Source organism: Acanthochromis polyacanthus, chromosome 16, assembly GCF_021347895.1.
Source record: "Acanthochromis polyacanthus isolate Apoly-LR-REF ecotype Palm Island chromosome 16, KAUST_Apoly_ChrSc, whole genome shotgun sequence".
Classification (NCBI taxonomy): domain Eukaryota; kingdom Metazoa; phylum Chordata; class Actinopteri; family Pomacentridae; genus Acanthochromis; species Acanthochromis polyacanthus.
Window position 1 is genome coordinate 20,289,370 of NC_067128.1, and position 60,948 is coordinate 20,350,317.

General features: G+C 40.2%; 1 protein-coding gene across 2 annotated transcripts; it reads left to right on the forward strand.

Annotated features, from left to right (window-relative positions):
* The first annotated feature begins 13,149 nt into the window (after positions 1-13,149).
* Positions 13,150-60,560, forward strand: tmem121ab (transmembrane protein 121Ab). Of its 2 annotated transcripts, none has more exons than XM_051960742.1 (2): positions 13,150-13,523; positions 56,310-60,560. In XM_051960742.1, exon 2 carries the CDS (start codon positions 57,163-57,165, stop codon positions 58,105-58,107), a length of 945 nt encoding a protein of 314 aa, XP_051816702.1. In that variant the 5' UTR covers positions 13,150-13,523; positions 56,310-57,162; the 3' UTR covers positions 58,108-60,560. The 2 variants fall into 2 exon arrangements, with proteins under 2 accessions (XP_051816702.1, XP_051816703.1); XM_051960743.1 differs by lacking the exon at positions 13,150-13,523 and adding an exon at positions 13,600-13,737.
* The last annotated feature ends 388 nt before the right edge of the window (positions 60,561-60,948 follow it).

A 60,948-nucleotide genomic window follows, 5' to 3' on the forward strand; every position in this document is an offset into this window, starting at 1 on the left:
TCCAGGAAAAGGAACAGAGTTTGAAAGAAGTTTGCCACAGTACTTAAGGTGTAATGCATTGTGCAGTTAATTAAAATCTAGAGATGTTTGACAAAGGCCACACAGTGGATTAGTGGTTAGCACTTGCAGCTAGAAGATCCCTGGTTTGTGTTACGGCCTTCCTGGGATCTTTCTGCATGGAGTTTACATATTCTCCATGTGCAATCATGGGTTTTCTCTGGGTACTCCAGCTTCTTCCCACAGTCCATAAACATGCTGAGGTTAACTGGTGACTCTATATGACCAACACTGTATCATTCATTTTTTACGTAAAAACTTGATGTAAGAAAAAAAAATCTGATGAAAGAGCAGCCTACAATATCTGCATCAGAATCTCCTACAACAACATCTGAGAGGTGTTGTTTCTATATTTTGGCCAAACAGGGTTAAACAGGCCACTCAGAACCATTTAGGACTCATGGGACACCTGTAGTGCACCACTAATCTGTGGCATAGAACTGTCCTCACAAGCCCTTTAGCAGTCATAGAGATACACTAATTACATCCAGACCTAAGCTGTTAGTCAGCCTTTCTACCCCCAGGAAAACTGGCTACCCGAGAGGGTCAATCTATGGAAAGTGTATCAATCCAAATGGAAGGAAAGCCTGCAGGAAAAGCTAATTAGTATTGCTAAGGCTTAAGGAACGGTATTTGACTCTTCTTACACAAAATTTCATCACTGCAGAGATATTGCAGTCTCCCAGGAAAGGGACGGTCATATCAAACCACTGCCTGCCCTCTGCTCAGCCTGGCCCTAGCTGATCAGACAGGTAGTCTGCTGCTATATGCAAAGCAATCCTACTAGACAGCCTGACAGACCAAAACATCTTGACAGTTTTCAGTGTGTAGCTTGCAGTAATATGCTGTTTTGTTTCTTATGCAAGTTTTTCCTGACACAAATTGTGTTTAATATGACTTTTTGAAATGTCCTCATCAGGTATAAATTTATATTTAAAGCCACTTATGCAGTAGTTTTAATTCAGTGCTTACTCCAGCATTTAAATTTGATGACTGTTTTGGTTTGTGTTTTTTTTTAAAGATTCCTTACTAGTGACACAAAGAGAAAATTTTTCTTAACCAAACTTAGGAAATGCAAATAAAACTTTTTTTCACAATGGCACTTAGTTGCACCTGAAATTACTAAAAACAGCTACAAAAAGCTAAGTGATCTGCCAAATTGTAAGTGCATTGCTAAATAACAAAACCGATCAATTATCCATTGATCTCATTATTTATTCTCCAGCTCATATAATGACCCATCATCAACTCAAGACTCATGAGCCTCAAGGTGTGCGGGGTAACAACAACGATATGATGATCATGGAGCTGCCGGTTTACATGGTTTAAGATGAATATGAATCTGCCATGTTAGGAGTGACTCAAGACGTAATGATGATAAAACTTCCTGGGGAGAGACCTACAGTCATCCAGCAGCTCCATTATTACTCTGTCAAGGAACACGGTGGAGTTATGTGATGATCGGAGGGTTTGTCTGTGTGCAACATTACTCAAAAATGGATAAAAGATTTCAATGAAATTTTCAGGGACGGTCTGAAATGGCACAAGGATCAATAAAATAGATTTTGACAGTGATGCAGTCTGGATCCACGTATTTGCGAAAGATTTCTGCATCATTGCGAGATAGCGGCATGGCCTCACTGTAACTATGACTACAAGTGAACTCTACGTTAGCGGCCTGCTGATGATCACGATTGTAATCCTACTACAGATAGACCGCACAAATTTTTATAAAGATTTCATCTGTCAGAAATCATACAACTGAGCAGCCTTGGCGGAGTACTGCGCCCTCTGAGCGCTTTTCTAGTTACTGTTGTTGCAATTGGACTGCCTAGTTTAACAACCATTCACACCTTAAGGCATGCGAGTCCTGGTTCGTTAATGGGCCGTTAGCCATATAGAACATGAAACATCTTTAAAAGCCTAAAAGAAGTCCAGTTGCTTTCTACTTTAGGATCTACAAAAATGCGATAAGACAAGAAAAGGTCCAATCAAATTAGATCCCATGCAGCAGAGTTACAGTAAATCTATTTCAAAACATGCAAACAAAAAATACATCATTTCAGGTACTAGGTTTCTCATTATGTTGAAATATGCATTGTAATTTATTTAAGCCAATCCAAAACACACCTTTTCACTCAAATTTGTGTTTTGCTCGATGTTACTTCACAAAGGGGTTTGACTGTCACTATGCTAAATGATGCATGCTCTGAGTTTGGCTCTAGAAATAGGTTTCACCTTCATCTGTTTGGTGGGACACTTTAAATCTGAGTTTACAGAAAGCAAACAAAAATGTTTGGAGGGGATCTTTAAAGATTTACTGCTTCAGGAGGAATCAGCAGATTTTTGGATGCACATTAAAAGGTGAGCAGATGCATTTAGTCCTTCCACTGAATTTGTTTGCACTCAGAAAATACAGAATATTGTTATCCTTACCACTGTCACCTTAGGGCTTGCTGTAGGGGTTTGGGCCATATGGGTTCCATAAATCTGAACTGTAACTGGCACGATATGAATAAAACTGTACTGAAACCTTTGCAGTCCCTTTTTTATGTAACCTTACTACTGTATTATATTAAGATCTCAAATTTGCTTAATTACATATAAGAGGCGATGCAAACAGAAAATGAAGGAGGGGACTGTGAGACTAGTTAGTATTAATCACAGAGCCAGTCAGTGCTCCCTTCAACTTGAACATTTTTTGTCACCCTAGATTTTCTCGACTAGAATATTTCCAAACCTCCATCTTTTGTGCTGGAACAACTACAAAAGATAATCCTGAGACCAGCCATTCTCTTTTCATGTACCGTCCTCTCAGTCAGTCCTGGTCCTAGCTCTTCCACCAGCATCTATCAACATCCCTTCATCGGCTGCTGCTCTCAAATCTGCAAGTTGTTTCAGAACATGCTGATCCAGGAACAGGTAATGAGGCAAAAATGAACAACAGGTCACTATGGTGATTGAGCTGAAAGTCTCTCGTTTTCATCATGTCCCCCTGATTGACCCGTGCTCGTTCTGTTATAATCTCTGAAAGCTTTGGCTCACCTCACGGCTCACCTGGCAGAGCAATATGCTTTCTCTTTCACTCCCTCCTCTACTAATCCCTGTCTCTTTCCCCCTGTATTCACTCGCTCTTAATCTCACTTCTTCCTAGCCCCCCCTTTTACTCACTTTCATCCTACACATCCATTCAATTCACCCCTGCAATTCAATTTCATTTGCTATATTAGCACAGGACAAGAAATGCTTATCTTGCCAAAACATGTATAGAAGAAATAAATGGAGAAACATAAAACAACAGGCCATAAATATGAATAAGGATTAAAATTGGTAAGCCATCAAATTCACTTGCAGCCTAAGTTAGTTTTGAAACAAAGGATTCTTATTCATGAAGCAATATGTGCCAAATACTAGTCCCTTGACTGTAATAAACAATGTTACTTTTAATATTGAGCTTTATCAGACACACAATCAATATGCAAATGATTTTTAGGGAGCTAATTCTGTCAACATGCTGATGTAAGTCTAGTTTTATCTTGGAACAGGCCCCCTGTCTCTCCACAGAGACTGCCAGGCAGGCTTTTAATGCACTTCAGCACCTCTGCTCACATATCAGGGTGCACACACAGGCACACAGACAAGGATGCACACAATATGCTTCAAAGCCCCCAAGCTGGCTTTCAAATGCCAAATGTCCTCCTAATAAATACAAACACAAGTGCATTAACACGCACATAATGTCCTTTTGTATCTCACTGAAATTCCTGCACGTCTGCACATATTTATTGACTATAAACAGGCAAAGCATACATGTCTCAGACTGTGCGTTTGTGCAAATCCACCTCACTGTTTACCTGCTGTGCTGTGCGGAGTATAATGCTCCCTACTCCACAAGTAACGTCTCCTACTTTGACTGTTTCTGGGCTTTCCTCTTGCTCTCTATCGTCTCTCACACACTCTTTACCCGTGGCCAAACTGCACCACCCGTGCGCTCTGGTCTGGTCCTGCCGCACATGTAGTGCGATGCCGCCCTCGTCCCTCCCAGACATGCTTTACTCAAAGCCGCTGAAGATGGGAGGCGACAGAGAGGAGACATTACAAGTGTGGGCTTTGAAATGGTAAGAAGATCTGTTTTTAATGCTGTATGGAGGAAAGTGAGCCACGAGGAGATGCAGAAGGCCAAAGGGGTAGGTGGGGGAGGAAGGATGAGGTATATACGGAAGAAGAAGGTTGAATAACGGGGGCTTGTTTTGGCAGCACATACCTCGACTAACCTTCTGCCAGTGGTACCTGAAAGGATTTACTCCCCCTCTGTCTTTGTCTCCTTCTTCTTATCTATTGTCCTTGATCACTCCTTTGATACAGCAAAGAATGAAAAATAGGTAGGAGGTAAATGAGATTTTAAAAAATGCATGGACATCCAAACTGGAATCTGCAAATGCCTACGTTCAGCAAAACAAAACAAAACAAAACAAAATTTCTATATGTTATGCCTACAGTATATCAGTACGAGTGCTCATGTGCATTGTGCATCCATGAGAAGCAAAAAAATAAATAAATAACCAACTGTAGCACTCTCCTCTTTACTTACACCGCATTGCTGCATTTTGTTGCACTGCACTGCTCAGTTTCCCCATGGGGATCATTAAAGTTTCATCTTATGGAACCTTATTAGGTATCCTCAATCACATGGACTCTATTGGGAGATCATTCCACAGCGATGTTTGGTGAGCATATTGATTTTAATGAGCCAAAAGTATGAGTACACTTTAAAGGGTTTTTAGGGTGTTCAAGGTTCCCGTGTACTTTTTGGAAATATATTTTATTTAACTCCAGTCTAAGTTGTTTATGTACTGAGCAGTTCACATGAAAAAATATTTAAGTGAAATTAATTGAAAGTTACGAAAGTCGACATAAATCCCAACTCACCTGGTCCAGGCAGCTGGGCTGGGCCAGCACCATGACATCAAAGCACAGCTCAAAGCAAACGTAGAAGGGAAGCTGGGGAAAAATAATAACTTAACATGAGGAAAAATCCTAAATGCGAGAAAAGGCAAGTTGTGTGTGGAGAAAACATGAATAATGGATAGCAAGTAGAAGTCATGCAGATGAGAGCAAATAGCAGATTCCCAATAAGAGCAGCATTAAAACAGACAATTGCTGAAGAAGATTTTCGTAGATGTCGAGGCTCGCACACATACAAACACATTATTGTGCACGAAACGGAGGAACCGTCTCCTGATGTGTGTGACAGTAACGAGGCAGAAGCAGTGTGCTGGATTTAAGGAGAGTCTGCAACCACCAGACAGGCAAGCAGAGCATGTCGAATCACCCTTATGTGGGACAAAATCATTATGTCACCACTGTCTAATCTGGCAGCCACAAACCGCAATTGGTCTTTTGGCAATAATAGGGTCAGCAGCAGATGGGTAGAGGCTGGAACTGTGGAACTCGCTGCCGGCCACACAAACGCAGAAACTGGAATTCTAGCCTCATTTACACCAGTTTCTGTTTGGCTCCTGAGGGCTCAAGCTAAGTTAAAAGCCAAAGCAAATTTACATCAAGCCAGGGGAGACTATATTTTCAATGCTCCTGATCACTGGAGGGTCACTTTCAACTGTCACAGTGTGCACATGAAGCACAAAAAAAAATGCATATTTGCTGCAGAATTCAAGAATTTCGAAAGAATGTAAGAGAAAAAAGTGGGGCCTGCAGTTTGTGTACATTTTTCTTTCTTTTTTTTGGTGGAGACAGAAAGCAGGGAAGAAAACAGCCTCGGGGTCATGTCTGTGTAGTGGCAACAAGATGAACCAAAACACTTTTTTAGAGATATTTTTGGGATTTTTTTTAGCCTTTATTATAGTAAACAGTGGAGAGAGATGGGAAATGTGGGGAGAAGAGTGAGGGAAAGACATGCAGCAAATGGCTGTGCATCCAACTCAAACCCATGACTGCTGCGTCGGGGACTTTAGACGCTGTTTTTGGGTCACCTGCTCAACCAGTTTAGGGCACCCACCAAACATTTTTCTTCCTTCTTATTGAATGTGAATTGGAAATGACTGCGACAGGGTGAAAAAAAAATTTCAGTCATGGTGTAAAGAGGCACAGCAAATGTTTAATTTTCACAGTAAAATTACCATTTCTTAAAGACCTGTCATCTCAAGTTTTGTAATCGGTAAAGGTTTAATGAAACTGATTTTGTTGAGAAAAATATTTGCTGAAAATAAAAAACACACAGGAAGCCCACAGTAAACACATAATTTGATTTTAGTTCTGTTTCATTAAGTTACTAATGGCCTTTATGCTAGAATTACATCTGAATCTAATTTAAGAGTTAAAGAAATGGAGTCAAATCAATAGATTTGGGTCTCCATGATGGAGCTCAAGGCATAAAGTTTGTGGCTTAAAGAAATTAATACATTTGAATTTATAGAAAACAGCAGAAATAATTTTTACTGTAAAATATTTCTTCAATCCAAGAGCTCTCAAGATTTTCTAGAACTTAGTGTAATAGTAAACAATTATATCAATATTATTCTATTTATCCCACTACAGTAATTGGACAGTTCAATTTACTGTTTAGTTTATAAATAAACTTAAAATAAAAAAGGCAAATTTAAGTCATGAATCGGTGCCATATGCCACAGCATTTACAGGCAACTACAAAACACGAAACCATTTGTTCCCATATAGATTACTTTAAATCATAAAGAGTATATATTGAATACTACTGAGGAAGTAAACAGCGTGATGGCAAAGATGTTTTCACCTTAATCCTGTTGCAGTGACTGTCAAACTGATATAAAGGCTCTGTCTGGGGCCATTTTACCAAACACTTGAGTAGTTATTTGTAGATATTTTTGAAACATGACAGATGTTTTTATATTCTCATATTAAAAGATGTGTTTGCAATTCCTATAAAGAGTTTTACAAATACCCCCAAATACCTCACTTTTTTGAATCCCTCTTGCGGGAGAACAAATTTTGCCAGAATGTCACTCACCTGGAAAATACCCTTAGGCGGAAGCTTTTAGAGTTCTGTGCCATACTAGTACACTCTTACACTTGTTCCTATGATTCTTTGAAGTCGCTGTGGGAGCATGACCTGGGGATAGCATTTAGTTCCTAAGAGTGGTCCAAGGTCTGTGATGGGGTATTCCCAAAGTGTACTTCAATCTCAATACATGAACCAAATTTTTAATTTTTTCACAGGATTTACTTTAAGTCTGTTTGCCTCCAGAGAATTCTCTAACCTTTATAACAAATGACAAGCCTGGAAGGGGACATTTATTCATTTGTTTTGGTCATGTGGCCATATCCAACATTTTGCAAAGATGAACCCTCTCTTATCCAGGAAGTCACTGACAAAATTTAGATTGTCCCCTTCATTTTATTTACTAAATCAGACACTGGTAAATCTTTTTGATACAAGCATTAGGTCCTTGTTAACAATACTTCTTGCTAAAATTTTTTTTACATTATTAGGGTGATCTGCTCCTCAAGTCCCTGCAGTTGATAAGTGGCTATCACGGATTTCAGCTTTCCTCCCTCTGGAAAAACCAACTTGTGATCTGAATCATTAATCTGACTTCAAAGACTTCTGGAGAGTCTGGAAACTGTTGCACACTTCCCTACAAAAGCTTGAACTTTGCCTTTGTAGAGCATTAGCTTCTAACTACTTCCCTCCTCTTAGGGAGTACTGTTTATTTGTTTTTTGAACTGTCAGATGGATAAATGATAGGTGGTTGTATATGTCTATATACAGCCACACTGCAGCGCTCGTTGTTGGTATTAATGTGGGGGGTATTTTTGTTGTTTTTTTGAGAGTAGGATTTCTCTGTTATTTATTTTGATCTATGTGTGTGTTTGTTGTAAATGTTCTTTAAAATTATATATATATATATATATATATATATATATATATATATATATATATATATATATATACACACACACATATGTATGTATGTATGTATGTATGTATGTATATAGTCGTGGTCAAAATTTACATACACTTGTGAAGAGCATAATGTAATGGCTCTCTTGAGGTTCCAGTTATTTCTACAACTCTGATTTTTCTCTGATAGAATTAATTGGAACAGATACTTCTTTGTCACAAAAAACATTCAAGAAGTTTGATCCTCTCTTGCGTTTCAGTTGGCGGACAGATGGTCTGAGGTTTTCCTGCAAAATGTCTTGATACACTTTGGAATTCATTTTTCAGTCGATGACAGCAATCTGTCCAGGCCCTGAGGCAGCAAAGCACCCCCAAACCATGATGCTTCCTCCACCATATTTCACAGTTGGGATGATGTTTTTATGTTGGTGTACTGTGCCTTTTTTTATCCACACATACCGTTGTGTGTTTTTTCCAAACAATTCAATTTTGGTCTCGTCCGTCCACAGAATATTTTGCCAGCAGTGCTGTGGAACATCTAGGTGTTCTTTTGCAAACTTCAAGCGTGCAGCAATGTTTGTCTTGGACAGCAATGGCTTCCTCCGTGGTGTCCTCCCATGGACTCCATTCTTGTTAAGTGTTTTTCTTATGGTAGATACATCAACAATAATCTTAGCATGTGCCAGAGATTTCTGTAGGTCTTCAGATGACACTCTAGGATTCTTCTTCACCTCATTTACGATTCTGCACTGTGCTCTTGCAGTCATCTTAACAGGACGACCACATCGAGGGAGATTTGCAACAGTGCTGAACTTTCTCCATTTGTAGACAGTCTGTCTTACCGTTGGCACATGGACATCAAGGCTTTTGGAGATACTTTTGTAACCCTTTCCAGCTTTATGCAAATCAACAATTCTTGATCAAAGATCTTCTGAGAGCTGCTTTGTGCGAGGCAGGGTTCACATCAGGCAATACTACAATAATACAGAAATTCTAATCTGGTGGGTGTCTTTTATAGAGCAGGACAACTTTAATCAACACATTCCACCTCATCACATTGATTGGAGTCCAGGTTGGTTCACACCTGGCTCCAATTAGCTCTTGACGAAGTAATTGGCCTAGGAGTTCACATACTTTTTCCACCTTGCACTTTGAATGTTTACCTGTTGTATTCAATAAAAACATGAAAACCTATACATTTTTTGTGCTGTACTATTTAAACAGACTTTGTCTAGTTATATGACTTAGATGAAGATCAGAACATATTTTATGACCAATGTATGCAGAAATCCATGTAATCCCAAAGGGTTCACATACTTTTTCTTGCAACTGTAGATGTACCCACAAACAAAATGACCTTTCGGTGAGCACAGGTGTGTGTACATTATATACGGATACCAAATCCATCCATCCATCCATTCTCTATACACCGCTTAATCCTCACCAGGGTCGCTGGGGGTGCAGGAGCCTATTTCAGCTGGCTCGGGTGAAGGCAGGGGACACCCTGGACAGGTCGCCAGTCTGTCGCAGGGCTACATATACAGACAGACAATCACACTCACACCTACGGGCAATTTAGAGTTATCAATTAACCTCAGCATATTTTTGGACTGTGGGAGGAAGCCGGAGTACCCGGAGAAAACCTACGCATGCACAAGGAGAACATGAAAACTCCACGCAGAAAGATCCCGGGCTCAGGCTGGGACTCGATCCAGGGATCTTCTTGCTGCAAGGCGAAAGTGCTAACCACTACATCACTGTGCAGCCCGGATACCAAATCACATGACCTAAATATGTAGCAAGTGGCGGAATTGATGGGACTCAGAAACACCCCCACAATTTAATTAAATGTTTCTTGTATCATTTCCAACAGATAAGTACAGATAAGTCTGCATCATGTCATCATCATCAGGCAGTGGTCACTTGCTGTCATAGTTACAATGATACTGTGCTGCTATCTCACATTACACAATGACTTGCAAAATACAAAGGCTAAAAGCAAGTGCAGTGGTCCAGAACTGTTACTCTAACTAAGGTGAGTTTTAGGGATTGTAGCAGAGAGTTCCAGTCTTTAGAGGCAGGAAACTGGAATGAGGATCGACAGTGGTACGGACTTTGGGAATGTGGAGGCAAATGAGACTTTTAGAACGAAGAATATGGGAGGAGTTATGAATGGTCAGTAATGAATGCAGATGTGGTGTTTTACCAATGAGAGTTTTGTAAATGTACAAAAACCAGTGTAATTGTCTGCGGGAGTGAAGAGAGGGCCAGTTCACCAGTGAGTACAAACTGCAGTGGTGGGTGTTGTAAGGAGCTCCAGCAGCAAAGCGGATGACAGAGCGGTAGATAGTGTCTAATTCATATACTATCAAAGTAATCATTTACCACATTAACAATACCTAGACTGTATTTTTGAGTAATTTAATGTTATCTTTATTGAAAATAAATGCTTTTCTTCTACAACTAATAACATTTCTAAGTCACCCCAAGCTTGTGAACAGCAGTGTAGGTCCCCTAACAGGCTCTAGCATGATTTGTGATGATATGAACTGGTTTGCAAACAAGAAGGGGCTGGAGTTGTGTGAATATATAGAAGGATTTTAAAAGAAAAAATTTCTACTGCTGTACAATAGTTGCTTTCTTTAAGTGATTGTTCAGTACATAGCAAGCGTTGGTATCAGATGCTTTGTTAACCACTGTGTCAAATGATGCATGACACAGTCAACTGCCCCTCCTTGACAACTAGAGGACAATCTTTCCCACACTCAAAAAACATGATAAAAATTGTTATATAACACTGAGGCTGGAGCCAGAGATCTGTCAGGGAGGGAGGGAGGGAGGGAGGGAGGGGGAATCCTCAATATTTAACACCTTTCATCCCACATTCACTTTGACTCAGACCAAGGAATAACCTTCTGATCTCTCCCATCAAAGCTCGCTCAGCCAGTCACCTCACATCTCCATCAATACCCGAGTCTAATCGGCACTGATTGGCTTATGAAAACCCTAATCATTGAAAATTACTTTTAATGTGATGCCGGTATGTGTGGGTTCTGAATAACTTTAGAATGACGAGCGAGTGCAGGAGGGTTTTTCTGTGCCTACTTGATTCTAAGTAGCTGTGCGCAGTCACTCATAGGATGTGGTTTTGAAAGCTAATGAGACAGAGCAAATTCCTCTGCTCCACAGAGAAGGGGACAGCCAAAAAAAAAACAAAAAAAACTCTGCAATACTTCTGTTTTAACCCTAAAGGGAAAGTGTTTTAGACAGTACATGACACTTTAACTGACTTAACAGCTTCCTTGAGTCTATCCTTCATAAATATGTAATATCTCTGTACTGATTTAGACTGCATGTGTGTTGGATGACATGGAATTAGTGGCCTTGTCCTTTATCACTGGTATACCTTATTTTTTAAGTGGTTAATATTGTTGTAGAATACAGCTGGGCAACTCCTTATAATGCATGCAAAGCACTACACTGTGCACTTATGACCTGGTTGTATGTGATGGTGTGTCATTATCTTATGGTATCATGTCATATACACTACCATTCAAAAGATTGGGGTCACTTAGAAATGTCCTTATTTTTGAAAGAAAAGCAAATTTTGTCAGTGAAGAATACATTAGATGAATTAGAAATGCAGTCTAGACATTGTTAATGTGGTAAATGACTATTCTAGCTGGAAACAGCTGATTTTTAATGGAATATCTCCATAGGGGTACAGAGGAACATTTCCAGCAACCATCACTCCTGTGTTCTAATGCTACATTATGTTAGCTAATGGTGTTGAAAGGCTAATTGTGCAATTATGTTAGCACATGAATAAAAGTGTGTTTTCATGGAAAATCTGAAATTGCCTGGGTGACCCAAACCTTTTGAATAGTAGTGTACATAATATTTCTTCTGACTCATGCATTTCTTTTACTATTCAAAAGCGGATTAATTATTTTTAGCTGCCCGACCCTATAGATGGCATAGTCGGTCAGTCTGTTAGCACATTACTGTGATCTAGCCTCAATTAACCAGTGTTCGATAGATTGCTGCTTTATAAAAACTTTCACGAACCTCAGAGGCTGAATTCTCATGACATTTCTTCTATACCACCATAAATTTGGCATTTGTGGTTTTAAGTAAAATCTCTCCTCAACTCTTGGACTGAATACTAAAAGAAGTGGTAATGAGGATCTTATTGACAATGTTAATTTCTGGACTCTTCTTGGATGTGGTCACTGTCTTTATTCACTCAGTGAAATACTGCAGCATCTATTGAAGTACTGGGACAAATGTCTTTGTACAGATATCAATGGTCACCAGAAAATGATTTGCCAAACACCTAGATTTCCCTCTGGCTCCATCACGAGGATGGCCATTGTGGTTTTATTTGTGGAATTCTTTGGCAAATTTTGGATAACTACTGGTCCTAAAACAATGCGCTTGGTGACATTGTCATGCATTAAACCGAGTTTATAAAATACTGTGACTTAGTGAGTGTCAGCAGCAACTATGCTTAAGTGGTGCTCCCAAACATATTGAGTGAGTTTATAGGGATGATATTTTTAACCACAAATTCTTACACATTTAAATGGCACAATAGATTTTTTTTTTTAAAAATCAGACTGGAATTTTTCTTTGGAGAACAATCTTTCTCCCAGTGTAGCTGTCATTTGCCAATATTCTGTAAAAAATAAATAAAAAAATAAATACAACTGTTGCTCTGTTAGAGATAAAAGGAAAAAGACTAGATGACGGGGCAGGAGGGGCCCGAAACAGATGGCTGTTCCCTCTGCATAAGTAAATTGACCATAAATTCAATTCATTTCTCCCTAGTGTGTGTGTGTGTGTGTGTGTGTGTGTGTGTGTGTGTGTGTGTGTGTGTGTGTGTGTGTGTGTGTGTGTGTGTGTGTGTGTGTGTGTGTGTGATATTAAGGGAGGGATTTTTTTGTGCACAGTGGTCGTGAATTAAATGGAATTGAATGTTTCTTTAACACATCATGTCCAATGAAGCTAAAGTCAAATGATTTATATGTTAGTATTAGAAGGAATTTTGCTTGTCTGTTGTTGTACTCTACAGAATGCTATGCTATTGCTTTCCTTCATGTCACTGAAACACGAACAGATAGATAGATAGATAGATAGATAGATAGATAGATAGATAGATAGATAGAGAGAGAGAGAGAGAGAGAGAGAGAGAGAGAGAGAGAGAGGGCGGTTGTTCAGCTCATCCGGAGGAAGAAGCAACTAGCCAAGAAGCCTCAGCAGTCACACTTACCAAAGCGGCTCCGTTTAGCCAGAGGGCTACTCTTTCAGCATTTAGCGTTTATATGTGAATTTACACTTTTAAACACGGTCGCTCTGTCTCTCGTGCTGTGTGTGTTGTGTTTGGCACGCGGCTGGGAGTGGGATTTTCTTTACCGTAACTTAACGGCGGCGGCAGTTGTTAGACCGGTGTTTTCGGCGCCTCCTCGCAGCGGATTTACAAAGCCTCTCCGGTGCCCGCAATGATATTCGGCACCTTGGACAGAGACTGAGCGTTTCAGCACCCTGGACAGCGATTCACCATCCGGAGGTAAGTAAGGAGAGGTGGACGTAACATTGTGTCCATGCCTACGTGTTGGTAGAAATGAGCAGGCTAGAAAAGACACCAAATCACTCTCCCACCGTATGTTGAACGCGCTGACGCTGCTTCAGGGAGAGACGGCAAAGATGCACAAGCCAGAGTCAGACATTAGGCTACAAACGTTGGCTGGGTTGAATTCACTGTAAGCACAGTTTCATGGCCGGTAAGTTTATGCTAAAGCGGTGGAATTTTTTGTCACTTCTGCCACTTCCTGCTGCTTCTACTTCTGACTCGCTCTCGTGTTACACGGCTGTATTTTATGGCATGCATAGAGGACTGTTGGTGTGATGTAGCAAAAGTCAGCGAAAGTAATTGCTAAACGTTTTCTATTATCGCTATCTTTGTCGTTTCGTGTTGAAAAATCGCGAGCTTCCGTTTGCTCCCGTCACGTTTATTCAAGGCAGCTGTTTATTCTGAAGAGTCAGCGCGTGCCCGGGCAGGAGCGGCGGCTCGTGCCTCCAGTCTGCGCGGAAAATCAGACCATCCATGTTCTGAGGCCCCCCACCCTCAGCACGCGCGCGCGCACACACACACACACACACACACACACACACACACACACACACACACACACACACACACACACACACACACACACACACACACACACACGCACACACACCGCCCTCGGCATTCCCCTATCCTCAGCACCCACTGCACACGTTCCTCTGACCAACACCACCACCGGCATATAGAACCCTCACGAGCCCTCTGTTTTTGTAGCTCCAGTAATAAGCCCCAGACAGGTGCTCCTCCCTTCTAGCTCACACAATTACTTGAACATTTTTCCATTATTTATTCAGAGCTGACAGCTGGAGGTGCAGTTTCTGACTGAATTTGTGAGTGTTTGTGGCACCCGCTAAGTCTTTAACGGATTGCTTAAGAGTTGGTGCTTTAGGTGCTTGTGGGTCATGCAGAATTGGAGGACATTTGGGTTTCAATTTTTTTGAAAAATTAACCTTCTCATTTACAATTTTTTTGCCACATATTTATTGCAGATAATCAACGGTCAAAGGCGTGATTGGACAATTTTTATTACATACAATTTTTATTACATACTTTATTTGTGGGCTGCACAGTGGATGGGTGGTTAGCACTTTCACTTGGCAGCTGGAAGATCCCCAGTTCGCGTGTGGAGTTTGCATGTTTGCCCTGGGCATGCGTGGGTTTTCACTCGGTACGCCAGTCCAAAAACATGCCGAGTTAATTGGTAACTCTAAATTGATTCTAACTCTAAGGTGTGAATGTGAGTGTGATTGTTTGTCTCTATATGTAGCCTTGTGACTGACTGGTGACCTGTCCAGAATGGCCTCTGCCTTCACCCTAATTCAGCTGAGACAGACTGCAGCACCCCACAACCCTAATAAGGATTAAGTGTATAGTGTATAAATGTATAGAAAATGGATGCTTTGTTTGTTGTTTGCTAACCCTACTCTAATCACAGTAATAGGGTTGCTAATCTATAATATTTAGCTGTTACTGCTGACCAAGAGGACAAACTTACTGATGGAGAAAAGAAAAGAAAAAAAAAGATTAAGAACTTGTCTTTTCCTGATGATATGCATGACAGGGTTGTATGAGCTAGAGTGAGACTTTAGCTTTTCTCTAGGCATTCTTTTGGAAAACTGATGATGTTAATTCCAGCGTTTCATGTGATTCACTGTTTTCTTCTACGATCAGCTAAAAAGTTATGCTAACAGGGTTGTGTCCATGTTGTGGGACACACGTTCCATTTGTAAGAATTATTAATGAAAATATTATGTTGATTAAAAAATGTCTCACAATTACAAGAGATGTCAATGAAAAAATAATGCCAACAAAGGAGATTTAACATTAATTTAAACAGTTTTATTTGAGATTCAATTTGGTCATCATTGGATGAAACAAGAGAAAAATGGCATTTTAGGAGGAACTGCAGACTTCTTTGGTATTTCTAAAAATATTTCCAAACATTATTTTCTCCTAAGTTTTTTCTTTAGGTTTGGTCTAAGAACAATACATTTACACAACAACTGCATGTTTTAGTATTTTGTACTAAATTATTTGATGGGTCAGACGTACAATGTCCTCCAATTCTGGAATGACCCTTAAAGCATCCCATACATAGAGCCCTATAAGTATATAACATCACTTCTTTTCAATCGTAAGAAAAGCTGACACCATCAGTTGATTAACTGATTAGTATAAGAACAAAAATGTAACCCTTTTCTGTGTTTTATGTAATAGCAAACCGAATACTTTAGGGTTTAGATTTTGGAGTTCTCGTAGCTGAAAATTGCATTGGGAATCTTTTCTCTTTTTTTGCTAATATGTCACAGACCAAACAATTAATCAAGAGCATAATTGTCTTATTAATCACTAATGAAAATGAGCAGTACTTGGAGCCATACAGATAGCTCTAAAGAGTTAGCAACACTGTCACATCCAAGGTTATATGTATTTTGACTCTTGTAATCCCAAGCAGCACATTAGCTGTTGCTTGGGTTTAACGTGTGACCTTTTGGTTTCTGGTGCTTGGAATTGATGTGGCCTCTCGGTTTCTGTGTTCTTTCTCGCTCCATGCATTCCTTGAGCCGTCTGCTGCAGCTCTTTAGCTCAATGAAATGATATCTCAAAATTTAAAGGACAAAAAGGGCCTAAATCAGGCCTGCTTTGAATAAGAGATGACCCCTAAAAATTTGTGTCTGTTGCACTCTATCAGGCTCTAATACTGTCGTCCTTAATATACACTCTCATCCACTTCCACATCGACTGTTGAAACCCACAGTGATGCAAGCCCCAGTCTTTAAAGCCCTGATTTTAATAATGTTCATTAGGATTTTGATTACTCTGAATGTGTGATAACTCTCGGCGCTGCATTAAGTGTGTCTGATATGTCGTCGCAGACTGCAAGTGACAAGAATTAAGTGGGAGGAAGCAAGAAGTGTGAATCTGAGATGTTGCCATAGGGCTCCACTTTGGTGTCATTGAAAGAAAGAAAGCATGTATTGAAGCCTCAAGACTCAAGCCAGTTCTGCTTCAGGGTTATTAAGCTCTGGGCACTACTGTATAGAAATTGCTGCTCTATATCATTGGAACGATGAACTAAATGCAAATTAATCTCGCACAGTCAATTTATTATCCTATAAACAGACCATGAATTTGAATTTGAATGGTGGCCTTACAGAGGGCAGGCCCCACAATTGCCTGTTACCTTTCTGCAAACTGCTTTTGTCTTGTTAATAAGGAAGCTGCCAGGGTTGGAGGACACATAAGACGCTCAGTTCAGGGTATTTTTCTCCAATCACTCCTCATATCATAAAAGCAGGGCCAGTTTATCATGTCACTTGCCACCCATGGGGGTTAGCTCTTATCTGGTGCCCTGTCTCAAACTGTGCCTCATTGAGAAACATGGCATAGCACAGGCAAAGGGTCAGCAGGTACAAGCCCACACTGGCATCTAGGACACAGCAGGTCAATGGGCTTTGCTTTAGATTTTTGCATTACTCAGATTGCAGACTGAGTTTCTTTTCATGAGTGTGCACTTTACGCGCTCATTGCACAGTGGATCATGTTCTTGCATGCCTGGAATTCCATTTATGGGTCTCTTAAAATCCAAGCCCCTGCTGGAAAAGCAATTAAATTCAATATTGCTATAAATACATGATGGGCAAAGAGCAGGCAGCGGCAGTCAACGCCCACTCACCCTCCTCGCGCCACATCCCCCGTCCTAATCATCCTAGGCCACCGAAAACCCCTCCCCCTTACCCGGCTGCATAGTGAATTGTGTTCAATTTCATGATCAACAGAAGGCTGTCTGGGAGGCGGCTGCTGCCACGGAGAATATAAGGCCACAATAAGTTGCACCGCTAAAGAAAAATCTGTGCATCCCCAACAGTCAGTGTGATCATTCTAGCTTTTGTGTTTCTATCTCAGCACAGATAGAAGCTAGAGAAATGAGAGTGCTCTGTCTTTGCTGTGCTAGGCTCTACTGGGCAAGGTTGTGGCATGCTATGCAAAGCTGTGTGATTCTGTGCTGTGCCTCGCTCAATGTCATTAGCTGAAACACAGCTGCTGTTGCAACTGATGCAGTGAGCACTCAGCTCATCTCATTGGTTCTCAGCCACTGGTTTTCCACTTCAGAATCACTGTGCTACGAAGGGCTATAATCTCACTGACATAATGGCCTCCACTCCAATCAATAACCAAATGGCACAGCGAATCAATAGCTACCATACTGTACAATAACGTGGCCTGAGAGTGGAGGAGGCAGAGCAGCCTCCAGCCATCTAGTGTTTAACCCTGGAAACTCTTTGAAAATATACTCCTTAATTATGGATCAAAAATACCAACCTTGTTAACGAGCCATGTATTATGGATTGCTGCATGATCTATGCTAATGTAAGCACAGCAGTTGGAAAAAAAAAAATTGGCACCACTTTCCATGCTTGCTTGCCTCTCTCTCTAATCAGCACACAACCCACACACACAGAGAGAGAGAGAGAGAGAGAGAGAGAGAGAGAGAGAGAGAGAGACAGAACACCGAAGGAAAGTCAAAAGTGAGACATAAAAGTTTGCATACTTAGAAGAGTCAAACCTGTATGTAAATTCCGATGGTTAGTCAAAGTTTGACTCATTATAGACTTTTTGGACCACTTCTCTTTGGCAGACTTGTGTACAAACCAGCAGTTTTCAAAATCAGGCAAGTAAGTAGTGTACAGACATTTAGCCCATTCAATTAAGGGTTTGTTGGCGTTCCCTGAGGAGCCAGAAAATTCCTTGGGTAAGTGTTAATTAAGCTCTAATCCAGGTCTAGCTTAAAGAACTGTAAGATAAAAGTTTTTTTATGTGACAAGACAGTGGCAAAACCATTTATGCAGTTTTATCGGAGAGAAAACAGCTAGAATGTTTCTCATTGCAAAATTAAGGCATTTAAATTACCTAACTGTTTGAAATGTTTTGTCTGCAGCATCCTCAGAGATAATAATTATGCTGAGAAAAAGACCATAATGGCTTTGGCAAGAATACAAATTACAAAGGTAACTAGGTAAGGGTCACGGCTAGACCTGAGAAATTGCTGTGATTTCAACAGAGAAGCAAATTACTCTGAATGGTAGATAAGACATTTATCTTTCTCTCTATATACAGTCTAACGTAGCAAATGTCACTCTATGATTAGATCCAACCCTCTGCCACCCTAAATGGCACTGTCTCTGTTGGAAGGCAGTTTGGCAATCTGCTCAGCATCTCATTAAAGCAGCCACACTGGACATTTATAAATCAAAGACTTCAATTTCGAGAGAAGAAAAGGAACGTGCCAATGTGTATTTTTGATCATTTACTGCCATGGTTGAGCAAGACATGTTGGTGTTATTGTATCAGAAAATTGAGCACCATCTGCGTAGTGGTTATCTCTGTTTTGATTGTAGATGTTCTTTTGCCACCAGCTCAGCCTGCTTATTTCAGTGCAGAATTGTTAACAAGCATAGAAAGAGTGACTTACAGCAGGAGGAGAATGCAAAGCTCCTCTTGACTTGTACACGTGTACAATGTTTGGCATGTCATTACCGCAAATGTCATCATGCAGTCAGCTGCTAGTGTTGTGCTACACATGAACGCACACAGCACAAGTGTGTACACCCTCCATATGTACACTCGTGCACATACTGAAAACCATGCTTTAAACAGGTTGTGGTTGTGTGGGCATGTAGCGGTGAAATATTGGAGTCATTGCAGCCCTCCAGGCATGCAGTTATCAGGGATACAGAACTGATGGGAAATCAATCAGCTCAAGTGGAGTGGCCTGGCCTCTGGTGAAGAAAGTCGTCTTTTCCAGATGCACGCTTTGATGCCTGCAGCTCACCTTTCTAACCACTGAAGCAAAACATGCATTCAGTGTATGTACATGTTCGCATGCATGTATTTACATATCTATTCTGCTCTTGATAAAGGATTCTTAATGATATTTGTACAAGTGTTTTGTCCATTTCTGACTATCTAATAAACTATTGTGAGACTATATGAATATAAATAGTCAACAACACTTGATAATGGTGAAGGAAAGATTGCGGTTTGGGTTTATAATGTTTAAAAGCAACTGTAGTTGGCCAAACAATTGTTGCAAACTAAGCTAGGGTTGAAGTAGTAATGTTGTTTGCTGGTGTATACATTGTGTCCAATTTCAACAGCAGGAACTCCAGTTTGCCTTTCTGCTAGTTATTATTGCTGCGTTTGACAAATACTGAAGTCATTGGGTCAAGGTCTTTAAAATATTCTTTTTTAAATTTTTTACATAAAATTTACACAGAAACTTCAATGTTGGTAATTCAATTTTTTTTTAGGAAGAATATTCTTCATGTGGGCAGAAAAAAATGTCAATGATCAATACTGAATTTATTTTACCCTAATTTGTCTTGAATAATGACCTGTTTAAACATGTGCACATTTTGTGTGCATACATTAAAAAACACCAAGAATCTACCAAAGTACCTTATGTTTATTTAGCCCAGATTACCATCTAACTGTTTAAAATAACTTATGAGAGTTACTTTTTTTTTTAAATGAGTGTTGACAGGGCTGGAGGCAGGAGCAGAGTGTATGACACCCTGAGCAGTGAGCAAAACACTTGCTCTTAAGAGAGGATTCTTGATTATATTTTTATAGTTTGAGTACACTCAGTGTCATCTATCTATCTATCTATCTATCTATCTATCTATCTATCTATCTATCTATCTATCTATCTATCTAAAAGCCAAATAGATGATTAGAAAACCCTTGTTGCAATTATGTCAGCACATGGATAAAAATGTGAGTTCTCATGGAAAACATGAAATTGCCTGGGTGACCCCAAACTTTTGAATGGTAGTGAATATTTTGCCTTTAAGAAATCCACCCAAAACTTACAAATCATATTTTCAGGGAAGTTAATGTCTTATTACAGTTTTCCTCAGTTGCATTGGTACATTTCTCGAATCATCCTCGACATTTGCAAAACAGTCAGTTCATTTTTTCAAAATAACTCATACAAATAGCAAAACACCATGGATTACCTGCAAAAGCCAGTCCCTTGCTCAAAATCCTTTGTTCATCTCTTAAAAGTAAATGTCTGTGTCAATGAACATGTCAGTGTCATTGTGTGTGGATAAAACAGTCAAATTGTCATGTTGTCATTCTAGCAGTGTACTGTGGAGGGATGTTCTCATGTAAATTGTGGCTACAGTTTTGATTACAATTATTGTAAATTGTAAGTTACACCTTAGTGTATGTGGGAGATTGATTGAAAGAGACTGGACAAGATTCACATTAATTCTTTTACTGTTTGTATTGTATTTTGTTGACAGACCACGTTATTGTGATACAGAAAGGAATACAGCGCTGCATAGCACAAAGAAAAAAAACAAAAAACAAAAGTAGAAATGTGAATATAGGACAATCTCCATAGGGAAAACTGTTCATGCAGTGCTGTAGGAATTACAGTACAGTCTTCCTACACCTCCTGATGTTCCTGTCTGTTGGGACACAAATTCTCATCCACATCACGAAGATCTTCTTTTGCGTCTTTGAGCGATTTCAGAAAACTCTAACCCTTCACACATTTCCCTTTGTTAGAGAAAGTCAAACTGGGAGCAATTTACCAATTCAGGACAGAGTTAGAAAACAAGTCTAATGGAAATGTATAGAAATATCACTGACATATTATGATAACTTGTACAACCCTTTTGCATGTAAAGACTTATGCCATGAACTAATGCCTAAATGTTGTGGGGGATGAGATTATTCAACGGAGACCCATTATGACACATTTTGATCAACATGACATAAGCAGTTTATAATGTAGGAAACAGCAGAGAATTGTACAGAATTATTTGCATGGATGTACCAAAGCATTTACAACTTTTTCAAAGAAATGAGAAACTGCTTTTTTGATGTGTACAAGTGACACAATGATGTGAAGATTGAACAAGTAGTTTTGAGAATTTCAATTCTGATCTGAGAAATGTACCAAAGCGACTGAGAAAAACTGTAATAAGAAGAGAGCTGAGAAGTAGCCGCAGCCATCTGCTGTGCAACTATAAAAAATGTTCAAAAAAACAAAATATATTATTTTATATTATTGTACACTATCACTGAAAAGTTTGGGGTCACTTAGAAATGTCCTTATTTTTGAAAGAAAATATTTTTTAATGAAGACAACATTAAATGAATCAGAAATACAGTCTAAACATTGTTAATGTGCTGAATGACTATTCCAGCTGGAAAGTGGATGATTTTTAATGGAATATCTACATAGAAGTACAGAGGAACATTTCCAGCAACCATCACTCCTGTCTTCTAATGCTACATTGTGTTAGCTAATGGTGTTGAAAGGCTAACTGATGATTAGAAAAGCCCATGAAGTTGCTTGGGTGACCCCAAACTTTTGAACAGTAGTGTATACTATGTCTTTCAGAAGGTCACCCAAAACTTACAAATCCTATTTTCAGGGAAGTTAATGTCTTATTAGTCTTATAAGATGAACCAAGCTCCTCCTGACTCCCTTGTTGTTTACATCAAAATATTTAATTAATTATATTTATTTATTTATTGGCCACTTGGGGTCCATCAACAAGTAGTCTCACTTAGCCAGCCCTTTCTGTAGTGCAAAAATGGTTTGGCTGCACCACATTATAGATCTGTTATTGGGGAAAAACACTCTGGCTTGTTTGTATTTCTATAAACTAATCTGCTAAATGACATTGTAGAATTGTACAAGTGTAATCACAGTTGTCATGGGTGGAGCTAAGCAAGAGTGCCACTAAAGAATTGTGATGGGTGGAATTGTTGAGGTGGAACATTGTCATTAAAATGGTTGATGATGTTGGGTCTTGAAAAAAAACTATAACACACAAACAGTGGAAGAAAATCCCACTGAGATGATCGGTAGCTTATACCTCATCCTGCATTTCAGTGAGTAACATTAGTCAAACAACAGTTTCTTGCAGCCTTTCTCTCTGGTTTTGATTCTAGCTGCTGTATGACCTTTTTTGGTTATTAGATATTTGATTTAGGGCTGCACAGTTGTCGGTCTTTAGCACTGTTGCCTCACAGCTAGAAGGTCGCTGGTTTTTGCATATTCTCCCTGTCCATGCGTGGGTTTTCTCCGGGTACTCCGGCTTCCTCCCACAGTCCAAAAACATGCTGAGGTTAATTGATAACTCAAATTGTCCATAGATGTGAATGCTACTATGATTGTTTGTTTCCATAGTTAGCCCTGTGGTAGACTGGTGATCTGTCCAGGGTGTTCCCTGCCTTCACCCTAAGTCAGCAGGGATAGACTGCAGCTTCCCCTGAGGATTAAGTGGTGTATAGATAATGGATGGATGTTTGATTTTTATGTTTCAAATAATAGTCACTTGCAGTGAACTCTGGTGCTCCCACTGTAATAATGCTGCTTGCCATGGTTGATCAATCTGATTTATCTTCCACCCTTCAGGCTGCTTAAGACAAGTATGCACACAGTTATCTTGACTACTTGAACCTGTCTTGAATTTGCCTGATTGTGTGACATGAATGAACCTTTATGGAACCCAGCTCATTTGTTAGGTTCACTTCAGTCAGTCATCAGTACCTACACTTCTTACTGCACTTTATGGAACAAGCCCAAAGGGGCAGACACAATGTCATGTTCACCTGGGAAGTTAAAGAAAGGAATGGTAACACTTTTGCAGTCACACGAAGCAGAAAAAATGATCTATTTTTCCTCGTATTTCAACTGTAGTTATTGCCATTTCCTATTTGAAGTAATTATCAACTTGTTTTCTTTGTTGACTACTTGTAAAAAAAAAAAAAAAAAAAAACTTTCATTAAGTTGAAACCAGATTTTTTTTTAAATAATTAAAAAAAAAACATTCTCTCTATGTATCTGGCATCTGTGACAGTGCTCTTGGTGGACCGTCTGCCAAAGACAGCATTGGCCAGAATTCAACCCCTGGGCCTTAGGCAGGGGTTGGAGGAGCTTGTTGCAAACTGAGGTTTTTAACCAGAGCTCCTCCTGATTCCAGGCCTTGTTTTTCATTAAATTGTGTGTGTGTGTGTGTGTGTGTGTGTGTGTGTGTGTGTGTGTGTGTGTGTGTGTGTGTGTGTGTGTGTGTGTGTGTGTAGGGATATGTGTGGCTTGCTGGCTTATGGTGATATTCACATTAGCATTATTTGGGTCATGTAATTGTTGCCCGTTAATTGTATGTTTTGTACGTTAACAACCTAAACCTTTTTTTTTTTTAACATTTTTTATTAGTTTATTCTTGACATATAGCTCACCTACCAATATATCCTCATGTTTATTCAGCACAATAGGAAGAGAGCAATGCAGTGTGAAAGCAAACAGATCTGTTACATTTCTATGTCAACCTCATATCTAATTCATGCACTTTTTTGTTGCTGTGCAGCTGCGTATATGCTCTCTGAGGAGCACTGGCCAAAGCTGAATCACACTCAAAAAGAAAGAGAACATGGTAATATACTGTAGCTGGAGGCTGTAGAGGATTGAGGTGTCCATAAACATTAATATGCCATTTTACCTGACAGAGACTGTTTCCTTTATAATGATTTTAAGGAGGAGTGTAAACCTATCTTCACATTTTCATTCAGATTTCTCAGTGGCTTCATCTGAGCAGGAAGTAGGAACAGGAAGTGTGTGTCTGTACGCACAGTATGCTCCTTTTTCACATTTTCTGAAGCTCTAATAGGAAACTGCTTACAACAACCACAACGTTGCCAGCTTAAATGCCTGGACTGTCAGCATAACAAGGATCCACATTAATCAGTCAGCATGTGTGTTTGGCTGTGAATGCATTTGTGCACATGCACACTTCCGGGCCTAACAAGGGCATCACAGTAGCGCTCCTGTTTTTTTTTCCATCTGAATCTATTTGATAGGAAATAAACCACATCATGTCTTTGCTGCTTTTTGTCTGCTTCTCATTTCACTTCTCTCACGTCAGTACTTTAAGGATGCACACCTGTCCAGATGGACAGTGTGTATTTCCTCCCATCTGAATATAAAATATGTGAATGCACTGGAATCAACTTGAGCATGCGTTTGACAGAGGGTGTGTTAGTTCACACTGGTTTGTACTTGCATATGTGCATGTGATAATACATTTGTATGCCAGGGTTTTGCACTGTTGCAGTCAGTGTTTGCACATTTGTGAGTGATAGGGAGCACGCTACCAGTGGCAGCGAGGTGTCAACAGTGTCTGACGCTGAGAACCATGAATCATTTGGTACAGCTTTCAATTTGATATTATTTAAAGTGAGGGAAATCACTTGAGCCTTTTCCAGGAAAATACCTAATGGTATCTGCAGTTCTAGTAGTCCTCCAATGAAAGCTGCAGATGGGTGATGAATCAAAGGGGCAACAGATATAAGAAAGTTAACAGACATTTAAGTGCAGGTCATGAAGGATCGTCCTTGCTTAGCAAAGAAAAGCAATCTTGCTTCTTCTTCAGTTTTTTTTTTTTTGACTTTATATTTCATTTCAAAACTGAGTTTGCACAGTTGCTTGGTGGTTAGCACTTTTGCCTTGGTTCACGTCCCAGCATTCCCAGGATCTTTCTGCATGGAGTTCTTTTTTTGGGGGGGTCTTTTTCTGGCTTTATTTGATAGGTTAGTAGAGAGGCATTGAGGCTGTATGGGGAAGAATGGGGGGAAGATCTTCTCAATTATCCGTAGGTGTGAATGTGAGTGTGATTGCTTATCTCTCTATATAGAGATGGACTGGTGATCTGTCCAGGGTGTCCCCAACCTTCACCCTAAGTCAGCAGGGATAGTCTCCAGCCCCCAGTGACCATGATGTGGATCAAGCAGTGTATCGATAATGGATGGCAGGATAATTTCAAAATCACCAAAACTGCAGCTACAGCAGGAACAACATACCAGTTATTTCAGGCAGTTTGATTCTTCCACTATTCTCACATGGCAAATTCCTCTCATTGTAACCTATATCCAGGGAACTCTTTCAGTTTTGGTGGTCAATGCTCAGCTCAGCCTCTGCTGCATGCCTGCTTGCACATTGCTCACCTGAAACCTATGGCATTACCTGCTGTTGCCACTGCTGCCATTACTTCTGTACATATGCTAATGAAGAAGTCTTCATCCATTCTGCACTAGCTAACTGAGGTAGTTTTTAACTTTGCCACTGCAATGTGCTACATCTGTGGTCACCAGACTGTTCTCAACTGTTTAACCACTGCTCATCATACATCATTAAAACATCAAATGATGAATTATATACTTTGAAGAACAGCATTTCTCCCCCAAGCTCCAATGACCTCGAATGACTATGCCAAAGAGCATTATGTTAGACAAACAGCCTACAGTTTTAACCTTTTGTTCTGGTGTGCTGTGAGCTTATTGGAGACAGCTGGTTTCAGATCAGGGTCCCAAGGTGATGAGGAGGCTTGGCCCTGTAGTGACCTCGCCTGTGTACTGCCAGGCTGGTTAAGTAGAAAGACAAATTGAAATAATCTGGAAAACAATCTGATCTGAAATTCAGCCAAAAAAGGCTTGCAAGTGTACATCAAGGACCTGGATGTATTTAGCTATTTTTGCACTGTGTTACGTGTCAGTGGTTGTGCTCATATCATCAAGTTGGAATCCATGCAGCTGTATGTATCTGTCAGCAATTATGTGTCACCAGCTTTCCAATGCAATTCTGAATGTGTTTTGTCGTAAATTACTTTGGTATTATTTGTCAAACAGTGAAGATGAAATCTATGCTCACTACTCAGCAAGACACAACCTCACAGCTGACCATGCAAACACACACATTCATGTCAAACATGTGGGGGCAGGACTGAGACAGACAGACTGACGAGACAAGCAATGCATACATACATTGTGTTGAAGCAAAGGTTAGTGGTCATAATATGCATATACATCGTGAATCGCAGCAAAAAAAAAAAAAAAAATTAGAATCCAAAATGAACATAATAAGGTAAACAGCTGGTCTTAGATTAGTAGTTGGCTGTTTGGCCAGCAGCCAACACTCATGGAAAGCTTTGCATATGTGACAATTTGTCACTGGCAATTTTCACCCAGCTGGAGGACCTAAAAATATTATCAAATAGCCACGACATATTGTGCTGGCACTACCCTGCTGTTCTGTTTTTTCTATTTGCTAGCAGACAAAAACATAGTGAAGGCTATATATCAGCTAAAGCACTGTCCAAGCTGAATGTTTACCAAAGATAATAAGGGAACACACGGGTTTGTCCTCTAAGCATGCTTATTAGAGCAAGTTAAACTGTTTCTGTAGAAAATACTGTGAGGAAAACCTTTGTCAGGGCTGGCAGTGCTGTGCAGGTGTGATTGTGTATAATTACAGTTTGTGTGTTTTCTTGTTATTAAGTCAGGCCTATAGAGTCACCACCCAAGACTGTCTAGGCTCCATGTGCTATGCTCCAAAACAGAGGCTTTCACAATTGAATTACCACAGAAACATACACACAGAGCGGTCACAAAGCCAACTGTCCATGTCTCATTCTCTCCTGTACAGCTCACTTGTATTCCCCTCTTGTTTGTCACTTGCTGGCCTTTACCAGCTGTCCACAAATTTACCAGATTTGTGAGGTGTAGGAGGCTGGTCACCATGCCAGGGAATTAACCCTGCTGTATGGGGCCACCTAACCCGTCTGTAGGACATTATTGCCTTGTGTGTTGTACGTTTCAGCTCAGCGAGCGCAGTAACTGTTGTGCATATCATCATCAATAGTGTTCAGTCCTGAGGAAAGGAAAAGTCAGACTTCCTCACCTGGACTGAAGCAAGGACTGGTGGATGGATTAGTCCATAGTGGCTGCTGGTAGTTGTCGCTGGAGAATAATTTCTGCGTAATATGCTTTTGACTGTGGCTCTGAAAGGAAGAAGCAGCTGCTGCTGCGTCACTGGGCTAAAGGGCTTCTCATTCCCCATCTTCCCCGGCCCACTTTATCCTCTTTCTGTTGTTCTGTTGCTACTTCTTTCCTCTGTCCTCGTGTGCTCTTCTTTCTTTCTTTCTTTCTTTCTTTCTTACTTGCTTTCTTTCTTGCTTGCTTTCTTTCTCAGCAGCCCTTAAACACCAGCACCAACAGGCAGTAGATAATGCAAGGACACATACAAGCCCGGCAGTGATGTTCTCTCACGTGTACTGCTTCGTTTTCTGTGTGTGGGCTTGAGCACAAAAGACAAGTCCTTCTTATCTTTGCCTCTTGTCTTATTGCCCAAGTGTGTGTGTGTGTGTGTGTGTGTGTGTGTGTGTGTGTGTGTGTGTGCCCATGTTTTTGCTATATTGTGGGGACCAAATGTCCCCACAACTGTAGGAAAACCGAAAACTATGTCACTTGTGGGGACCTCATTTCTGTCCCCACAAGTTTAAACAGTGTTTTCTTGGCCATGTTGTTGTTACTGAAAAAAAGTAAAAGTGCAAAAACGTTTCTTTAGGGTTAGCCATTGTTTTGGTTAGGGTTAGGTAAAGGGTAAGGGTTAGGGGTTAGATATGAATGGGAGTCAATGGTATGTCCCCACAATGATAGAAAAACATAGTATGTGTGTGTGTGTGTGTGTGTGTGTGGACAGAACACACACATGCCTGTGTATGTCAATGTACTTTTAGAAGAAGGTAGAGGAAAATTTGTCTACATTCAAATGTGTGCAAGTGCTTGTGTTTATTTTTTCTTTTGTTTGTTTGCAGTAGATGAAATTTTTTTATATAACTGGCCTGTCTCTCAACTCAGCACGGTGCTAATAGGCATTCTGCAAGCCACTCTGCTCTGCAATTAGCCAAAAACCATGGGAAAAACATTGATAAACAAAGATGAAACAATCCATGGTGCTAGTCGCGAAACCCTCAATAGAAGTCAAATGCTATTATCATCATGGCAATGCATTTCAGCAGGTGGAAGCCCACTTTGCCAAACAGACACTACTTTGCCCTTGAAACACATCAAACAAAAGCAGATGCAACTGCCTGTTTGCTCAAACACTTATTAAAAGCCCATATAGGCCATTCATGTGGGTGTTGTTACTGGAACTGGACATAAGGCAGTGATGGGTGCTTCATCCTTGTCCACACAGTGCACTGGCAGTGTGTTCCAGGGACTACTGCCCACAGTTTCATGTCAGAGCCAGGGACTGCAGCCACCACCATGGCAAAAAAGCGCCATCATCTATCCGGAGCTGGCTGCAGCGTAAAAGAGATGGCACGAGGAATTTTTAAGAAGAAGAAAATGAATTGTTTACTCTTTCTGCTCTTATTGGCTTTCTATCCCTACTTCATTCCCCATTGCCTGGATTTCTCTTATTTCAAGCTATTTCTTTTCTGACAATGTTTATACTTAATGAAACCCAACCAGCCTACTCCCTGAAGCCTGCTGTCTTTGAACATTATTCTTAGCCTCAGCAGATCAATATCAGCGATGTTCCCTGTCCGTCTGTTCGCAATCGCTAAAACTTTGTAGCAATGAATATTTTTCTTTACCTCAAAAACTCTTTGGAATTGCGTGATGAAACCACCAGCATCTGGGTTTTCCAGTATTTTTTCCTATGGAGTGCTGTCAGGCAAAAATAATATCTTTTTCATCTCATATAGCTTTTAATCTCCCAGCAATAACTGAAGCATGACGGTAATGAAATGAGAATCAGAATCAGAGAATTTATTGTCATTGCACACTTTAGTATACAACGAAATTACATTGCTGAAATTCCTAATCACAACAGTGACTCATAGTGATGTAATTTGTTGGAAATCCAAAGTGCAGGCTGGAAAGTGGAAAAAGGGCCAAGTTGCATCACTGCAACAGACAGACAGCATAGTGTATTGGTCAAACACATTGGCATCTGTTTACATCAGAGCCAGTCAACAGGAGTCAACAAGGTGAATCATACTTTGACTGGTGCCTTGCATCAGTGGATGCAGTGAGTTTTACAAGGTTTCTGTCAATAGCCATGACAAGCTACAAGTGACATTTCTGCACTCTTGACTGCACTGGGAAACTGTTTGGCCTATGTATTGAAACCAAATGGTTTGAGCATAGCACAAACAATTCTCGCTTGCCATAGAAAAAATACAGTCAGGTCCAAAAACATTTGGACATTGACACAGTTTTCAGCATTTCAGCTCTGTGCACCGCCACAATGGATTTTAAATGAAACAATCAATATGTGCTTTAAGTGCAGACTTTCAGTTTTAGTTTGAGGGTATGTAAATCCAAGTCAGAGTAACGTTGTAGGAATTGCAACACATTTTATTTGTGCCCTCCACCTTTTTAAGGGACCAAAGGTAATTGGACAAACTGACATAATCATAAATCATATTAGCATTTTTAATATTTGGTTGTAAATCCAATTTGCAGTCAGCCTGAAGTCTGGAACCTGTAGACATCACCAGATGCTGGTCTAGGTCCCTGGTGATGCTCTGCCAGGCCTCTACTGCTGCTGTCTTCAGTTCCTGCTTGTTCTTGGGCTATATTCAGTTTTGTCTTCAGCGAGTGAAATGCATGCTCAGTTGGCTTCAAGTCAGGTGATTGTCTTGGCCATTGCGCAACATTCCACTTCTTTGCATTAAGAAACTCCATGGTTGCTTTCTCAGTATGCTTTGGGTCGCCCAAAGAGTTCTGAAGCATTTATTATAATATTGTCCAAAACACTTCAGAATTCATCCTGTTGCTTTTGTCAATAGTTACATCATCAATAAATATAAGAGAACCAGTTCCATTGGCAGCCATACATACCCACACCATGATACTACCACCACCATGCTTCACTGATTATCTGGTTTGTTTCAGCACTGCACAAGCTCTTTTAGATGATTTTTTTTTGGCAAACTTGAAACTGACCTTCCTGTTTCTGAGGCTCACATATTCAGTTATGAATTACACAATGTGGTGAACCTTCTGTATTCACTCTGGTGAAGTCTTCTCTTAATTGTTGACTTTGACACAGATAAACTGACCACCTGGAAAGTGTTCTTGATCTGGTCAACTGTTGTGAGATGGTTTTCTTGACCAGGGAAATAATTCTTCTGTCATCCACCACACTTTTATTCCATGCTCTTCTGGGTCTGTTGGTGTTGCTGAGCTCACCAGTGTGTTCTTTCTTTCTAAGAATGTACCAAACAGTTGATTTGGCCACACCTAATGTTTTTGCTCTCTCTGTGATGGGTTTGTTTTGATTTTCCAGCCTAATGATGGCTAGCTTCACTGATAGTGACAGCTCTTTGGACTTAATATTGAGAGTTGACCTCACCAGCTTCCAAACACAAACACCATGCTTGAAATGAACTCTAGACCTTTTATCTGCTCCTTGCAAATGAAATAATCAAGGAATAGCACACATTTGGCTGAGCAGCCAGTAGTCCAATTACCTTTGGTCCCTTAAAAAGGTGGAGAGCACATATAAAATTCTTACACCATTCACCTGATCTGGATGTAAATAGCCTTAACTTAAAGCTGAAAGTCTGCATGTTAAACACATCTTAATTGTTTCATTTCAAATCCATTGTGGTGATGTACACAGCTGAAAATTGTGTCAATGTCCAAATATTCATGGACCTGACTGGCTATAATATGCTATACTTACACTATGGAATTCTGAGTGTGTAAATATGTTCACTATTAAATAGGCCTGAGGAATAAAATGATAGAGTGTAGATAGAGTGTACCACCAACAGACACGTCATCAATAGCAATAACAAAACTGCTCGATAAAATGATGGATCGTTTCCCTTCAATGCATTAGTTGCAAAGCACCATGGAAGCGCACAACAAAAATGCAAATTCCAATTGCATGAACAAATCTCAAATGTGTTTCTTCTCTGACTCAAAAAGCCGATCATATCCCTTGATAATGAAGCCTGCAGCTTCTATGCAGGTCCTGCTAGGCACGCTATTCCATGGCTGTCAGGAATTCTCCTGACTCCCACCAAGTCTGCTAACCTTCCCATTTGGAGACTGTAGCCATTGTTGCACTGACAGTAAAAGTATTACCTGTGTACCTTGATACAAAGGCTAAGGCGTTTAAACTCAAATAAAACATTTTTCTGATGATCTTTATTAAAAGTAGGTCATTCAAGATGATCAAGAAGTAGCAACAATGACTGAAATTAAACATTTGATCACCAGCCAGCTCTACTAGTTCCCTTAAATATTCCATCCTTGAAAAGATGTAGGTGTGAGTAGTGAGGGAATGACCAAAAAGGAGATTTTAGTTCGAGATTGTTGTCCTAATGTGTCCTTGCGCTTTTCAGAACTCAATTACAATAACAGATTCTGCATGCAACTAAGGCCTGTTTGATCCATCTAAGAGTGCTTTACCAATAATATGTAGTAAAACGTTGTTGAAATGATTGACATAGTCATCTATTCACTTTTGTTTTAATCCCTGCTGATTTTTAGTAACAGAATCAGTTTTAAAAAACTGCAGTGTATTCTGTTATTTTGTGTTTAAAGTTTTACTTAATTTAACCAAATGAATAGAATACAATGGGATCCTGTTATGCTGAAAATTAGTTTTCTCATCCTTGGAACTCTCTGTAGCTGTATTAAAACACATTTTGTACAGATAGCCAGTCTGTTCTTTATTCTGGAGAAGACTTACATGATTCATGATTATTGTCCAACAGCAGCTCTGGATTATGTTCCCCTTCCTCCTTTCAGTCTTGTGGAGAGCTGTGGTTTCTGCCTGATCAATGTGTGTTCGTAGCAACTCCATCTCTTTCTAATTAAGATATTTTGCTGTGTTCTCCTAAAGGATTTCAACGAAAGGTCAAGCTAGCTATTCTGCCAGTTACTTCTCAGAGCATTGACAGAAGTCTTGTTCACCATTACGAGTGAACTGCACTCAGTAATTCCACGTGACAAAAATGTCAGCGACTGATGACATTAGGGGTTTTGGGAAGTGTGAGATGCTGGCCTGCGTCTTGTTCAACACACTCCAACTCCATCAGACTCACTTACTGGAGTAATCACCTCATGTTTCATCAGAGCTTTCCAATGGGACAAATGATCGCTATAAAACACAAGGAAACAAATTAACCACTGTTGTCAAGATTTTAATGGCTGCAATTAGTCAACACTTTGGGGAATGTGTATTATTAAGAGTGATTGTGTGCCACTTCCAATCTGCACATTCCACCTAGTTTGAGGCAGTCAAAACTAATCCGTTCAACAGTATTAACGCTTGTCGTACAGACCTAACATTACTGTAACTAGTGTTGACTAAGTGCAGTGAACATGATGTGAGAGCAGAGTATTCAGAAAGGCTGGCATTGCCACCCAAAACCCACACATACAAATCTCCATATGGCAACTGTATCACCAAGGCTGATCCTGTTTTCATGCTGAAATGGATAGAGTCTAATTATTCCGATAAATGTATAATTTCGGTAAACATGTTTTCTTCAGTTTGTTTTTAACTTCCTCTTTTCCTCTTAAGTGTTGCCCATTAGTAAACCCACTCACCAAACCAAGCCAAGTGGATAACAAGCATTTCACACTTTAACATTTTATTACTTTTGGTTTCCTAAAACTTTCTGTCAGAACTGAGAGTTGTGATTTGAATGCACATCTGCCAGTGCCTACTGACTGATTTGTTCCCAGATTATATTCTTTGAAACATTATTCTTTTGGCAGTGACTCCTTTCTCCGCAGTGATCCACTTCCAGACAGAAGCAGTAACCAATCAGTTACTCTTAACAGACTTTTCATTGGTTGTAGACTCAGCCAGAACGGCTTCTATCTTGATTCTTCTCTTCGTTACTGCCATACTAGTCATTTCATGTGGCAGTAATGCTCATTTCTAAAGAAAGATAAAGCAAAGCATTAAATAAATTCAAATTCTGATCTGATGTATGCACTAGATTAAAAATCCTGGGGTCAGCAGAAGGTTTCAGAAAAAACAGGGATGTCAGTTACATGGTTACCTATCAGGAAACATTTTAATCAGAGCCACTATTGTCAGTTTGCTGCATGTACGAGGAAACGGTCAGGGATTTAAACCATTCACAGTCTCCAGTGAATGTGTTCTCTTTATAGAGTTAAGACTTGCTGTTTTTGGCAAAACATTAACATTAGCACACATTTCTAGAACATGTTGGACATAACTTAGCGGAATATGAAGAATATAGCCACTAACAAGGGCAGATGTTACACTCCACAGGCCCATTAGCCAAATGGAATTCAAACAAATACCTGTACTGAGAGTCATCTGACCTTGGAGGTCTGGAAATGGCCAGACTACAAAGAATCCACCTAAGCCTTTCTATTGATTGTCATGTTTTCCCGTGATAGGTGGTAAGGCTAAAACCTGGCTAAGATGCTCAGCTTGTATGTCCCTAGCCAGCAATAGCACCTCCATCCCATTCTCCACCCCACCTTGGATTACATAGCTCAAGACTGTGGGCTGCAGAGGGCAGATGAGGGCTCTGTCTCCCCCACCTCACCATGTCTTCCTCTGCTCACATTAATAAACAGGGTTTCCAACTTGCACTGCCACAGAGGGCTCTCTGAGGGCGAGGTGTTGAACTTACCTAATCCTGCTAACCCCAACCGTATCTCCATCTCCACCCTTTCAGCCCCATTTCAACCTCCTCAGCTAAAATGTTTTTTTTTTTTATTGAATAGAGAAAGGACAGACAGTAAGCAAGTGTGTGTGTACATGACAAAGTGAGTTCTGTGTGTGTTGTAACTTGTGATTGTTTTACAGAGTGGTAGCTTGTAAGTGAGAGACATGCTACATCGGATTTAAGTAAAACTGTAGAGAGACAGGAAGAGACTTAAAAGCCTGCCGTCAACGCCACTGAAGGTGTGCGGCTGAGTGTGAATATGATGTAACGCTTGTGTCGCTCATCGCCTTTCTGCTCACGGCTGCGGTTAATTATTCACCGGGGTTGTGCTGCAGAGATGAACTGTGGGGCTCTGGGATAAAGGCACCCGAGAAGGAAGATGAAATTATAAAATCCTAATGACGGAACTCTGGCTGAATGGTAATTTCTTAAATTGATTTTGAATAGGTGCTCAGACAGAACTGGCATGAAGAGACATTGAGATGGGGAGAGGGAGAGGATCCCGTCTTCACATTCCCTATTTCTCTGGACAGGTTCCAGCCCTTTTCACCTTTGTCCCAATCCACCTTTTATCCCCATCCTTAAGCTTCACTGCCACATGTCTTCTACTGAATCTTAACTTCTCATCTCCCGCTACACATGTTCACATATCTCTACACTCTGATTATCTTATGAACTATTAGCTCATTTTACTTCTCAGTCATAATGTATAAGACTTCAAACTGCTGGTTTCAGTCCTCATTGAGGTGAACTGCTTTTTCTTTACATGGACGGTGGAATCTGAACAGATGCAACAAATAACCATGAAAGGATTTCAGTGATGAATAGTAGTTGATATTTGATGTAGTCAAATCAAGAATGACTTTACAGTGATGCTCGCACTACTGTTCAAAAGTGTGGGGTCACCCAGGTAATTTTCATGTTTTCCATGAAAACTCACACTTTTATTCATGTGCTAACATAATTGCACAAGCTTTTTCTAATTATTAATTAGCCTTTCAACATGATTAGCTAACACAATGTAGTATTAGAACACAGGAGTGATGGATGCTGGAAATGTTCTTCTGTACTCCTATGTAGATATTCCATTTAAAGTCAGCCAGTTCTAGCTAGAATAGTCATTTACCACATTAACAATGCCTACACTGTATTTCTGTTTTATTTAATGCTATCTTCATTGAAGAAAAAACTGCTTTTCTTTCAAAATTAAGGACATTTCTAGATGACCCCCAACTTTTGAACGGTAGTGTATGTTATAGATATTTGTTACAAAGTTACACTAATATGAATGCAAAATGAGGAATCAAGTGTGTATTGTATTCTAGGTATTATACCATTGTAGTCTCCCATTGTATTCTAGGTTTTACACACCCACATTCAGAATGGAATGCTCCTACCACCATGCTTGACAGTAGTTTTTCTGTTCTTGGGGTTAAGGGGTCACACTCTCTCCTCCAAACATATTTCTGGTAATTGTAGCTAAATAGGTATTTTTTTTGTTTCATCTGATTACAGAACTTTCCTGCAGATGGGCCTTTCTTTATCTATATGCTCTGCAGTGAACTTCAGCTGAGTTTTAAGGTGCTGTTTCTTTCTAACACAGCTGCCTCTCAGCTCAAGGTGATGTAAAACACACCTGAATGTGTACACTGACACCTGTTTTAGCAGCTTCCATTGCAGATCTGCCTTTTGGTGATTCTTGATTGACTCTTGGCCATCCTGACCAATTGTCTGTCAGCATGAAGTGACAGTTTGTTTTCTTCCTGATCGTCACAGTGACACAACTGTACCATGCACTTAATACTTAGAGGCAATTTTTGTACATGTACAGATGATTCTGGGCCCTGTAAGTGCTGAGCTTAGACTTTAACACTGTGGACTCAGCCACCAACAGCTGAGTCTAAAAAGTGTATCAAATGGGGTCTATTTGTAGTATCTCAGAGTATCTTAGTGAGGTTTGCAGCTGTAGTCAATCATAGTCACTCATGAGAAGTTAAGAGACCATGTCACTAAGAAAATGTTAACACAGCTTTCTGTATCACCAGAACTGATCATCCAAGTTGCTGCATGTACTGTATATTTTTGATCCAGCTGATTTAGCCATATTTCCAGGAGACCTATAATAAGTCAAGTACAGAACCAAAATGCATCATTGTTTTTGTTACAGACATACATAGGTTTCAATGATTCACCATAGAAAATTCTGAGGTACAAGAGTTAATGGAAACTCAAGATTGCCATGAAACACATGCTCTTTATGAGTGCAAGTGAACATTTGTTCATGATTGTAAATACTAGTATATAAGACAGAAGACTAATCAGATTCTTTGGAGGAGTTTAAACACTTGGCCAATAAAGCTATTTCTGATCCAAAGTTATAGCCAGGACAGTAGAAAAAAACTTGAAAGATGGATGTTGCTGCAAAGGAGTTCCAATTTTTGGAACACGTATGCTTCAAACACATCTTCAACGTGGCAGTATAGAAGATCTAAACAGTCACCACAGTTTCAAGGTGGACATCCAAGATTAATGTCACCAAATCAAAATGGAACCAAATGTAAAATTGAACAATTACCCCCTTTCATATGTCTGAGATATCACACACATGTGAATGGGACACACATATGGACCAATAGACAAACTGAAAACTTAATGACTCTGACAATGGTTGTCGCCATTGTGAAACATAAAAATGTGAAGGAGAATGGCAACAGAAAACTGACATATAAATACACCTCTGTAAAGCTCCACCTCCTTCCTGTCTCTATTCTCTTTGGTCCTCTGTGATACCACACCATCCTGGCCAGGCCTGTTACCCTGTTATCCATGCAGTGGGCCGCAGAGCAGAGTGAAAGGCACAGTGATTGACAGAGATAAGGCTTCTAATTAAGGCAGTGATTGGGGGCTCTGGAGGGGGCTTAGCTTCCTGGCAGGCAGAGACAGAAGAGACAGAGACGTATCCAGGGCACCCAACCCCTCTGCAATTAGACACACATCTGCTATCAGCGATCAGCTCACTGTCCCTGGAACGGGGAGACGTTCTACAGCACGTTGCCTGTCAATGTCATTCATTGTCCCTTTCACTTTCCTTGTACAACCTGCTACCACTCCGTCCGATGGATTGGGGAGATACCGGTAGTGCCACACAGACAAGAGAGCACAATGAATATTCATCCAGAGTTGTCAGCACGCATGCAGGAGCACAGCAGAGACACTCAAATGTACATTCATGCATGTACTGTACTGTTTATAGTGCACACTCATGTTTTGTCATGGATGAATGCACACATACAATCAAGATGCTCAAATCCATTTTGTGTTGGGTGTTGTAAATTGTGCCACTATGAATCCGTACACACATGCAGGCATCACCACAGGGTGTGCTTCAGTAAATGAGAGAAATACATATACAAACATGTATGGTCTCTCACAGCTTACTGTATTACACACATACCATTAGCATGCACAAGACTGTCTGAGTACTCTTACTTCAGGCTTTGAATTTACAGTGTGAAAGTACAATCAGCCTGCAGAGATTTTACAGCCTGGGTGAAATGTCATCATCTCAGCACCGAGTTTTATGACTCTAATCTGGGTGGCTGACACAGGCGCAGCACCCACTAGCATGTTCAAAATGGAATAATAGTACATTATGACACACAAGAGCATACGTCAGGGGGTTCTGTGGAGCTGGAGTGTGTTGTCGGATCGAGGCAATTTATGAGACGATATGTCTACAGCCTAATTCCAAATATGAGGGCGCCGTCATTTGAATAATCTACACCAAGAGAGCGGAAGGCTAAGGGATATTTAACATGATGAATAAGACAGAGCCATCCAACTTGTGCTATCTGCTGAAGTCTTAAATCTGGACTCCTAGCCAGGGGGAGAGGAATGAGACTGTGGATGAAGCAAGTTCATGTCGGCCCAAGGCTTTGAAAAAGAGAAAAGAGTAGAGGGGCCAGACAGTTGTATTGAAGAAATTTCAGGAGAGAGACACAGGGGGCCAGTTACGCATGGTCTCCAACAAAAGGGATATCTCAACAGTGGCACTCACAGAAAAGGCAAATTAGTCTAGGACTAGGCATAATCCATGTCTATGAAACTAGCCATGAGTGTTTTCTCTCTGGGGAGCCAGGCCTTCATTATAGCACTGCTCTACAGTATCACAACTCAGTCTTTTCCAGGAGGCCAGTCCCCTCTGCAACAAAAGAATCCGAGTTTACTCATGCTCTATTAAACATGATGGTTGAATCCTTTGCCTCATCTGTGCATTACTGATTTAGTTCATTCTGAAAAATTATTGCACATTTTGTGGGTTCAGTTCAAATTCTATGCGCTTGTTCTTCTTCTATTGCTGTGTAAACATGAACAGCACGAGATTAGTACTGAATAAATGACCTTGAGCAAGGTGTGTGCCATGAAGGTTCAGCATGACAGAGAGCTGGAGAAGACTGCTGGCTATGTGAGGGGTGAGGAGGGCAGAGCCAGAGCCCCTTGGTGCAGGTCAAACAGGCTCTGGGAAATACGAAAGAATTCAGGACAGCAATGATGTAGAGGCAGAGAGAGAGAGAGAGAGCAGAGAGGGAAGGAGGGGAGAAATCTGTGAGCTTGCTCAAGGAGAGAAATGGGAGAACTAGAGCGTTTTCCCCTCGTGGACACTCAATATCTATGACCACACTGAGGAACAGGAAGGAGAGAAAAACAGACAAGAGCATGTGCATTTTTCATGACTGCATTTAACACTTGGATTGATTTTTTTCTTCATTTTTTTCTTTCCCTCTACTGCTAACTCTCTCACTGTCTTCCAACAAATAAGTGATGTTTATCCAGGCAAAGCTGAAATGAGGTTGAGTAAATAATGACACCATCACAGATCTGTACCTACCATCTGGAAAAATACCACTAGCTGCCAATTTAATGCCTTTTAAACTTTTGTGACTGCTTGAATCATCATAAGGAGGCAAAATTATAAAACTTTTTAAAGTCTGTGTGCCAGAGCTGGACATTGCAACCTTATTTATGTATTTTTGAAAAGGTAAAACTGTGTCCATAATGGAAACATGTCCACTGAATGATTACAAAGAACTGTTGATTACATTACATTCATGTCTGTTGTCAACACTTTTGAAATTCCCAATGTGCAATATGTGTGCATGGCAATTGCAGGACAAAAACCAAAACAAAACATTGGTTAAGATATGGTCACAGTCAGAGAAAAAATGTGGTTATTGTCATTAAAGGGCAATTTTTAATAATTTCAGCTAACATGGCACATACACTACCAATCAAAAATTTGGGGTCACTTAAATGTGTCCTTATTTTTTAAAAGAAAAGCAGATTTTTTCAATGAAGATAACATTAAATGAATCAGAAATACAGTCTACACATACTTTATGTGGTAAATGACTATTCTAGCTGGAAATGGCTGATTTTTAATGGAATATCTACATAGGGGTACAGAGGAACATTTCCAGCAACCGTCACTCCTGTGTTCTAATGCTACATTGTGTTAGCTGATGGTGTTGAAAAGCTAATTGAAGATTGGAGAATCCTTGTTTTCGTGGAAAGCATGAAAATGTCTGGGTGACCATAACGTTTGAATGGTAGCGTATGCAATCTAAATTTAAAGTAAATACATTTTAAAATCTGTGTTTTTGTTTACAAGGTAACTCCCCAGAGAGCCTTTACATTTTTTAAGTTCAAGTTTCTGATTGAATCCAAAATAACTAAATTAAAAATGAAATTGTGTGGGTGACCCCACACTTCTGTACGGTTTGTGCATGCTGTGTTACATCTGACCTTCAGAAAGCTTTGATTGAAAGTGACCTGCTATTGCATGCAAACTGAACATAGCAGTTTATAAATGTCTCATTATTATAGCTAGGGCAGGGTCTGCTGTTTACAGGCTGCTGCAGTGTTGACTTTTCCTGGCTCCCACTGTTCTTCTCTTGTCAAGATGCATTTTGTGTTTCCATCTTTTGGTGCTGTAATAATTTAAAGTGTTGCTTGTGATACGCTGAGGCGCTGGACACTCAAAGAATCTGTGAATGTGAGGCAGTGTAAAGCTGAATATTTCTGAATGGCCTTTAACAGCAGGGAAGAGATGAACTGCTGGATTTCCCCTGCTCTTATTTCTTCACCACTTCTCTCCTTCTCACTTTCTCCCACCTCGAGTCAGTGTGTGCCATCTGATTGTGCATGACAGTCAGCCTCAGTGTGAAAATAAGCAGATGGGTAATTTTGTTTTGTATGGTTTGTGTGGATGCGTGGGTAGGTGTTTTTTCTGTCTGTGTATGAAGAAAGAGAGTGGGTGAGACAGAGCTAAGGAGCAGGGAATAATTTATGACCGCTGTACCCTATAATTAGCAAAAACTAAATTGCATGTCAATGTAGGAGGCAGTTAAATAGGGCTCCGCTTCTGTCAGAGGACATTACAAACCTCAAAAAGAGCTACAGTAGCAGGCGGCAGTTTTTCCACTGACTCTCGCTCTGAGCTGGAAAAAAAAGATTGCTAAACTAGGTGCCTTTGGCCTATATGATTTTAGACCCAATTTGGCAAGACCAAACAGTCAATAAGTTTGTGAAAAATCGCTAATTCTCATTATTTTTTGGCTTTAAATCTGTTAATAAGGGCACCAGTACAGCCCAAAGGCCTAATCTATTTTAAAACACAGAGCATATTCGGAAGAGAAGACAGCAAATTGCTGATTTTAATTCTTCCTCTATACACTCTGTTACCTTTGAAGGTTCAGGCTAGCTAAGAGTGTGTGCACATATGTATGTGTGTGTGTGTGTGTGTGTGTGTGTGTGTTTGTGTGTGTGTGTGTGTGTGTGTGTGTGTGTGTGTGTGTGTGTGTGTGTGTGTGTGTGTGTGTGTGTGTGTGTGTGTGTGTGTGTGTGTGTGTGTGTGTGTGTGTGTGTGTGTGTGGTATAAATCACCACAGCAGTTCCACAGATGGAAACAGTTTTCATTTGAAAAGACTGACAGCAGTTGACTGATTGATCAATGGACTTTTAAGCTCACAACAAACCTCCAGGTTTCATGTGAAAGCATGAGTAAGACTGGGGTGATACTTTTTCACTGTTCAAATCAACTTATGATGCAGAGTCTTGTTTTTTTTTCAACCATAGACCCTTCCAGTGTTATCCTCAAGTCTCAAGACAGTAGGTGACGAGGCGTTTGCTGCCTGAGTCTCTGGTTGCTTCCGTCTTGATAATCTGAGGCTGTTGAATCCATTATCACAACCCTATAAATCATTGCCCATAATCTGACAAAACTTTTAGGTCTCCATTAAAGTAATTTTGACAAATTACTCTCTGTATTTCACAGTGTGTTTGCAGACACATCATTAATACATCAGAATTTAATCGCTCATCTTAATAGCTCCTCTGCATTGTTGATTTTTAATAGCATTGTTGATGGCATGACATACCAGAGGTTTATTAGCATGCCCCATCTGTTTGAGGGGCTCTCTGGGGCTGATATTCATGTCACTCTTTGATGCCTGTCTTCAGATGTCTAATTGATGAAAAGGATGCTCGTGTTAAGCACAACAGTGTGTGCTATCAGCTTTAAGTTGAAGTCAGTAATGCTTGTTGTACTTGACAAAACTCATTCTGTATGAAGTTGTTTAACAATGCCAATACTTAAATAAAGCTTAAATAAATTATTTATGCAATTAATTGATATTAATCAGCATTAACTGATATTAATGCTGTAATACTAATGGTGCAAGCAATCCATTGTAGTGATTCCATAAAGTATCACCTGGCATAATAATCAGCTTTAAATTATTATATTCAGTGCACATAGTTAAATATCTAAGCCCGAACTGTTACTCCAAGGAACGCAGCTGAGTTATGTGATGACTGGCGTTGGTCTGTTTGTTTGTCTGTCTGTCAGCAACATTACTCAGAAATGGAAAAACACATTTCAATGACGTTTTCAGGGAAGGCCAGAAATGACACAAGAACCAAGTGATTAGATTTTGCCAGTGATGCAGCTTATAGTCTGGATTCGTGGATTTGTAAAAGATTTCGGTATCATTGCGAGACAGTGGCATGGCATCACTGTAACTATGACGACAAGTGAACACTACGTCACCTACCTGCTGATGATCACATGACTGCGATCCTCGGACAGGTCGCCAGTCTGTCACATCGCTACATATACAGACAAACAATCACATTCACACCTACTTACAATTTAAAGTTACCAATTAACCTTAATTTTGGATGTTGGGAGGAAGCTGGAAAACCTTGAGAAACCCACGCATCCACAGGGAGAACAAACTCTATGTGGAAAGATCCCAGGAAGGCGGGGATGTGAACCAGAGATCTTCTAGCTGCAATGCTGCAGTGCTAACCACCAAGCTACTGTGCAGACGGACATTAAATACAGAAAAGAAAAAATAAATAATGACTTGTAGTATGCCTTCTAGTAACTCAAAAGTTGTATATACGAAATGTTGCATCATTTTTTTAATTACCCAATGTTGCCTCAGTAGTGATAGAAAGCCCAACAACAGAACCCGAAAAAATCCTCTTTCACTGCCAAACAACTCCACTTAAGGTAAATGATCTTGTATTCATTTTTAAAAGCTCTCCTCCTTTTAAATCTGGAACATTTCTCACACCATCAACAGATTGATTTCACTTTCTTCATGGAAAATAAGTTTTTAAGACTGAACGTAACATTAAATGACTCATGAAAAGGCGTTTTCTGTTTGCTTGTTTTTCGCTTCTTTCTTCCCTTTCTGCGTTCTCATCTGTTAATCCTGGTCTGCTAACATTTAAATCTGTTTCTTCTGCAAAGCTATCTAATTTACCTCCTAGCTCATTAACAGCACTTCGAATCCTCCCAGTACCACATCTCTTTTGCTGTTTATTTGATCATCTGGGACAGCAACTCTTGCTCCTTTGCTTTTCTCTCTCTCTCTCTCTCTCTCTCTCCCTTTCTTCATCTCACCTCCTTGTTCTCCTGTTTCTTTTCCCTCAGGGGATGGTGAATGAAGGTGACACTATCCCTGACTTTTACCTACCATACATACACAACCGTTCAAAAGTTTGGGGTCACTTAGAAATGTCCTTATTTTTGAATGAAAAGCAGTTTTTTTTCAATGAAGATAACATTAAATGAATCGGAAATTCAGTCTAGACATTGTTAATGTGCTAAATGACTATTCTAGTTTAAATGGAGTATCTACATAGGGGTACAGAGGCCCTTGTACAATTATGTTAGCACATGGATAGAAGTGTGAGATTTCACGGAAAGCATGAAATTGCCTGGGTGATCCCAAACTTTTTAACGGTAGTGTGTCTTTCATGAAAAAAAGTGGAAACAGCAGGATGAGTGTGTGTTGAACTGAGACAGAAAACAAAGAGACTAGTAGTGGTTAAACACTACCTGACAGCTCTCGGGATTCTTCCTACATTTCAGCCAAATACTGGCTGCATTAACAGAAGATAGAAATGCGAAATACTGAATAGGGTTTTGATGTCTTTGGGAAGGCATTTTACCCTCAAGCGGGATGGAAGCAAACAGAAAGGAAGCATGACTAGAATGAGGTATGAATGCCACCTCCCCTAGGGCAGCCAGATTAGAAATGGCGACAGTGAGCAGCACGGGAGGAAGAATTGCAAGGCATGGCAAAAGAGCATAAGCTTAAGAGGGAGAGAGGGGGCAGGGGATGGTTTATTGACACAAAGATTAAATGGATCTCTTTGTAAAACCGCTGGCTCTTTCCCTGGTTGATCACACTCCCAAATTATCATTTGAGAAACAAGACGACATGGTCATCAATATCCCCCGCCACATGTGATGTCTATGAGTCTATATCCAAAATAGTGATAAAGGGCCATAACTCTGTTAAATATTATCGCACAGGTCTCATTTTCGAACTTGATCAAGGTGTCCATGGTGTGAAGCTACACTCTAAATTTTGTAATCCTAGCTGTAATAGTTTCCAAGAAAAGTTGTCCCCTTCATCTCGGACGGACGGATGCACGGAAGCACGGATGGACGGACGGATGGAGGCCAAACCTATATCCCCCTTTTCCACTTCGTGGAGGCGGGGGATAATAAATATGAGCGCTAGTATCACACGGGTAAATCAGTAAGCTTGTTGCACTCTTACTTTAGTACATGGTTGAATTAAAAACTAGAGGAGTGTGTAGAAGGGTGTTAGCATGGTACAATGTGTGTGTGTGTCTCTGTGTGTAAAGATTAGAGGTAATGGTAATCGCTGCAGCAGTTTGTGCTCTTTTGTGGCCCTCAGTTTAAAAAATTAAAGATGCATCCAACAATAACTTGAAGGGACAATCCAATTATCAGTATGAGGCGTAATTAAATATATGCTTGAAGGTGTGTTTTTTTAACTTAAGAGATTAAAAAGATGCTAAACTTAATTATACAGGAATCCGTAATTGTTATTGCTTGGGTTTAGGTTCCAAAACCAAAAGGCAAGAACAAAGATGCAGGGCTTTATGTATGGTCCTGCTTCACCAATTCACATTTGGAAATTTTGAGATAGTGAGGAATAAAGCGGTGAGGTTGTTTTTCTTTTATTAAAACTGACATCAGCATTAGATGTTTGGTACATTTCAGCATTAAAGCACATTTTGCAGGCCAGCTGTACAGTCCCAGACCACAGATGTAACCAATAATAATTCTTAAATTCAGTGGTAGCCCATCAGGTTTGCACAGAGAGCAGTCCAATTGGTTCTCGCTGGATTAACATATTTAATTTGTTCTCTGAAAATAATGACAAATGACATTGTCATCAGCTATGCAACGGCAAAGTACCAAACAGCTTACAACAGAATTGGCAGAACATTACTCTTTTTATCTTTAAAGTGACGCTAATCAATTTTTTGTTATTAATGATGATAAAATTACTTTGGGGCACTTTTGCCTTGCAGCTAGAAGGTCCCTGGTTTCTGCATGGAATTTAAATGTTCATTTGCACATGGGTTTTCTCTAGGTTCTCTGGCTTCCTCCCACAGTCCAAAAAATATGCTGAGGTAACTCTAAATTGTCCGTAGGTGGGATTGGGAGTGTGATTGTTTGTCTATGTGTTGCCCTATGATAGACTGGTGAGTTGTCCAGGTGAATCCTGCTTTAACTCTATGTCTGCTGAGATAGACTCCAGCCCCCTGCGACCCTAGTGAGGATTAAACGGTTTATAGATAATACATGGATGGATGGAAAATTACTTTGTATAATGTGGATAGGTTTATTTTGCATTAAGCTATATGACACATTAAAGGAAAAGGAAGACCATGAAGCTATAGGAGACCTAATATTTTTAGTCAACTAAATTTTAAAAATCCATTCCTAAAAGTTAAATGTGCTTCACAGGATGTTGAGCAGGAAAAACGATTCAGAAGCCTTTAAAGAACGTATTTCAAAGCTGTAGACTACCATGGGTTAAATTGTTTGACAGACAGAAGCCAGCTGACTGGCAGGCTATAGGAGTTCAAAAGGAGAACAGTCGGTGAGGGCAGAACTTGTTTTGGACAGTGGAGGTTAGAGCTACAAGGTTAGACTGTAAACAGAAGTGGGGAGTAGATAGAACTCCCTCACAACCTCATGGAGAGAAGCCTTGGTTTGCACATATTTTATCCCCACCTTTCAAACATTTCTTCATTTCATTTCATTATAATTGCTTTTTTCATATACATTTAGGTCTCAGTCAGACTTGCACACCTGGACATTGCAATTTTACCCCTTTCCCAAATTAAAGGGGAAAGCTTCCAAGAGGGGTAAATCCTTTTTCTCGGCACCGTATTACATTGGTTGGGATTCATCTCTGTGGAAACCCACAAAATGGAAGAGAATACTCAAACATGTTTTGAAAGGGTTGTACTTTAAGCCAAGCTGTGATATTGTCCTAGACATAAACATTTAGTTCTGGTACCTATACTTAACCATAACTTGGAACATGCAGTTATTAGCATGAAAGTGTCAACCAATGTGTGATATTTTCCTAAACCCATCCACATAGTTCTGGTGCCTGAACCTACCAAACAACTTGTGAAAACTAAAGATAAGCAATGAGTTCATATGTAATCTAAGAAGCACCTATGTTTATCTCCTCCAATCTCCTTATGCAGATTTTTTTCGGGCTCTTTCAAGCTGAAAATGTAACACTTTGTCACTGGTGTAAAAATATGTTTGTTTCATTCAGAATGAAATTGCATTTTCCTGTAACATAAATTACCATGTAGTTAGGATAGGAACACAATTTTGTGGAGAAAGTCTTGCCAGTACCTACTGTAACAAAATCACAGTACTAGCAAAAAATATAAACTATTATCGTGTTCTCATCAACCGAGTACCAAGGCATCAGTGGTTGTCACATTGAATACCAATGTTGTTTCACATAATATCATTGCAAATTGTGATTTACGAATATTTGATTCTAAATACACTACCATTCAAATGTTTGGAGTCACCCAGGCAATTTCATGTTTTCCATGAAAACTCACACTTTAATTCTTGTGGTAACATAACAGCACAAGAGTTTTCTAATCATTAATTAGCCTTTCAACACCATTAGCTAACACAATGTAGCATTAGAACACATGAGTGATGGTGCTGGAAATGTTTCTGTACTCCTATGTAGATATTCCATTAAAAATCAGCTAGACTAGTCATTTACCACAATGTCTGATTCATTTAATGTTATCTTCGTTGGAAAAAAAAGTGCTTTTCTTTCAAAAACAAGGACATTTCTAAGTGACCCCAAACTTTTGAACGGTAGTATATATAAAATGAAAACAAGGTAAAATGGATAATGTCATGTAAAGTTAACAGTACAATAGTTTGTCAACACTTGGCTATCCAAGAAAGAACAATACACCACACAAATTTTTAAAAGCTCTTTGATATAAAAAAATAAAAACATACAAATATACCATATATAATATAAAACAGCCAAAAAATTAATGGATTCCCTTGACTTAGCATATATAGGGACAGAACTAGCAAATTACCAGAGTGGTATACTGGTATAACTTAAGACTAATAGAGGATAGTTTTATGAATCCTGTACAAATCCATAATTGTTCAGCTAGCTTGTGAAGCAGGTGAGAGACACATTCAATGAAAGATCACACAGAGTTAAAGAATCTAATCAAATGGTGGCCCTAATGTTGTTAGGACCTTCTAATGAATATCTTAACTCAGTGTATCATTTAGCCTTGTCCAAACTGAATGTTTTTATGAAACAGAAAATGCACACGAACAACAGGTTGCGTTTTCTCCTACAATAGCCACTTAAATAGCATCCTTTTTTCAACAATATCTTGTCTCTGTTGAATACATTAGGCAGCTAGTCATCTTCGCCCCCTGTGTCAGTGACTAAATGCCGGGTGGGATGTCAGAGGGCTGCTCTCCACTTTGATGATGACTCACTGTGGCATGGTGCCTTTGATCCTCTCCCAAGCTTTGTGAATAAAGAATACACTTTGATTGACGCTGCACACATTACAGGACGATTGAGAGTTGGCAGGGGAGGAAAAGACGCGTCTGTCATGTTGAAAAGCTTCATGTCTCTGCTGCTGAGGGCCAAGTTGGAGGAAAGCACTTTTGAGCTGATTTCAACATCTAACCCTATATAATGCCTATTATGGGAGCCTCCCCTGCACAGTAGCTATCTATCCTTTGTCATGTGCAGGAGTGTTTGATTTCCGCCGTGTTTGATCAACACCCACGGCTATTTAAAAGCAGACAGCCAAATACAGATTGAGTTAGTTACAGTTATGGGCTGAAATGAACCTTCAGTGCTCATCATGCACACACAATGTGACATGGCAAAGTAGAGTGAGGATCAGCCTTAATCAACCATAATGGGTGATAAAATGAGCTTAGCTGCTGCTACAAAACACAGCTCTCTTCTTAGTTTTAGATCCTCCCCAGTATTCGAGCCCAGTGCGAGCAATCACAAGCCTATTATGCAGGGATAACAAGAAAACAAGAGAGTGGGAATCGAAGAGCAGCCAGTAACATACAAATCTCATGTATTGTGCGTTAACTCAGTGAGGTGTGTGCCTTGGAATTTCATTAAAAAGGGGGGAAAATTTAGACAAAATACAAAATGTTTAGGTTTTTTAGTTCACCACGAGCAATCCATCAGATACAGTAGATATAAATTGTAAATAACACATAGCAGACAAGGATAAGCCTCACGAGGGCAGCTGAGTGTGGTGATTTTAATATGTTAAGAAAACGTATTGAGTGTGTAAGAGCGGTGGCACACACTAATCAGAGCAACTGGGGAAATCAAGTAGACTTTGAATTCAGTTAGTTATTAGTCCCAGTGCAGGGCATAACATACATTTAAACAAATTCAGGGATCTGGGGATATAAAACCTTGCCATGTTATAATCACAGGATATATGTGGTTCGTGTGTGGTTACAGAACATTATCAGGCTGTGAAAGATGGGATAAATACCTGCAGATTGCAATCCTGTCAGCTTCACACAAGAAAAGTCCAAAGTCTCTCAAAGCTTTCTTGCAAGCACATGCACATGTTCCCATACAAAAAAATACATGTTAACTTTCTGTGTGTACAAGCATTTGTTCAGCTAAGTTGTACCTTGTGTACTGGAGAAATTCAAAGCAATCTGCCACCTCTCCCAAAACTAGCCGAGCACTCAGTGTAACACAAAGGATGGCACAGAACACCTGCTGAGATGATGGAGATGGCTGGCAGCCAAAAGAACATATGGGTCTCTTTCTGGCCCTAATGAAGACAACCTGACATAAATATTGGACAAAACGGTCCACTCTGGAGACCTACGCTGTCTCACGGTAATGTGGCTGATATTGACGTAAATCCTTGATCAACATTTGGGTGTTTAGGCAGGAGAAGTTAGACTAGAAGGATTGCTAAAAAAGAAAAAAAGCATAATTGGAGGTGTTATACTACACATTCATGCGTAACAACATAGCTTCCCAAAAGCATAAACAGTGTCGTGTTCACTGAAGCCTACAGGAAACAGAACATACCATACAAAGCAGCGGGATGGAGTGATTTTGCCACTGTAAACACGAGCAAGCTTGCAACCTTCACAAGGCGTGTGATCTGTCAGAATACCTTAGTGTTAAGAGAAAAGCTTATTGGAGCTTAAAAGACTGTGTTATCCTCAAGCTCTAAGCTTGTGTCCAAAAAGACAAACATCAATCAAGTGAGAACACAGGTAATTTGGTTACGTCAGTGCTGTTTTCATGTTTCATATTTAAAAGCAACCCTTTAAACCACACCATTTAAATAACGCTTAAGGTTTTGATAAGAATTTTTCTTTTTTTTTTAAATAATAGAGATTAAAAGAATCTTGTGTCACACTGTTCTTCCAGTTGTACAGACTGTGATATTCTATAGCTCAAACTGAACGCGAAATTTTTTTAGAGCAATTCAAAAATCAAACCAAAAAAAGAAGCACTAACACCACTTGCTGTCCCAAATCTTCATTTTTGTTGTCATCCATGTGGAGGCCTGAGGCCAGTCAGGGAGGCTAACTGTTAAAATGAGTGCCTGACATCGAAGCTCTAGCTCTTTGGAGAGATAATGGCCTGGACCACAGACACAATAGTAGCCTCCCTCTGCGAAGAAATGTTGTCCTGTCAGTTTATAGCTCTACATGTTCCCTATTTATAGCACACCATAATTAATATGCAGTAATTGAAGCCTGCAAGGAGAGTTGAAACATACAGAGTGCTATACACACAGGGAGAAAATCAAGCAAAGACTTGAAACGCTCTCATCACAGCTGTCAGAATTTATGCTGCCAAGGAACACGGTGGAGTTATGTGACGATCGGCATACGTTTGTCCGTGTGTTTGTCTGTTAGCAGCATTACGCAGGTACAAATGGATGAACAGATTTGGATGAAATTCTCAGGGAAGGCCAGAAATGACACAAGGACCAAGTGATTAGATTTTGACGATGATGTGGCTTCTCGTGTGGACCCATGGATTTGTTCAAGATTTCTATATCTTTCACAGTCACTGTAACTATGACTACAAGTGAACACTCTGTCAGCTGCCTGCTGACAATCACATGATTGGGATCCTGCTACAAATCGACCGCTGAGGACTTATCACGACTTATCCATCAGAAATCACACGAGAAACAATTGATTAAATTGTGGGGGTGTTTCTGAGTCCCATCAGTTCCCACCACCCGCTACATATTTAGGCCACGTGATTCCGTACATAATGTACACATGTATAACACACACCTGTACTCAGCACAAAGTCATTTTTCTATTAAAGATAGCAGCCTTGGTGGAGTACTGTGTTCTCTGAGTCCCTTTCTTGTTTGTAATTCTACATTACCATCAGGGATAATCTTCAGCCTTGAGTTGTATATTAAAAAAGCTGAAAAAAATGTGCAAAACAGTGCAGCACACCTCTGTCACAAAGAGTTAAAGCCAGTTTTTACAGTAAAAGGCATAAATGATCAGTAATCATCTAGTATTGTCAAAGTTCATCAGTCTCGTGTTTCATGGGGTGTTTCTGTACTCACATCACCAACTCAAGCCAGTGACATCGTGGGATCCATGATTCACAGCTGAAGTCATAATTCCTCAGGGGTTCAAACCATCCAACTTAGCACTCTCATATTATCACGCCGGCTGTAATCCGTTCATTAAGGAAACAATCTTTTTTGATAATTAATGACATTTAAATGATGATGTGATGTACCGCACTGTATATGTGGGAGCAGTCTTCCTTATAGCACAGTAATGATCCACAGCATTCTGCTAATCAGTCAATTAATCACCATCTTATGAATTTAATCTCTTACTTAGGCCCTGTTCTACATAATAGGTTTTAAGCATTCAAATCCATGTTTGGATTACAAATGAAGCTCCTTCTAGTGATATGCTCATAAACTTGGCTTCCATTGACAGTGCTTGATTTGAGATGTCATTTGGAAACATGTTGTTTTTCCTCCTCAGCACACGAGGAAGTGAATGACAGTGCACGATGCATGCATTGAGATTTTTGCAGGGAGCTATTAAAACACATTTTATTTTTTTATTTTATCGTTTATGGGTGTAAACAGCAGAGTTCATAACATTGAAGGGAGGTATTTTCTGATGAAAACAAAGAGATAATTTTTGCTTTAGTAAAAATAGAAGTCCCTCAATTAAAAAAGCAAACGGGGGGCGAGGGGGGAGGGGATTTTTGAATGGATTCTGGATTCTCTTACAGGGAATGCTCGCAGCCCAGCTCTCGGAATGGTAATCTTTGTCAGTCGCTCCACTCCTCTGGTCCAGATTGTAAAAGCAGATGGCTTGCCGTAACATTTTCTTTACGGATTATGAACCCAAATGACTTTGGTGCTCCTTTAACTCTCCTCCTACCGCTGTGCGGATGACATTCGACATTTAGAATTTGTTGCATGACAATATCCTACAGTAAAATGGTAAACATGGTAGATGTTTCTGCTTAACATCACCATGCTGTCATTATCAACAATTCTTAACCTTGCTGGTCTTAACTGTTGGTCCCATGACATGGTACTTGGCATGGCAGTCCTGTGAGCTGTTAGCATCACTCTAGACTGCTGTCTAGAGATATAAAACCTGGAGACCATTTTCTCATGGATACAGAATATTATATCTATATTATTGTAATCCTCTTTGAGTCAGTATATTAACTAAAATGACCCTATTTGCGGGCTTGGTGGTTAACACTTCCGTCTTGCAGCTGGAAGATCCCTGGTTTGCGTCCTTAAAGGGATTTTTCTGCATAAAGTTTGAATCTTCTCCCTGTGCATGCGTGGGTTTTCTCCAGGTTCTCCGGCTTCCTCCCACGGTCCAAAGACATGTTGAGGTTAATCGGTGATTCTAAATTGTCCGTAGGTGTGAATGTGAGTGGGATTGCTTGTCTGTATATGTAGCCCTGTAGGCTGGTGACCTGTCCAGAGTAGGGTTGTCAAGATTAACCGGTTTCACGATTACCGCGATTATAAATGGACACGGTGTGATAGTCGTAGCTATATTTAGAAGCCACGATAACCGCAGAAATGTCTCGCGAGAGGCGCAAAGCGAGAGACGTAAGTTTCGGGGAGGCAGACACAGTGGCGCCACGCCAGAGCACATGCTGCAGTCAGAGCGGTCAGAGCACAGAGCGGGCTTGCTTTCACTCACCGGTGAGAATGGCAGAAGGAGGAACTCCCCGGCCGGAGTTGCATCCACCAAAAAAACGTTTGAAATCAGCTGTGTGGGATCACTTTGGGTATCCAAAAGATGATAAAGGTGAAGTAATTGCAGATGGACACCCGACGTGCAAAGCTTGTCGTCGGAAAGTTGCAGCAAAAGGCGCAAATACATCAAACATGATCCAACATCTTCGAGATTATCATCCTTCTCTCTTTGTTCAATTCAAGGTAAACGCACAGTTCCCCAAAAAGCATGTAAAAAGTTACAGCGCATAGGCGAAACAAACACACACGGGTCCTGGAAGCGCTGTGGAGCGGGGGAGAGGAGAGGTGCGGGAGGAGGAGGAGGGGGTCGGGGGCTTACGCGCAGCATCTCCCTTTCAGCACGAGTGTTGATTCCACATATAGTGTATAATATATTGATAGCAGACAAGTAAAATAATGAATAGCCTCTAAGAAGTAAGAAATACTAATGTTATTTGTTTATATTTGATATTACTATATTAAATAGTTCAGTACATATTTTATTCTCTTATTCAAAATTTAATATAAACGTATTCATTAATTTATTTTAAAGATTTATATTTATTTATTTCTTCCAGCAAAAAACTCCAGGTGCCCTTCCTGCTGCTACTGCCCAGCCAACAGTTGAAGAGTCATTTTCCAAATGCATTAAATATGCACCTTCGTCCAAACAAGCCAAAGAGCTCAATCATGCAGTTGCATATTACATAGCCAAGGACATGTTACCGTTTCATAGTGTGGAAAAACCTGGATTTCAGTATTTGATGAGAAAAGCCGTTCCACAATACAAAGTGCCATCACGAACCCACTTTTCCACAAATGAAATACCCAAATTGTACATGGAGGTGAGAGCAAGCATCGAGGAACAAATAATAGGAGTGGAATGGTTTGGGGCAACAACAGATGTGTGGACAAGTAGTGGAGGTGGAGGAGAACCTTACATCAGCTTCACTGTTCATTATGTGAACGCTGATTGGGAACTCAAGGCTCATTGCCTTGAAGCCTTATACTTTCCTGAAGATCACACTGCAGATCATATAACAGAAATGGTTGAAAACATGCTTCAGGACTGGGGCCTCTCTACAGAAAACCTAACTGGCATCACCACTGACAATGCAACAAATATGAAAAAGGCTTTCACAAATTTTCCTTGTGTATGGTTTTCATGTTTTGGGCACAATCTGAACCTGGCGATAAGTAAAGTTCTCAAAATCCCAAGAGTGGAGAAAGCTGTAAGAGCATGCCGCCATCTTGTGCAAGCTTTCTCACGCAGCTGGAAGAAGAAAAGAGAACTAAAGAAGAAACAAGGAGAGCTTGATATCCCTGCACATGCCCTAATTAATGATGTGGTCACCAGGTGGGGATCCACATTTGCGATGATCTCCAGATTCCTGGAGCAGCAGCAAGCAGTATGTGCTGTTTTGGCTGCAGACAGAAGTTCATGGCATCTAATGCCATCTGATTCAGACATCACTGTCTTGGAGACAGTGCACGAGCTTCTGAAACCACTGAACGAGTTCACAGATGTAATGGCTTCAGAGAAACAAGTCACACTCTCCTCCTTGAAACCAGTGCTCGAACACATACAAGGTCAAATCCTAACCCAAAACCAAGAAGACAGCAAACTTACTGAAGAAATGAAGAGTGCTGTTCGAAATGACCTGCTACTTCAGCTGAGGTACACAGAAGAAATGAAAAAGGTCATTGATATTGCTTGTTTTATTGATCCCAGGTTTAAAGGCAACTTCACAGAAAGCCTAGAGGACACTGTGAAATCCTGTGCAGCAGAAGCTGTTGCACTTTCTCCAACTACTGAAATGGCACAAGAACAACCTCATTCAAGCGCCACTGCTGGGGATGATGACAGTGCAGACGAAGGCACCAGCGCTGCATGTTCTAGAAAGAAAAGCACAACGTTGTCAGGACTCCTTCGAAGAATCACAAAAGCTCACACACCAGCTGCGGTACCCAAGACATCTCAGGAAAAAGTAGACTCAGAGTTGAAACTGTACCTATCACTGCCAGTGATTAGTGCAGATGAAGATCCATTGTCTTGGTGGAAGACACGAAAAGAAGAAATGCCTCTTCTTTCAAAACTGGCCAAAAAGTTTATGTGCATTCCAGCAACAAGTGTGCCCTCTGAGAGAATATTCAGCACAAGTGGCCACATTGCATGCCCTCAACGGTCCAGGCTCAGCACTGAGAATGTGAACATGCTTACATTCTTGCATCATAACTTGCAATGACTGAATAAGTTCTGAAAAAAACTCTTGTTCAACAATCTATATTACCTCTGTTATCATGTTATTTATTTGGTTAAATTGACATATTTGTTTTGTAAATTATGTCTACATTGTATTTTTATTCCAGTAAAGGCAGCAAAAGTAGCTTAAAATCTTGTGCCTACAGTTCCTAAAGTTAATTTATGTTCATGTTCTATTCTATCCTTTATTATATAGTGTGTAGTTTTGTACCTTAAAACACTGGATGTTTTAAAATTTCACCAATAAAAATGTTTAAAGTAAAAAACATAATATTTCAGTTGTTTTCTTTCAAAACGCCGATAATCGCGAATAATCGCGAAATCGTGATTATTTCTCTGACAATAATCGTGACTGAAAAAATTGACATCGTGACATCCCTAGTCCAGAGTGTCCCCTGCCTCTGACTCTGGCCCCCACCCTAACGAGGATGAAGTGGTGTATAGATAAGGGATGGATGAATGAACACTATTTGCACTTCATTTTGAAATGTCCACAATATGTGAGTTTTCAGTGTTTCTTGCTTTAGATAAATTTTGTTTGGAGGAGAACTGATACAGCCATATCTTAATTTGAATACCTCAGCTGACAGAAATACTAATGTGATTTCTGTTCTGCCTTGAGGATTAAGTGACAGGAGGAGAAGACAGATATATTCTGGTTTCTACTGAATGTGAAACTCACAAAAGTGGAACTCAGGGAAGTGTTTTTTGCTCAATTAACACATTACAGTTTCTTTTCCCCAGAGTTGTTTTCTCTCCATGCTAATATTTAGACATATTTTGTTATTTATGGATGAGGCCCGTCCACAAAGTTGGCTCTTAGCAAGTTAAGCGCTTGGTATCTCCATTTTTTTCTTCCTTTATTTAACAGATGCCCTTATAGCCTTTTTGAAGCTGTCACATGCTTTGACACACACATCAGCTCACACGATACACAGGTCATAGTAAAACATCTTGAAAAATCACAAAAATAGTGTAACTAGAGACTGTAAATGGAACTTGACCTGAAGTAATATTAAATATAGACAAGCTTATCATTACCAGTATCAGTTTGGTACAATAAATACAAACAACAAATCAGACACATGATAAATGAAATGTGGTTTTGTTTTTTGTGCTGGAGCTGTACCATAAGAGAAGTTACAATAACAGTGCCTTTTAATCCCCACAATCACGATTTTCTTGCTTCAGTTTGGAAACTGCACCACGTTGGCTCAGAAAATATGTAGGAAATGAACTTTCTGCCATTGTTTATCCCATTTACCCTCACCCAAAAGGAAATGTAGTGCCAAGTAATACAGAAAAAAGAAAAAGACATGCAGAGCAGTGAGCTGCTATATAAGACTTCATATTGGTTTCTGCACATTTTTGTAATAAATCCTCTATTAATTTAACTCCTAAAATTAAACTACAGAGTAATGTGGTCACTTATATGCTGAATATATTTATTCTAACCATGGGTTACCATTGGAGCATATTAAGCCATGCATCGAGGTGTCATGCGACGGATCACACACAATAGAGGGGTCTTACACAATGTATTCTGTCCCATCAATAGTGAAACAGGCTATATTGGAGCCAAGCTGACTTGGCTCCTCATATGTGGAGGGCCATTGGCAATGAAACTGTGTTATATGGCCCAGTAGTGCTGACAGGTTTCTTTCCCCTGTTCTTCTCCTCCTCCCTCCCTCTCTTCTTTATTTCTCCCTCATCTAGGCTGTGGAGAGGCTGGCACGTGGCAAGAGGAGGTGGAAAGGATGGATCCTCAGCCCGGTGTAAAAGCCTCCCCCCAGGGAAGCCGGCCTCAGACGCAAGGCCTCATGGGCCGTTGACCTGCTGTTTCTGTGATTTATGGCGGCTGGAGGCCTCTGGCCACTGCAGACTACTCTCCTCCATTTCCCCAAACACACTCTTCAGGACTGCAAGGAGCCACACACACTGCACCACCGTCTACAGGAGTATCCAAAGAGGGATTCCTCATACATGCTGAGCCGTAACACACCTGTGCATATATCTATTGTTTACTGGACTGTCTCAGACAAAAATAAACACATTTGTAAACATTCCTACACTACAGCACAGTGCTGTGCCATCCCATCACATGTCCTTTGGACTAACTCTGCTATCAGAGTGTTCTTCCTTTGACTGTGTGTTGATTACGATCAGTAATGGCGTGTCAACTGTAGAGTCGTCTGTGTAACTGCTGCTCAGGGGCAGAGCTGAATCAATGGAAGAGTACTGAGTAACGAAGTGATGTTCCTGTTTTCACATGGTCTGAGAGCAATCAGTTGCCAGCATCTCTTTGTTGATCTCACACAAGACTCTGCATCTACTTTGAAGTAATAACAGACTATTAGTGCAGTGACTTGTAGTATTAATTTGATATTAAACATACTGTAGCTGGTCAGTTACTCCTGTGCACATGAAGTCTGTCATACCACCTTAATAACCCTTTTTTCTTCACCTCTAAAGGTTTGGAGTGTACACAGTACATTTTACTGTCTGGACTATTTTATTTTTACATTTGAAAGCTGTGGCCTGAAAGTGAGAGCCAACAGGTGCCCTCGCCATGGTGTTGCCACCTCCAGACAAACGCCACGTGTGCCTGACCACCATTGTCATCATGACCAGCATGGCCTTCATGGACGCCTACCTGGTGGAGCAGAACCAGGGTCCCAGGAAGATCGGTGTGTGTATTATTGTGCTAGTAGGAGATGTTTGCTTCCTGATAGTGCTACGGTACGTGGCAGTGTGGGTTGGTGCCGAGGTGCGCACCGCCCGACGCGGATATGCCATGATTCTTTGGTTTCTGTACATCTTTGTCCTGGAGATCAAACTCTACTTTGTCTTCCAGAATTGCAAGGCCGACAGGAAAAGTCTGGAGACAGTGGCAAGGAAGGCTTTGACATTACTATTATCTGTTTGTGTGCCTGGTTTATACTTGGTTCTGGTGGCTCTGGATAGTATGGAATATGTGAGAACTTTCCGGAAGAAAGAGGACATGAGGAGTCGTCTGTTCTGGGTGGCTTTGGATTTATTGGACTTGCTGGATATCCAGGCCAACCTGTGGGAGCCCCAGTGGACAGGCCTGCCTATTTGGGCTGAGGGCCTGATGTTCTTCTACTGCTACATCCTGCTGCTGATCTTGCCCTGTGTGTCACTCAGTGAAATAAGCATGCAGGGGGAGCACATGTCACCTCAGAAGATGATGCTGTACCCAGTCCTAAGCCTGGTCACCATAAACGTGGTCACCATCCTAATACGGGGTGTAAACATGGTGTTGTTCCAGGACAGCCGCGTTTCCACCATCTTTGTTGGCAAGAATGTGGTGGCCATTGCCACCAAGGCGTCCACCTTCCTGGAGTACCGCAGACAGGTAAAGGAGTTTCCCCACCCACAGAACGCAATGGCACTGGAGTTACAGCAGAACTCTGTCAGCCACACGCAGCCGCTGCCCAATGCCACCAGTTTGCCACATGAACCTTCACCAGCGCAGGATGTCATCGACACATGACCATCACAGCTGGACTCAGCTTTGTTTGAAACTGACTGAAAGTTCTGGGGTTGGAGGATAGAAAATCAGCTGCATGACAGGATGATATTCTGCTCTTGTCAAGCTCACATGAACTGCTATAAACCCATAAAAGAGATTTTTAGCATCACCTGCCTGTCAGAATATGCTGTAAACCTACACTTGACTCTGAGTGCAGCGTGCAGACTTTAAAGTCAGAACAAAGATTTTTATCGTGCTATGGTGTTTTTATTTGTTTCAGATGTTTTAAAAGTCTAAACTTTATTAAGAGACAATCTCTACACTGCACAGCTTGGTAATATTATGTTGTGTGAAATGGACAGCGAGTTTCCCCTCCTATATTCTTTGAAGGTCACTTATTTTGACAGTGCATCAGTGGCATTTCCTCTGAATTCCAGCACCAAAGGACATACCAGTCAGCATGAAGTACTGATGGAGAGAAGGAGCTGAGACTAATAAGGGTCAATCATGAGGGGCTATCTGTGCTGTGCTACAGCAAGTTTGGAGGCTTCTGTGCTGAGATAGGACCTCTGTTGACGCTGCTGTCCTTGTCAGTGTAATGCTTTATGGCCAAAGGTCTGATTAAAGCACTGGCACACACCACTAGACCATGCACTTCTGGCATCCACACTGTGTGTGTGCGTGTATGTGTGTGCGTGTGTGTGTGTGTGCGTGTGTGTGTGTGTGCGCAAACACGCAAATCTATGGAGTTTGTATGCCTGAATATGTGTGTGTTCGCCACAGGAGGTTTAGGTTGTTTCAGGTTGTTTTGTAAAAGATACAAGTGGATTATGGCTGTTACTAACTGAAAATGAGACAAAATACAGTATGTAGTGATGTCAGAAGTAAAACAACATGATGTAGGAAAGATACTTTTTGTTTCCTGTACTGTACATTCCTCCTAAACTAGCTCAAGTCTTGAAGTCAGATAATGAAGAAGTCCAGAGAATGCCTCATTATAGATTTAATGACTAAAATGCAAAAATACAGTAACATAGAATAAGAGATATTTGAAACATTATTATTATTATACTTATTATTATTATTATTATTATGTACATTCATTTATCATATTTACATATTGGAGGCCAATTACGTTTTAATAAAATTCTAAATGAAAAATAATAATGAGCATGGTTTCTTTTTCCATACAGTTGATTATGATTAACTAAAATCATTTTTAGTTCAATTCAGAAGTATTTGATGTCCTTGTTGTCCTTGACAGCTACCTGACAGCAACAAACTGCAAAGATACATCTGTTATATTTTGTATGAAAGAGTACACACAGCACATAACTATTTAGACTGAACAGCTTTTTCCAGGAATTTCTCTGGAACATTTTTTTTCTCTAAGGCCATGACATTTGGGGGCTGCAAGCAATGAATTTATCTTTAAAATGTGACAAAAATGTATGAACCATTCCTCAGTTTCTCCCTTTTCCTCCTCGTTCTCATTATCACCTCCTAACTTGCTTTCTTTTTCTTCTGTAAACAGTAATCTTCTCTGACCCAGTATAATTTACCAAGCAGAAGTTTTTCAACCAATAAATTGCCTTCATGTTGCCATAGAGAATTGTATTTTTGGACCTGAGTGCTGTGGAGGGATGAGAAGAGGCCGGCCCCACGAGAAAAGTCACTTTACCGTTGTCAGGTTAACTAAGGTTAACTGCTGACCTCAGCTCAAAGAGACACACTGTCAGACCCACTTCATTACAGATAACTGTCAGTTGCAGAGGCTCAAAGAGAAGATATATGTAAAGAAAAATAGATACATAGATATCTAGAATGGTGATTGGTTTCAAATTGCTACAAGTTGTATCATATTTTCTTGATTACTTGCTAGGATGTCTTTTGCAAAACATACACAATCGCAAATAGAAGTTTCACAATTGCAAGAAACTGAAATTACACAGAGCAGTGCTGAATTCATTTCCCATGCCCACTATGCTGTTGTTTTAAGCTCATCAAACAGCCGAGCATTAAAGTGAGCGAGTCGGATCAGTTTGGGGCTTAAAGTATCTGCAAAAACTGCCAGTCTCTTCTCCTGGAATCTCTCTACAGAAACATATTGATTGTTCAAGATGGTGGAGTATTAAATATTTTTGAGGCATGGAGCACATCCAGTTCATTCTGATGATCTGTTTTCACTTCAGCTCCTGTCTTACAGAAACTCTCCACCATTAAAGATAATGAATGAAATAAGAAATGTTGACATTGTGTATTATTGCTGGTCTTTGCAGGGCATTTTCTGATGTTGAATTCTTCACCTTAATTTTTGCAAATATGAAAGAGCTCTACTGCTGTCTATTGACTATTGGAAATTATTAATGTAACAGTTTATGATGTTTTGTGTTTTTTATTCATGTATTTACCGTTATGGGACAGTCAACAGCTGAGAGTGAACAGAGCCCAATAAAAGGGAGATCAGCATTTTGGTTCATTGTAGCTTGGATCCTAATTTCATTGCTTTGGCCATGTTTCCTATCAGTCCTAATGATATTAAGCTCACCAAGTTAATTAGTGGCATCTGAGAACATGATGACATTGCTGTGAAGAGATTGGAGCAAATAACACATTTGGCCAGACAACATGAGTGTAAATGCAACTTTACACAAAACAATGCAACTGTTTCCAATTGGAAGCACAAACTCAAGCAGCACATACTGCTCTGATTTTCAGCCAGGCGTGCAGCTCCGCCGTGCCAAGAAGCGTGGCGGAGTTATTTGTGAACAACTGAACAACTGACGTTGGTTTGTCTGTCTGTCTGTCTGTCCGTCTGTCTGTTCGCAACATTACTCAAAAATAGATTAACAGATTTGGATG

Bases quoted from the DNA above. Each gene is read 5' to 3' on its own strand.
- tmem121ab (XM_051960742.1), top strand. From the start codon at position 57,163: ATGGTGTTGCCACCTCCAGACAAACGCCACGTGTGCCTGACCACCATT.